Here is a 72,089-nt window from a genome sequence, read left to right on the forward strand (position 1 = left end):
GAGGCAACATTCAATAACAATGGAGCCAAACTTGGACACCCTTGCCTTACTGACATATTAATCTCAAACCCCCCTACTAGTCTTCCATTCAACAGTAACTTAGATTGAGCCCCTATAGTGAGAGTGTAAATGATTGTGGTCATTCTTCTTCAAAATCCCAACTTCTCCATAGTTCTAGCAAGGATGGACGAGTGCACCTTGTCATAAGATTTTTCCAAGTCTAATTGAAGAATCACACAATTCTGTTTTGATATCACACCTTCTCCTCTTCCCCTTGAATTTCTTTCACCAAAATTCTACCATTAGGATGTTTATGATACTTGGCTTCAGTTCCTTCCTAGCTATGGCCATGACCACACTAAATCCTAATTTAGTCCCTCCATGCAAAGGTGGGGGTGTGAGGTGATAAGGATGTAACAACCCAAAAATGTTATGCTCCTGCAATGCAATCACTGAAAGCCCCCGTCCTTTCACTAATCTCCAAAATGCTGCACTCTTCCTTGTGTTTCTCAATCCCTTCACATTCTAGGTATACCCACTCACCTCATTGATTCTATTCATTCCAGGATAGTAGTAGCAGGTACCATGTCCACCTTTATCTCTTCCTCCATCGTTAAACCTCCCCTAGGGTCCTCTTTCCCCAATTGAATGGCTCTCCAAGTGGTTTCCACTTGCTAGTTAAATCTACCCATTGATGAGGTTTCACTATCCTCCACACCTTTAAAAGGACTAAATGGATTAGAGTAATGAGAAACCCTAAATCCGTATGTAGATTTTCCACCACTAGCTAATAAGCCCTTACCATTTGATTTATTGTGGTTTTTCCTTGCCTCCCCTTTTATTTGCCAGGCTACAGCCCCCTTTTCCTCTATCCCTCACTTTAGTCCATCCATGCTCTCTAAATCTCCCTTTCTCACTTACTATATTTTGCTTTCCTTTACTCTCCTTTTTAATGACCTTATCAATGATCCCATTCTTATTCCCTCCCATTTATTCTTGCTTTTTCCTCTGCTCCCCTATTGTTTCCTCTTCCCTTGATATACCACAATTTTTGACAATATGTCCAAAACCCCCACATTTGAAGCAAGTCCCAAGAAATGCCTCAAACATCAAATTCAACTATATCTTCCCCACCTCCCCCACGTCCACCTCTAACACCTTAGGAGTTGTTGAGATATCAAGCTCAACTAGTGCTATGGACAAACATTGATGACCCACTTGGATGATAGCTTCCGTACTTATGCCACTGGCATGGTTGGTGAGATTATGGTTGGTATGCCGACAGTGGATGACGGGATATGTGATAGCCAGTTTGGAGTACTAGAGCTATGGCATAGTTATAGTGCCAGCTCATATAGACGGGTTCACACTATAGACCAACCAGTACTTTCCTTTTATGTTTGTACTTATCTTTTAGTTATATGGTTGAAGAGAAGAGAAGAAGATAGAATAAAATTCACCCATCTTGTGCATGTGTGTTTGCTTGCAAGGAACTCAAGCTCTCCCTCTCCCTCGCATTCTATTTATGGTATAAGAGCTTCGGTTCATGTGCGAGCTAAGGAGGCAATTAAGAGGCAATAATAAGTAAGCAAGGAAGTGATACGTGGGTAAGAGCATCACCATCTCTTCTCCTTCTTGCTTAAGTACAATACCCCTAGCTTTAGAAGCTACACATCTCTGATTGAGGAGCTATCTTCGCAGACTTGGAGGTGCCTATGTGGCACGCAGACGTTTTGGTTTTCATTTTGTCATTGCAAAGTATTTTCGGTAGTTTTTGAAAGTTGTGTTGGGAGAGAACTATCTCTAGTCAAAATATGGTTTTTATAGTGAAGCTTAGTGCAGACAGTTTGCACATGTATTGTTGATATTGGGTGTATGTACATGTACTCCAATCAAATCTAGTGACATACAGGTTGTGGTGAAGTACCGATGTAGGTCACAGAAGATAATGCTGTATTATAGGTTACATACAAAGTTGTCTGATTTCAGGTTTCTGATTGTTGTAGGTAAATATGTCTGACGGACTCAATCAGATTGTTAGTAAGAAGCTAGACAAGAACAACTTCCATGCTTAGAAGTTTAGAATAAACAATTTTCTAATGGGTAAAGGATTTTTGGAACCTGGTTTCTATTGGATAGATGGTTGAGCAGGGTTTGCAAGTGAGGTTTAATTCTCAAGGATGTTTTGTGGAAGACTTCAAAAATTAGTGTCGCTTGGTTGCAAAGGGTAACATAAATGGCAGGATGTTTACTTTGGATGTGAACATGCCTGAGGTAAAGTAAACCATGTTTGTGAACATGGAACATGTCATTATAGATATTGACATATGGCACAGGCACATTGGTCATGTAAATGTACAGCATCTGAAGTCTATGTAGGCCTAAAATATTGTTAAGTTTAAGGTTGATGGTATGTATAAAGTATGTGAAGCATGATAGCTTGGTAAGCAAGCCAAACATGCTTTCCCACATGAAAAGCATGTTAGTGCAAGGCCATTAGATGTTATACCTTTAGATGTATGGGAGCTAACCAAGAGTACAATAATTGCAAGTTACAAGTATTATGTTACATTCATTGATGACCACACTAGGAAAGTGTGGTTTTAATTTATGAAGGAGAAAAGTGAGGTGTTTCTCACTTTCAAATATTGAAAGCCTTGGTCGAGAAGGAAAAAGGCTTGTAAACAAAATGCCTGAGATAAAATAGTGGGGGATAATATTTCTTCAATGAGTTCAGCAATTTCGTGAGAAAGTAAGGAATCAAGAGATAATTTACATGTAGGTACACTCCACACACACAGAATGGTGTTGCAGAAAGAAAATTTAGGAACATTGTAGAAGTGGCCGCACTTGCCTTGATGGGCTGAAAAGAATATGCCACATTATTTTTAGGTAGAGGCACTAGCAACTACTGTGTACATTATGAACAGGACACCCACTACAACTGTTCATGGTATGATGCTTCAAAAACAAAAGTTTATAGGCATAAACTGGATGTGCCTCACTTGAAAGTGTGCTTGGGTAAATTGCATATGTGCATGCTCCCGAAAAAATAAGAACAAAGTTGGATCCAAAGATAGAGAAATGCATCTTTATTGGTTATGCTATGGAGAAGAATGATTATAGATGCTATAACCCTACCACTCATGAGATGAGAGTAAGCAGAGATGTTATCTTCGATGAGATGAATAGCTGGTATGCACTAGTAGAGTGAAGGCAATAAAAGATGACTATGTAAGAAGTGATGGTGTCGCACCATATGTAGAGTAGGAATCACAGATGCTTAGTGGACCTGGAGAGTCTACCAGTGGATCCAATGTTAGCCCATGGTCAGGAAGGTTTAGGACAAAAGTAGGTACACATGTATCATGCAAAGGGAAGGAAAATGTAGATCAATCTTTTTTGCTTGATCTATCACACAAAGGGAAGGAAAATGTAGATCAACCTTTTTTGCCTGATCTATCACCAGGTCACTCATATGTGGATGGTGACTCTAGCGGCTCTGAGCAGAGCCTTGATGAGGAGCTTGGCATTCTATCTGTGGTTGCTCTTAGTGTAAGGAGAACTAGTAGGGCTGTTTTGAGGACACCTACTGGCAATAATCCAAGTGTATGTAGGTCTACAAGGGTTAGGTACCCTATTTGATAGGTTGAGATATAATGGATATACAGTCCATCATTATGCTTACATGGTTAAAGCAATACATTAGTTGGAGCCCACTTGTTTTGATCAGGCACTTGAAAATAAGAAATTGAATGAGGAGATGGCGGCATTGGATGCAAAATGCAACATGGGAGTTAGTGCCTTTGCCTGAGGAAAAGAAGGCAATTGGATATAAGTGGGTGTATAAAGTCAAGCATAACACTGATGGTTTAGTGAGATGGTATAAGGCAAGAGGGGTTGCCAAAGGGCTATGCACAAACTAATGGCATTGACTTATGTGCAACTGTGCGAACTGTCATTGCTATGGCTACAACAAAGGGTTGGTATTTACATCAGATGGATATAAAGAATGCCTTCTTGCAAGAAGAAGTATACATGATATAGCCACCAAGTTATGAGAGTGATGCACACCTAGATTTTATGTGCAGGCTATGCAAGACCTTGTATGGCTTGAATCGGGCACATAGAGCATGGTCAAGCAAGATCCGATAGTATCTTGTTACCATTTGATTTTAGATATCCAATGTAGATTTTTTACTTTATGTGAAAAAGACAGATAGAGGGATCATGCTATTAGTCATATATGTGGATAGCTGCTAACTCGCGGTCTATCTCCGCGATGAGGTCCACAATAGATGAGCGGCCCTCCTCGTGGCCCTCCTCGTGTGACTCCATGCTAAAACCTAAGCCTAACACAAAGGTCCAATGTGAAGGGTCCAATGTGAAGGGTCTAATGTGAAGGGTCTAATGCTCAGTGCTAAGTAGCACTAATGAAGCTATAAAACAAAGCTAATGGGCCCACTAATGCTAATCCAAATCAAGAGAGCAAGGAGAGTAAAAACGACTTCTGACAATGAGACAAAAAAAAAAAGTTTTCCGGTTTTATAACCTCGATCGAGGTTCGGTTAATCATGCAATTTAGGGTTTGCAAGATTAACGCTCTGGATTTTAGGGTTAGTGAAACATACGGCCAAGATACACACTTAATTTTAGGGTTGGTGAAGGATCGACGGCTGAGATTTGATATTACTATCTCGTTCGAGGTACATGGACGGCTATGATCTAAAGTCATTACCACGACCAAGGTATGTCGACGGTTGAGATTCATTATATACCTCGATTGAGATATTTAAACGGCTGAGATCGCATCTTCCAACGTACCTAAATGGACGGTAGAGATTGCGTCTCTGTAACTCGAACGAGATATTTGGACAGTGGAGATTGCATCTACGTATCTCGAACGAGATATTTGGACAGTGGAGATTGTATCTCTGTATCTCGAATGAGCTATTTGGACGGTGGAGATTGGATCTCAATATCTCATTCGAGATACATGGACGGTGGAGATTGTATCCCTTCACCTTGAACAATGAATGGTCGTGATTTGATTTTAATTTCTCGTTCAAGATACATGGATGATGGAGATGTGCTAGTCAAATATGCCTAGGGGGATACAGTGTGGCCCTGTGGATCCGAGTGGCATAGATATCTCGATCGAGATAATGTGGTGGCGGTGACATGTAATGGTGACATGGATGATGACTCGAAACCCGGACCTGATAGCGTGGCATTAGTTGGCATCTCGATTGAGATATGTCGATTTAGGCTTGGGAGGCACGTGTCGTGTTTTAATTCACGACGCTATCACGATCGAGGTACTCCGCCCGAGATGCATGGATGTCCCAATTTTAGAGAGAGTGAATGAAAGTGAGTACCCTCATCTTGCAACCTCCCTATATCACATGTGTTCAAGGCCTATTTTAAAAACCCCTTATTTGTGAATTGTTTGTGAATAAAACACTCTTTTTCTATTCAATATGTGAATACCCCCTTTAAATGGTACCCTTCTGTTATGTAAAAATGTGTAAAAAAGGATTTTAAAAATCCCTTCTATTGAACTCATGTGCTACGCTTACATATTTATGAGTGACCCCCCCCCCCCCCCCCCCCCGAGTAACACTTGTGCCACTAGCATGGTTGGTGAGATTATGGTTGATATGCTGCCAGTGTAGTGGGGGGGACGAGAGGCTATGTGATAGACAATTTGGAGTACAAGAGTTATGGCGCTAGTTCATATAGTCGGGCTCACACTATAGACCAAACATTTGCATGTTGTTGTAGGAGAGTGTTTTCCTTTTATGTATGTACTCTTATCTTTTAGTTATATGGTTGTAGAGAAGAGAAGAAGATAGAAGAAAATTCAGCCATCCATCTCTTTCTTGTGTCTTGAACTCTCTTATATGTGTGTTTTTGCCTGCAAGGAACTCAAGCTCTCCCTCTCTTCGGTATTCTCTTTAGGAGTCTCCTACAATGTATTCCATGTGACACACAGTTTGTTAGAATGTCTCCCATTATCCTCATCCCTTAGCACGAACAGTACTGACCCGATTGTTTTCACCATGATTCCCCCAATGCCAGTCTCAACCAGGGTGGACAAAGAGTCTTGCAAGATCTTGTTCTCATCAAACACTAGATCAAATGACATCATGTGTACAAGGTTTTGTCCCATTAACAACATGGCCCTGGGAAATAAATTAACCACCGCATACCCTTTCACAAAGAAAACATTGAAGAACCCCTTGCCCAGGTAATAAACCTCTGATACCACCCTCTCATGCAGGACATCTTCTTACAGCCATTTCCCCAGATTTAACTTGCTCGGTGGCTTCCTCGAGCACATTAGGATTGCAGTAGATAGAGAAAACGTCCCTATCTGCCTCTTCACAAAGTTTGATGGGATGTTAGCACATACCTTCTTCCCTCTAGTTGGTTTCTCTCGCTGAGCTTGGCTATTTATCCTCGACAAAATCCAGTTGAACTGTGCTTTCTTTGCCTCTTGACTTCTTCTCCATCTTTACGGTCTCTCTTCATTTCTTCCTCCATGTCCCACTCTCCTTAGCGAATATCCCTGGCATCATAGCCTCATCATAGCTCTACTCCCATGTCCCCACCATACCTCTTCTCTCCCCTCTTTGTACACTTGCATGTGCCTATGCACCACCCCTTTGGTACGATAACATTAATGTAAAACCTTAGGTGTCTTAAAGTTTTTTTGAATTATTTAATTTTTGGGATGATTAGATTTTAATGATGGGTTTCTTTTTTCTTTTGAAAAATTTAATTTGTAATCTCTCTCTCTCTCTCTCTCTCTCTCTCTCTCTCTCTCGCATGTTTTTTAGGGGGATGGGGTAGGAGGTCGATAATGTGACCATCCGTATAGTGAGGTCGATGTTGCGAGGAGGAGGAGCATCTAAACCCATGGCCATCTTTTGTGCAAAGAGAGAGAGAGAGAGAGAGAGAGAGAGAGAGAGTGTGTGTGTGTGTGTGTTGGTGGCCAACTAGCTCGTCGCCACGCCCAAGTCACCATTTAGATTGTCCCATTAAAAAAAAACTATTATGAGTTAATTTTTCTTGCTTTGTAACAACTTTGTAGTGGCTTCTTGCAAATGGGTAGATGTAAGGAGTGAAGGGGATTATTCTCGGACAGAGAGATAGATGAATGAATGGATAGTTGAGCTCAAGAGTTCACAAACTGAGTCAATATTAGTGTATTTTATGCTTGAGAGATTGCTAATATTTAAGAACATCTTATGGGTTAGTCTTTAACTCGTCTCTACTCTGCACTACATAGTTTTATCTACCTTGTGTCAATTACATGTCTGTATGGGATGCTAACTTCTATCTAGAGTCATGAAGGATCTGGGTACTAACATGTGTGTAGCCATGACTAACTCCCCAAGCTTAGGCAAACCGAAAGCTCAACATGCCAGCATTGACTTGTTGAATTGGGTACAACTTTATTAGTAGCTACTCTTCAAGAGATGACTAGGTGGTCCAAACACAACAAGACAAAGCACCTACAGACGCGCACACAGATGCGTTTACTCAACTAAAAAAAACTTACAGGCACATCTATTTGCACGTCTATTAGTGTATCTACAGACCCGAGTTTAAAGGCGCGTTTAAAAGATAGCAAATAGACGCGCCTATAGACGCGCATATAGACACGCAAATAGACGCTCGGGGGGGAGAAATAGACGCGTTTATAGACACAATTATAGAGGCGTTTGTAGACATGCAAATAGATGCTTCTTGAACATACAGACGCATATATAGATGCGTTTATAGACGCGCTACAGAATATTTTTTAAATTTTGTGTGCTTGAACAGAATGCTGTGTGTGTTGTGTATGCTATGTAGTTACAGGAATCCCATTTCCACATTGTGTAATTCAATTCTTACTGGCAACCGCATTTTAATTAGCACTCTTGCAAGCACATCTATAGCCGACATTAATTACAATTCCAAATAAAATATTACAACTCCAAAACGTTTAGTTACAAGAGGCATTAATAAATAGCTTAAAAAGTGCTTGTATGTACATATAGCACGAAGCTAAGCCACGTCATGTGACTTCAAGTACCAAAAATAAGAGGAGTGTATATACAAGAGGCACGAAGCCAAGCCAGTGGGGCTAAGTACAAAAAACAGTAGCTAGCACTCATTAGGGGAAGTTGAGGTCTATAGGGGCCCTTTAAGCTGCCATATTATGATTTTAATGACTTTTTGCTAAAACGTTAAGTTTCTTTGACTTTAGATACCTTCTTGTTCTTCAAACGGTAAGAAGTTTGAATTTCAAAGTTTCCCGCCAAAATTGAATTTGAAATCGAGCGAGCAAAACTATATCATGTGACATATCTATGGAAAGAGCTCGACGAGTAGATTCTGGATCTGTAATCTCCGACAAATTTTGAGCTCATATGTAGAAGTTACGGACGTTCGAAATTTCAAAAACTTTCCCCCCACTTTTTGGAAATGAAAAGTACAAAAAGGCATCTTCTAGAGAATCTTTTGACCACCTTTAATCACCCAACATTTTTGTATACATGGCATCACATGATTGGCTCTTTTCCTTAATAACCTTTTAATCACATGGCATCTTAAAGGGCCCCTATAGACCTTAACCTTCCCCTAATGACTCCTCGCTCCTTCTGCGCTCCCTTCTCTGCCTCCTTCTTCCTCATCTTCTTGTGTAGGGTCCTGTAAACAAGGGACAACATATATCAATGTATGAAAAATCAAATCTTTATTTATAATATTGACATTATTTAATTACTTTCAAATACCTCGAGGGACTCTCCAGTAGCCCGGATATACTACTCCTCTCAGTAATCAACCCGTCATTATAGAAGTGCCTCCATGTATCTCCTCTACGATGGTGGCGGTGGTAGGCTGTCTCGACAGGAGTAGGGTACCTGCCCACGATATCAAGCTGCAAGATGACACAATTTACGGAGGGGTTAGTACAAAGAAACAACCTCCTAATAAACTACAAAAACAATATAATTTGAGATCGATACTTACAAATTGGGCCTCCCATGATTCAACACCCCCTGCTCCAAAATGCACGCTTCCATATTGCTCCATTTGGATCCTTCATGCCTCCACGTGCTTTAGACTGGGTTCCTCCTTCGCTGACTTCATTGCTTTCTTCCACTCACGCTTGTGAGCGGTGTGGGGCGGGCCCCTTGGTGGTTGACCTCCCTGGAGCCTGGCAAGCTCCGCTAGTGCATGCCTCTTAAGTGAAGATCTTTTATTGCTAAGTATCAAAACAATCTTTGACTTGGCCCATTTATCTGTGAACTGAACATTGGGGGGGTTAGGATACCTAGAGCGAACAGCAGCGAGGGTCTCATCAACCAACCTCTTTGATTGATCTTTGTAGTGAATAAAGCAATCTCTGTAATTGTTAGCAATTACAGAGCACATGAAGGCCATGATGTCCTTCCCCCGTGCATCCATCAAGATGCCTCCTGTCTGAGTGATGTCATAGTAGATCGTACCATCACCCGGAGGCACGTCTAAATCATCTGAATCATTCTCATCCCCACCACCACCTCTCCCAAAGCACGGTGCCATGCATCTCCCACCGCTCTCCCTGCTACTACGCCTACTACTGTGTCGTGTCGAGCTAGTACGTTGGCCACCTGGCTGGAGAAGCAAGCCTCGACTGCACGGGAGTACGCTGGGAGTTCTGCGAGGTAGAAGGGCCTCCTGACGGCATGGGGAAAGGGGCATAGGATGGCATGGGGGAAGGGCCTCGGCTATGTAGCCGACTGGGAGTTCTGCGAGGTAGAAGGGCCTCCTGACGGCATGGGGAAAGGGGCATAGGATGGCATGGGGGAAGGGCCTCGGCTATGTAGCCGACTGGGCTGTGTTGACTCCACTGGGGTAATCTCAAAAGCCCCAAGACTGGGAGGGTGCCCCAAAAGGTTATATAAGTCCCGAAAGATGGTCTCCCGAAGATCAGGTAAGCCTGAAGAGCTTCCTGGCCACATGATGAACTGGAAAAAAGAATAAAAGAAGATTACTGATGAACTGAGAAGAGAAAAAGAAGAGAAAAAGAGAGAAAAAGAGAGAAAAAGAGAGAAGGAAAGAGAGTAGAAAAGGCATGCATAGCGGGGATAAAAGAGAGGAGAAAGGAGAGGAAAAGAGAGGAGAAAAAGAGGGGATAAAAGAGAGAGAAAGAGAGGAGAATAGAGGAAAAGAGAGGAGAAAAAAAGAGAGAAAAAGAGAGGAGATAAGAGATAAAAAGAGAGGCGAAAAGAGAAGGAAAGAGAGGATAAAAGAGAGAAGGAAAAAGAGAGGAAAATATAGAGTCCAATCCATTTTTTCAATCATGCTTTCCCTTTCCATCATTCATGCAATCCCGTTTTTCAATCATGCAATCCCTTTCCATCATTCATGCAATCCCTTTCTTCATTCATGCAATCACTTATTTCCATGAAAGGAGAGGAAAAGAGAGGAGAAAAAGAGAGAAAAAGTGGGGATAAAAGAGAGGAGAAAAAGTGGGGATAAAAGAGAGGAGAAAGGAGAGGAAAAGAGAGGAGAAAAAGTGGGGATAAAAGAGAGGAGAAAGGAGAGGAAAAGAGAGGAGAAAAAAAGACAGAAAAAGAGAGGAGAAAGGAGAGGAAAAGAGAGGAGAAAAAAAGACAGAAAAAGAGAGGAGAAAGGAGAGGAAAAGAGAGGAGAAAAAAAGACAGAGAGGAGAAAGGAGAGGAAAAGAGAGGAGAAAAAAAGACAGAAAAAGAGAGGATAAAGGAGAGGAAAAGAGAGGAGAAAAAAAAACAGAAAAAGAGAGGAGAGGAAAAAAAAGACAGAAAAAGAGAGGAGTGGGGATAAAAGAGAGGAGAAAGGAGAGGAAAAGAGAGGAGAAAAAAAGACAGAAAAAGAGAGGAGAGGAAAAAAAAGACAGAAAAAACACAGCGTCTATCTTCGCGTATAACAGCGCGTCTATAGACGCGGCTATTTATTTCCAACATAGAGTAGACGTGTCTATAGACGCGTTCTTAGACGCGCTCTCAGATGTGTCTATATACGCACTCTGACAGACAGACTATTCTAAAAACTCGAAAAGGACATGTGCTCGACACAAAAGCACAACAGTTGTACCAAAAACATTCGTTTCAAAGAGAGCGAAGAACGAATCCAAAGAGAGTAACTTTCAAAGAAGATCAACCCTAAAGAGACTTACCTTGGATAGAGGTATGGAAGCTTCTTGTCCTTCTTCAAAGCTGCTTCTCTTTCTTCTCTTCCTTGTTCACCCTTTGCTTCTCTTTCTTCTCTTCCTTGTTCACCCTCTTCTCTTGTGTGCTTGGAGATGATTGTGTAAGCCTGGAGATAAGTGTGGATGCTTGAAGATAAGTGTGGATGCTAGGCTGTGGATCTGTTAATAGCAAAGCAAGCCCGTTAAAAGTATGTGAAGAAAAGCAAGCATGCTAAAAGTAGGTTTGAAAATGAAAATCGCGTCTATAGGCGCGTCTAATGTCGTGTCTAAAATCGCGTCTAAAACCGCGTTTGTTCTGTGTAGACGTGCCTATAGACGTATACCAGACAGAACAAACACGATATTAGACATGCCACAGAGTTTTTAGATTAAATATTTGATACGAGAGTAATTTTTTTGGATTGTTTATTTGTAGGATGTCTTCATCTTCAACAAGTAGCTCCAGTGAGGATGAATCCCTCCGTATCCACCATCGCGAAATGTGGTTGGAGGAAAAAATCAAATGTATGATCAATGTCGAGGAAACATGTATCGTGCATGCAGGATTACACTCAATCACATCTCAAAGTATGGAGAATGGAATGCGACCGTAAACATAGTAAGTGTTAAAGAGTTAAGGTTGATTGAGATACCTATGGGTGTTCATATGTTTGAGTTATGATCCCGTTTTAATTTGATACAGGATGAAGTGCCACACCCATATATGTTGCCCTATGCTCGTCATCGTGATGAGGAGGCAAAGCGTCGGCGATATGAGGTGGGATCTTCAGGAGGGACCGTTACGGATGCATGGAGTGATGGTGATAGTAGCCCTCCGCCATTACCTCATGAAGCCCTGGAGGAGGAGGTGTTTGATGATATGGTGCGGGATTTATATGTCCATCAATCCGAAGGGAGGGATGATAGCATGGAGCAGGACGATCTTTTTACCGCAGCATCGACTCCACTGTTTGAGGGGTGCACATTCTCTATTCTACGTGCCTCCCTTGAGTTACTAAACTTGCAAACCATCTATGGATGGAGCAATGCAAGTTTGAATGCATTACTCAAGTAAGCTTTAAAGTCTATTTTGCAAACATGGTGAATTGTGCTAGTGGGTCAATTACTCGAATGCTTTTCCTCATTTATGGTCTTCACGTGCAGGCTATTATGTAAAATGCTTCCAAGGGAGAATAAATTACCGACCTCAAAAGATATGGCAAGGTAACATGTGACCTCTCTTGGAGGATTAGATTACAAGCGCATCCATGCATGCGTCAACGATTGTGTTTTGTTTCATGGACTACATAAGGATGCAAGAAAGTGTCCTACTTGTGGAGAGGCAAGATATAGAGTAGATCTCAAAACTTTGGACGTGCCTCGTAAGGTTCTGTGACATTTTTCCATAATCCCTCGCATCCAACATATGTTCAAGTGCAAATCCATTGCAGAGCTCATGTCATGGCATTCCTCCCATCGATCAACCGATGGCAAGTGGAGAACTCCCGCAGACACTCTTGCGTGGAAGCATATTGAAGACACATGGCCAAGCTTCAAGGAAGAACCTAGGATCTTGAGACTTGGATTGGGTATGGACGGTGTGAACCCATTTGGTCTCAAAAGCACCTCTTACAGTGTATGGCCAGTGATATAGGTGAATTATAATCTTCCACCCTCTATGGCGATTAAGAAAGGACATGTTATGTTATCCCTTCTAATTCTAGGGAAACAGAAAGTCAAAAATCTTGATGTTTATTTGGAGCCTTTGATTCACGAGCTAGAGATACTTTGGAGATCGAGGTGCATGATGTGACATAGCCTCCCTCGTCTCACGAGACTTCAACTGCAAAGCAATCTTGATGTGGACGATGCATGACTTCCCAGGCTATGGTGAGTGTTCAGGTAAGCATTGTACTTCTAATTATGAGTAGGCAAAGGATGTGGCACCCTAAACCCACCTTCAACTCTTAATTGCGTCTATTGTTTAGGTCTCACTACATTGGGTTACCATGCATGTCCTGTTTGTGGTCCTTCACTTGTTGCCTCACGGGCAGACGCATTGAATAAGGTCATCTATGAGAATCACCATCAATTTCTCCCACCTGATCATCCTAGCTATGTTGCCCCTTGGAATGAAGTTCTCCCACAATCACTCACAGCGGGAGATTGGATGAGAATTTGGGACGGTTCCACGACTCCTCCACCACTTGGCATGAGCCGGTAAGGGTTTGTAACTATTGTGTGCTATATTGGCTGGAAATAAAGATTGCCCGCTAACACCAGCTTTTGTTTAGATACTCCATCTTTTATCATTTACCATATTGGTCTCACCTCAAGATTAATCACCTCCTTGATCCCATGCATATCTTCAAGAATGTGGCATCTACCATTTGGGAACATTTGAATGGGACACGAGATTCCGTAGGCATAAGGGAGGATCTATGTACCACAGGGAGGATGCGTGAAGCTTGGCCACAAGAGAGACCAAATGGGTGTGTTTTTTTACCTCATGCACCGTGGAGGTTATCAAAGCTAGAGATGGTGGCGGTGAAGCGTGCTATTACTACAATTCGTACTCCCACTGGTGGATGCATGAGGTGTTTGAAGGGGGCCTTTACAAAGAGCAAGAAAAGAGATGTAGAGCAATTATATGGCTTGAAATCTCATGATTGGCACAATATGCTCCAAGTAAGTATTTTATGTGTATAATATCTTTTTCCTTTCAAATTTGTGAGTGAACTAGAAGCAACTAATCAACCATTCCTCGTGTGTTTAGTTCATAAGTACTACTAGCATTTGTCGTAGTGCATCGAAGGACGTGAAAGATTGTATTTACAAGATGGGCGAGCTTGTGAGGTACTTTACATGATACAAAATGTGATGCGTATCAATGCTCCATGCAAGGTGTTCATATTGCTAATATGGTGTACTTTTTCATTTCTAGGTATGTGAGCTCAAAGGAAATAGATCCCACCACGCTTGAGAATGCTCGAGTTATGTCAGTGGAGGTGGTTTTTTTAGTGGAGGAGACATTTCCACGTTCTATTCTCACAAGCCAACTACATCTCATAGTGCATTTGTTCTCCTTATCAAAGTCATGATGAAAGTTCTACCCTCCTCTCTCCCTCGCCCCCCTCCCTCCTCTCTCTCTCTGTTTATCTCTCTTTCTCTCTGTTTATCCCTCCCCCCCCTCTCTCTCTGTCTCTCTGTTTATCTCTCTTTCTCTCTGATCTCTCTATCTAGCTCTCTCGCTATCTCTCTCTCTCTCTCATATAGACACATATGGTTGCAAAGAGGTAGAAAGAGAAGGCTAAAACACATCCCAAGGTGGGAACTAGCAAATATTATATATAAATTTAAATTAAATAATAATAATTTTTTGACGGTTATTTTGACGCATATTTTGACGCTTATTTCCACGCATATTTCGATACCTATTTCGACGCACATATCGACGACACGACCAGGCATGGAAACTAAGCGTCAAAAAATAATGATTCTCTTGTAGTGGTAGTTATTGACTAAAAATGACCTTGAAAAGATACTCTTGGAGGTTACATATGATTGAGGGACCCTTTTTTGATTTAAAAATGTTAAAATTCAAAAAATTCAAAAAACCCTAATTTTTAGGTCCCTTTTATCCACGTTTTTCAAATTTGGGGAAGAGAGAGTGTGGGATCACATAAAAAAGGCAAGTGGTCCAAGAAATCTCACACATAAAAAATGAGAATGGACTCTAAAATGGTGGTAACTTTTTGAAAAAGTGAGTGGACCCTAGGGTAACAATAGGAGAGGATCTAGGAGTTACTAGTCTAAAAAGGGACCCAAAAGTAGGGTATTCATTAGCTTGTTCCCTACTATGGAGGCAAGTTTAGCATTCTAAACCCAAAAAATTAGCATCTTAAGCTAATCCTTAAAGGGCCCTTTTTGTAGTCCATATTTCCCCTAATGTCTCTCTCTCTCTCTCTCTCTCTCTCATTGTTGTTGATGAAAGCTACATATTATTTTATTTTATGTTCCTTGCTTAGTCTATGTGTTTAATCTTGCAAAAAAGAGAGTGATGGTGATGGAAATCATTTACTTATAAGAGGTTGTCATCATGATATCCCTTCTTACAACACGTAGACTGGGGGGCAAGCATTCGAGGTGAGCCACCACACTCCTAGGTAGAGTAACACACCCATGCAAGGCTTCCAACCACCATTTTGGCTGCTACACTACTCACGTTTTCTTGCTTGCCGCCTTTTCTCAACTGCAGTCACCACCCTCGCTGTCATTGCTCTCGTTGTTGCAGTTGAGTACTCTTCAATGCACCACCATCGTCACCTTTCCATTGCTCTTGGGGGCTGACAACACATGCATACCAATTCAAATGGAAAGGCAGGAATGGTTTATGAACATTTGAGAAAATTCTTGAATGAAAGAGGTCATCTTGAAAAAGCATCGATTGGGTTAGCTATTGATGGTGCCTCCTCAAATAAAATAAGAGCCATAACTCTAATGAAAAATGATGTGCCTAATTTGATAATGGTATAGATCATAACACACTATAAAGCATTCGTATCACATAAAAAGTGTCAATAATAAAGCATTCGTATCACATAAAAAGTGTCAATTTATTATTGTACCTTATTTAGCTTTATTACATTATTGATAAATGTTTTTCCAGACTTAATAGCTAAAGATCCTTGTAAATTTGTAAACTGACGGAAATATAGCAAGCTTTTGCAAGTATTAAGTATTTGATGGCCAAAATGCTCAAAAAAAGGGCGTGACTCCGGTCCAAAATGGTGAGGGTCCTGGCGTCTTTTTATAGTCATGGGACGTGACTACTTAGAGATATACCCACCAACTTAGTAAACAGCAAGGCCCTGCAATAGCTTAAAACATACACTCGCCCTTGTTGTTCTGTTAATTCGACACATGGGAACGCTTACCCCCTCAGCCCTGCAGCGTCTGCAGAGAGACATACGGGAGATGGAGAAGGAGGCTCTGCCAGGCATAGAGGTGAAGATTGATGCAAACAACGTCTCTGCCATGTGCCTGTTGCTCACGCCGCTGGAGGGTCCCTACACGGGAATTCGTCTACACCTCTCCGTCCGTATCCCGGTGATCTATCCCCATGTGCCGCCGGAGGTCTCCATCCAGACGTCCGTTAAACATCCCAACGTCTTCGGGTCTTCCATCTGCTGCGATCTCCTGAAGAGAGGCATTTTTCGATCTGCAGACTGCTACATCGGCGGCTACACCCCGGCCTATCTCTTGAAGTACCTCTTCATGCAGCTATTGAGCTTCTTCTCGGCGTCCCAGATCGAGCAGGACCGTGGCGGTCCCGCCGATCTGCGTCCTATTGCTTCGCCGCCTAGCTTCAACTTTTCCTGTAACAAATGCGGCTTCGACTCTGGATATTCCTCACGGCCCACTAGCGCAGAAAAAAGCGAGAAAGCAGATGGATTTGGAAGCTCCTCGAACGCGGCCGCGGCCATGGTGACAAAATCAAGCGTCGGGGATCAGAAAAGCAAAGGCAAAATTAGGGTAAGCACCTGTTCGAGCTTGCGAGAAGCTGCAGTCGAAGAAGAGGAGGAGAGCTTGCGAGAAGCTGCAGTCGAAGAAGAGGAGGACCATCTCGACGCGCTAAACGAACACGTGTGGTTAATCATATTCGACCACCTCTCCGACCAAGATCTAGTAAACCTGGGCAAGGCTTCCCCTTCCCGAGTGGGAGCCGTCCTGCGCAGGTTCAACGTCTTGCTGCGGCGAGAGCTTCTTTGCTTCTTCACGCGTAAATCCTTCAAAGAAGCTGTGCTGGGCATGGGCGTCAGGCTAGAAGGATCCACCAACAACGGAAATGCTTCCCTCCATGTCGAAGCTTTCGACCTGCTGTCCCTTGAAGCTTTCGAGAAGTACGTGCGAGTGGGGATTTGCGGCCACGAGTTCACCCACTTCCTCCCGCTCGCACTGGACGACGACCACTTCGCACGTGCGCTCCCCGCCCTGGCAAACTCTCTGATTCATTTCGACATGATTACTTCCGATACATCACTGGCTGGGTTCCTTCACGTGATCCCTAAGCTTATGAACACCATGGTTGTGAGCATGATGAAGGTGTGTGACGCTCGTGCCGGCAGCAGCACGCCGGTTGCTAAAAGAGCAATCTTGCAGGCCTCCGAGAAAGCCTTCAAAGGCTACTGTCTTCTCTTTCACCTGCTTGTCAAGCTGGCTCCAAAAGCTGATCTGAAAGCAAAGGCGCGGGCGAAGCTCTCTCTGTTTCTTTCATGCAATAAGCAGAACATTCCCGACTTGGGAGAGTTTCTGGCCCTTCTACCACTTGCGCTAGAAGACAGCTATGAGTGGCCGAGGCTTTGCGCAAGCATCGTAGAGGAGCTTCTCACGAGAAACGTGCTGTGGGTACTCCGAGAGAGCCCCGAGTTGGCAGACCTGAGCAGCCTGCATCAGAAGAGCACTTCCAGCCGTGGATCATATATTATCCCAACCCAAAGGCGCCTGGAAGAAACCTTCAGCGCAAGCAGAACCGGATTAAGGTTGATGATGCTGCAAGCAAAATTCATGAGAGCCCTCGTGAAATGCCGGAACAGACTCTCAGAGACTTACGGATTTCCTCCGGCCGGCATGGCCATGCAGCTGGTTGAGCTTGTGAAGAGAATATATCGAGTGGGTGAAGGGAGAGACGCTTATCAAAAGGGTTATGGGGCTTGGAGGGACTTCTTTACCCTTGTCCAGTGGCACCCAGTTCCAAGCGAACTTGAGACGGAGGAGATGCTAAGGAAGGCAATCCGAGACAGTGAGAGAAAAGGTTATCATGATCCGGACGGAGGAGATGCTAATATTCCAAGGCAGTGACAGCAAGTTATCATGAACCGGGCAAAATCAGGGCCAGATAATTCAAGGCAAGGCCCTAGAAGACGCTAGAGTGGAATTTTGATCTAGATCTTTATATGTCATATAAAGCTTCAATCATAGGCCTAGATTCATTACTCAGATCTCACAAGTTTTGTTTACAAGAAGTTGCTGGTACTTCTGCATTTCTTCTTTACACTTCCATCTACGTTCTGGAGGTAGTTTTGAGGAGTTGAGCAATGTGTAATTGGGCTTTATTGTGTTGCTTTTGGTTGAACCTTTATGTAAGCGTGAACACTCTATGTGTGCAAGAGGTTTACATATCAAGCAGAATAGGCATCCAACATCGCCATTAATTTCTTATGTATGCTTATTTTGTGTGTGGGGAGACCTTACTTAGGCAACCTTAGTATAGGGCAGTGCGATTTAAATTTTTATTAAAGTCTTTTTTTTAGGTGTCTTTTTTTGGAGCATAATATTTATAAACAGCCCAATTACATATACAACAACCCACTTTTTACAAAACCCAACTCATATCACATTAGAAGACTTAGTACAACTCTTCACTATTAAGTAAACCACAAGCATCTCATACTCCCAAATGCTCCCAACTAATGTGGTAACCCAACTGCAAGCCAACCACCACTCGACGGTACACCCCTTAGGGGTCTGCTCCTCCATAGACTCTTTCTTGGTCCATATCTTCACATCTGGCCTACTTCCAATAAGATTCTCTATTAGAACCATAAAGGTATGAACATGTTGCTTCTCCTTCAGATACCATCTTTTGTGTCTTAGGCAAACCTTTCTTCATAGGTTACCCCAACATATACTTGCCACATGCCATAGGTTACCCCAGCATATGCCACATGCCATAGGTTATCCCAACATATACTTGCCACATGCCATAGGTTACCCCAGTATGTGCAATCATCCCTTCATCATGTGAGTGGCTCATCCTATCCCAGACTGTAAAGTTTGCACTAACTCTACAAATGTACTATCATTCATCTTATTCACATAATATACATACTAGCATTGACACACACACTTATACAAACATCAATTCCACAACATCTAATCCCTACCTTAATACCTTTTGAAATTCTAGAGGTCAAATGTCCCATAAACAAGTTTATCTGACTAGGTTGAACACCAGATCAAGTGATCCCTTTGAGTCTATCAGCTTCCCCACCAACCAGTCCCCCCAAGATCCCCTGCTACTAAATACCTACTTAAATCTATTCATCTCCATAGCTCCCTGATAGGTAGGGCATCCCCAGAATGCATGTCCACCATCCTCCACCACTGGCGATCCGCATCTAGGACAAACCCCATAGGTAAATTTTTGATGCACCAACCAGTCCCCCCCCCAAAGATCCCCTGCTAGTAAATATCCCCCAAGGTCCCTTGCTAGTAAATAAGCACTTAAAACTATTCTTCTCCACAGTCCCCTGATAAGCAAGGCATCCCCAGGAAGCACGTCTACCATCCTCCACTGGCTGATCTACATCTAAGGTAAAGTTTCTATGCAATGATTTGTATCCAAGAGGAAGAGCCCACACACATACTCTCCACAAAAAAGTATAAGCAAGGCATCCCCAGGAAGCACGTCTACCATCCTCCACTGGCTGATCTACATCTAGGAAAAACCCCTAAGGTAAAGTTTCTATGCACTGATTTGTATCCAAGAGGAAGAGCCCACACACATACTCTCCACAAAAAAGTATAAGCTTTAAAAGGTATATTCAAGCCCCACAACAATATTTTTCACCTCTTCTTCCAAGTGCCTATACTCCACCTTACCCTCTAGATTCTGTTACAGTACTTCACATTGAGCTCACTCTTACTCATCTCCTCATACAAGCACTTGGTGGTCACCCTCACTAGCTTGGCCCCTTTAATCCAAGTCCAACTCTTTAACCAACATATCTCATTAATGGAGGCTGTAGAGATCTCCTCCAAGGCTTGTATTGCCACTTGTAAGTCCCTATGATGTGTCCCAAACTCATCCCTTATTTGTCCCAACTCTTTCCACCCCACCTGAGACCTATCCCAACAATCTCCAATCCATCTCAACCCCTTATTATTCAATCTCCTAGTTATTCTTAGATCTAGCTGGGCTAAGGGAGGAGTAAATTTGTGTGACCACCATATCCCTAGACTAAACAAAGAATTCCTTGTGACACTTCTACATCCTTCCCACTTTATCAAGCCCATCACCTCCTTCTAGTAGTTAAGACAAAGGAGTTTGCAAAAGGGGGAGCTTTGAATTTTCAATGGAGCATGTGAAAACAATTTTATTTTCCAATCTATCTGTCTTCATTTCCCTAGCCTACACTAAATATTAGATTCCTCTATCACCTCTCTTCCCATTCTGGTCAAGATTTCCTCCTGCCAATAGACATTTAGGTAAGCTAGTTGCCACCTTGGCTTTGGCATGAGTGGGCAGATGCAAAATTCCCAGTCCTCCCAAGTCTTTGGGCAAGCTAACTTTCTCCCAAGCAAGCCACGGTAGATATCCTTTGTTGTCCTTGCTATTTTTCCAAATAAACTTCCTAATTGGAGCCAAAATCCTCGTCTAGTGACATTTTTTGAAATCAACCACCACTGGGCATAAAAACACACCATATGTGTTCAAGGCTAAATTGACAATACCCACCCTGTCATGAAAAGGAACCCTAATTCCTTCACATTTCTTCATCTTGTCCAAAAACCTCTCTATTTCCAAGCTAGCTACATCTTTACTCGTCACCCCTACCCCAAGAGGAACCCCTAATTCCTTCACATTTCTTCATCTTGTCCAAAAACCTCTCTATTTTCAAGCTAGCTACTGTTGAAATTTGAGCATAATGATGAGCTATGGTGGATCATACACTAGAATCAACATGATTAACAAAGTGATTAAGAAATGATTAAGATGTAATTAGTGAATAATTAGGAGATAGATTAATGTAGGCATGGATACTCAAAAACCAGCAAATTCTCATTAGGGCTATGCCTCAATTTATAGAGTTTACATCAAGCATCAAATCCCATTGATTTCTCCATGATTCACTCCCAGAATATCTCCACCTTTTGCCTGATTCTCTCCACCTCTTCTCTTTTCCCTGATTATCTCCCAGAATAACTCCACACTCCTAAATTCCCTCATGCTATCCATTATTCTCTCCCAGTAGATTCTTCTCATCTTTTCACAGGTTCTTTCACAATTACATCTCCTCTTTTACAGCCTCTATCCAAGAGCTTGTTCCCACACACACCCTATTCACTTATATATTTCAACACCTCCCCTCAAGTGAATAATCCTAGTACACCTAGACCCTATACCACGTTTGCCTCCCCTTACTTGGTAGTCCATGACCAGTGTCTACTCCTCCCCTCAAGTTATCTCAGCACACCTGGACCCTGTATCAAGTTTCTTTCTTACTTGACAGTCCGCGACCAGTGCCTCAAGTCCCTAAACTCCATAGTCCTTGACACTCTCTCTCTCTCTATGTGTCCAAGGCTACTATAAGTGCCCGCGACCTTGACTAAAGTGCTCACACATACATCTACCATGTGGCCTACATCATCGGTGGCTCAGAGGTGGTTTTACTTTATTGGGGCAGGTTACATTGGGTTGTGGGGTCTCTCTCTCTCTCTCTCTCAGAGATTTTCACATGGCTCCTCACTCTTTGGAGCCTCACATCTTCTCTTTTCTTCAGTCTTCTTGTCGTGGCAGCATCTCTCCATGCGTCCGTCTCTTCTTTCAGTCTTCTCGGGGCAGCTTCTCTTCTTGTGGCAACTTCTCTTCTCGTGTCCATGTCTTCCTTTAGATCTTCTTCTCGGTGTGGATCCTCTTCTTGGGAAGAGATATTCTTCTTCTTTCATGGTTGGGGCCATGAGCTCGTCCGTCAGGTCTTTTTGCTCCATGTGAGCAACATGTTTCAATGTTTTGCTGACAGTTCCTTTGGGCTTTTTATGTTTATTTTGTATCATTATGCAATGCAAACCCAAATTTATGCGGGAGGTCTTACCTCTTGCCTTAATCTGGACAAGGGCAGTGTCTGTTCCCATTTTTACACTGATAAAATGTGCCCAATACATAATGCGTATAGCATTCATTCTCATGCACATTCCAAATGCAATTCTGGCTGTGAATAATCTTGAATTTGAGTGAGATTTATAGGCATTAACCAAGGGTTAAATGCAAAATGATGATTTTCACAATTTTATCAGCACAATTTTACCAGAAATTACATTAAATTAAGGGTAACCAATTTGTACGGGATGGTTGGAGTATCAAATCAACTCCGATTTGCAATCTGAAGCTTTAGGGATCTGTATCAAATACCTAATGGTTAATTTGAACCCTCAATTGTACCAAAATATAGTGATTAGCACTGATTAATCACTGATTAGCAAATTAATGCTCTGTTTTGTGTGCAGAAAACAGAGTATGCGGGGAGCCCAGATCTGGTGCCTTCCACTTCAAATGAGCTCAAATGCTTTCAAAGCCATCAATAGCAATGAGTCTAGTAGAGGATTAAGCCAAGAAACACAAGATTTGACCAAATAATAAAAGCTTAATCTCTGTTTTACCAAAGTCACCTGCAGATTTGATGAAGAGCTTTGATCTCAATGTAGACTTGATGAAATTGATTTCTGTCTTCACCAGCTTGTAGAGCATGCTTGATTACCCCTTGGGCTAGGAGGAATTAGAGGGATTTGACCTGATGAAGTAGCAATGGCAAAAGTTCCTCAGAAAAACGGCGCCCAAAAATTAGCAAAAATCGGCGCATATACGTGGCGGTTTGCTGCGTTTTTTGCATAGGCTTGAAGCCAAAGATGTTACCTAGCTAGTGCTAAAATATTATGCCCTAACTCTGAGTGTGCTAGATGCTAGAGACCCTCCACTGGCTGGGGGTGAAGGGGAAGATGAAAAACTCACTAAAAACTGATTTTTTGCTAATTACCTACTAATCCTGATTAATTTACTAATGGGCTCATAAATCTGGTTGATTCTAGGCATGGCTCTGATACCATGTTGAAATTTGAGCATAATGATGAGCTATGGTGGATCATACACTAGAATCAACATGATTAACAAAGTGATTAAGAAATGATTAAGACGTAATTAGTGAATAATTAGCAGATAGATTAATGTAGGCATGGATACTCAAAAACCAGCAAATTCTCATTAGGGCTATGCCTCAATTTATAGAGTTTACATCAAGCATCAAATCCCATTGATTTCTCCATGATTCACTCCCAGAATATCTCCACCTTTTGCCTGATTCTCTCCACACCTCCTCTTTTCCCTGATTATCTCCCAGAATAACTCCGCACTCCTAAATTCCCTCATGCTACCCATTATTCTCTCCTAGTAGATTCTTCTCACCTTTTCTCACAGGTTCTTTCACAATTACATCTCCTCTTTTACAGCCTCTATCCAAGAGCTTGTTCCCACACACACCCTATTCACTTGTATATTTCAACAGCTACATCTTTACTCGTCACCCCTACCCCAAGAGGAACCCCAAATGCCTAACAATTTGTTCCATCCTTATCACCTCACACCCCCACCTTTTCATGTCAAAATCATCATCATCATCATCATCTTCAGTCAAGTCATCATCCTCTTCGGTCAAGCTAATAATTCTAGATATATGGATGTTACATCTGGACCCAAAAGGATTAGCAAACAACTATATCATTTGCAGGGCATATCTCACATTGTCATTATCAACCTTGAAGAATAGCAATGAGTCATGAAAAACATTGCACCACCAATTGCTCTCCGTTTCTCATTCTCAAACCTATCACCAAACCTTTCTCACATGAATATTTTAGAGGCAACATTAAATAACAATGGAGCCAAACTTGGACACCCTTGCCTTACTGACATATTAATCTCAAAACCCCCTACTAGTCTTCCATTCAACAGTAACTTAGACTGAGCCCCTATAGTGAGAGTGTAAATGATTGTGGTCATTCTTCTTCAAAATCCCAACTTCTCCATAGTTCTAGCAAGTGCACCTTGTCATAAGATTTTTCCAAGTCTAATTGAAGAATCACACAATTCTGTCTTGATATCACACCTTCTCCTCTTCCCCTTGAATGTCTTTCACCAAAATTCTACCGTTAGGATGTTTATGATACTTGGCTTCAGTTCCTTCCTAGCAATGGTCATGACCACACTAAATCCTAATTTAGTCCCTCCATGCAAAGGTGGGGGTGTGAGGTGATAAGGATGTAACAACCCAAAAAGGTTATGCTCCTGCAATGCAATCATTGAAAGCCCCCGTCCTTTCACTAATCTCCAAAATGCTGCACTCTTCCTTGTGTTTCTCAATCCCTTCACATTCTAGGTACACCCACTCACCTCATTGATTCTATTCATTCCAGGATAGTAGTAGCAGGTACCATGTCCACCTTTATCTCTTCCTCCATCGTTAAACCTCCCCTAGGGTCCTCTTTCCCCAATTGAATGGCTCTCCAAGTGGTTTCCACTTGCTAGTTAAATCTACTCATTGATGAGGTTTCACTATCCTCCACACCTTTAAAAGCACTAAATGGATTAGAGTAATGAGAAACCCTAAATCCGTATGTAGATTTTCCACCACTAGCTAATAAGCCCTTACCATTTGATTTATTGTGGTTTTTCCTTGCCTCCCCTTTTATTTGCCAGGCTACAGCCCCCTTTTCTTCTATCCCTCACTTTAGTCCATCCATGCTCTCTAAATCTCCCTTTCTCACTTACTACATTTTGCTTTCCTTTACCCTCCTTTTTAATGACCTTATCAATGATCCCATCCTTATTCCCTCCCATTCATTCTTGCTTTTTCCTCTACTCCCCTATTGTTTCCTCTTCCCTTGATATACCACAATTTTTGATAATATGTCAAAAACCCCCACATTTGAAGCAAGCCCTAGGAAATACCTCAAACATCAAATTCAACTATATCTTCCCAACCTCCCCCACGTCCACCTCTAACACCTTAGGAGTTGTTGAGATATCAAGCTCAACTAGTGCTATGGACAAACATTAATGACCCGCTTGGATGATAGCTTCCGCACTTATGCCATTGGCATGGTTGGTGAGATTATGGTTGGTATGCTGACAGTGGATGACGGGATATGTGATAGGCAGTTTGGAGTACTAGAGTAATGGCATAGTTATAGTGCCAGCTCATATAGACGGGTTCACACTATAGACCAACCATTTGTATGTTGTTATAGGAGAGTACTTTCCTTTTATGTTTGTACTTATCTTTTAGTTATATGGTTGAAGAGAAGACAAGGAGATAGAATAAAATTCACCCATCTTGTGCATGTGTGTTTGCTTGCAAGGAACTCAAGCTCTCCCTCTCCCCCGCATTCTATTTATGGTATAAGAGCTTCGGTTCATGTGCGAGCTAAGGAGGCAATTAAGAGGCAATAATAAGTAAGCAAGGAAGTGATACGTGGGTAAGAGCATCACCATCTCTTCTCCTTCTTGACTTAAGTACAACACCCCTAGCTTTAGAAGCTACACATCTCTGATTGAGGAGCTATCTTCGCAGGCTTGGAGGTGCCTATGTGGCACACAGACGTTTTGGTTTTCGTTTTGTCATTGCAAAGTATTTTCGGTAGTTTTTGAAAGTTGTGGTGGGAGAGAACTATCTCTAGTCAAAATATGGTTTTTATAGTGAAGCTAAGTGCAGACAGTTTGCACATGTATTGTTGATATTGGGTGTATGTACATGTACTCCAGTCAAATCTAGTGACATACAGGTTGTGGTGAAGTACCGATGTAGGTCACAGAAGATAATGCTGTATTATAGGTTACATACAAAGTTGTCTGATTTCAGGTTTCTGATTGTTGTAGGTAAATATGTCTAACGGACTCAATCAGATTGTTAGTGAGAAGCTAGACAAGAACAACTTCCATGCTTAGAAGTTTAGAATAAATAATTTTCTAATGGGTAAATATGATTCAAAAGTACTTTATCATTGCTAGAAGCATCATCATGCTGCAGGTATGAAACTTTATACTTGCCTACTCTGAGAAGTAGCATAAGCACCACATGACATGTCTTCAAAACTACTAAAAAGGACTTCATCACTGATAGAAAGTGGAACACTACTGAAGAGTACTGCAATACTACTGAAGTCCTTGAAAGTACTACAATAATGGTGCAAATTGAAGAAATAACTAGCAGCTCAATTCAATAGTACTTTATCATTGCTAGAAGCATCATCATGTAGGTATGAAACTTTATACTTGCTTACTCTAAGAAGTAGCATAATCACCACACGACAGCTCTTCAGCACTACTGAAAAGCACTTTATCACTGCTAGAAAGTACTAAAAAATGGTCTTCATATTGCAAAAAAAAGTACAACACTACTGAAGTCCTTGAAAGTACCACAACAATGGTGCAAATTGAAGAAATGGCTAACAGTTCAATATCCTTGAATATAGAAGCTGAAATTGAAGCTAATATGAATAGTAGGAAATCACTAAGAGAATACTGAGCTCTTCAAAAGCAAAAGCAATGAGTAAGAATGATGAACATGGTGACTGAAAGCAATACTATGGTGATAGATGAACGAAAGAAATAGAAGATATGCCAATCTATGGTACAACAATTTGATAAATTAACAATGGGGATGGATGCAAGTACTAGAAAGGAAGTCTTTCTGCAAATTCTTTGACATCCTTGTTTCAAGAGCATGCAGTCTAGCCAAAAATCAAAGAAATTGGAATTGGCTATTCTAAGAAACGTCTACAATACTTTAAATCATGTTAAGGTACAAAGATCTTCAGATGAGCTTTTCATGAAGAAATCAGCTCTCTTGATGTTGGTGAATGGTGAAAGCAGGGAGCAAATTAGTGACATGAGAATCCACAGGCTACCAAAAGAAACTTATATTTAGCCAAGCATCAATTAACAGTAGCAAACGAAGCTGATGGATCATTGCTTGTATCCACATGTCACATACATGACGGACGGAAAACCCACATCACTCAAGATTTCAAAGACATAGTATCTCAATTCTGGATGGATGAGACAAGGGCGTTCCCCAACAAAAAAGATGTTTGTAGTAAAAGACTAGCTAGATATTCATATGTGAAACATCCAATCCATCTTCTTAGGGAGCCTCAGGTGAGCCATGGATAATTTAAAAGCTTATTTAAATTAGTCTAGATATTGGTTGGTATATCTAGCACATTATAACTTAATTCTAGGTTGAACTTTATTTAAAGTTCAAGGGAAAGTACCCAGATATTCAAATTTTACAACTCTATTTTGAGTCTTTGAAACCCTTCTTTGTTCGGAAACTGAGGGATCGCTACACCTGTTGTTGTATTGTGCATGTACCAATGATTTTTCTGAATGAGGCAGTAGATCACATATGGACTTAGAAATTTGCAATCCATGGGCTTTTTTTCACTTTAAACTACACCGTATGCCTTTAATCTGATGGAAATGCCAACAATGGATGCCTGGCATCAAAAAATACAAGTAAGAGTATCACAACTCTTTGGGACTCTATACTCTGCCCAATGTCTCCAGCTTCCATAGGTACAAATGCATAATGGGAACATGTGATGTATGTGGTGTAAGGAAAATGCACGTTTGTCCAAGAGAAGTTGATGAGAAGAGTATGCAAGTATCTATTAAGGTCTTTCAAAATATAGTGGGTACTGTTGGATCGGAAAATGAAGGCAAGAAGAGCACTATCAAAGACATTGTCTAGAGGAAAATGATACCTAGAGATCTTCTGTAGGTGTACCAAGACCACTCGAGAAAGTTCATCATTCATAATTTCATATTCAAGTGTGGCAAGCCTAGCAGTTCCAGGAATGTATCTCTCAGTTTCCATATGATGTAGTTGTCTCTGTAGTGGACTTCACAGAGAACTACTCCTTCAAGGAGAAGAACGAAATCTAATCAATGCATTGGTTCACTAAGTAGGTCACTATTTTTGTGCAGATTACGTATTTTTGCATTGCATCAGGTGCAATAAAGAAGACCATGCATTTCTTTATCTCAGATGATAAACAACATGACATCTTATTTGTGCAGCATTGTTTCCTCTCAAATGCTCAGTGGTTGACAAATCAAGGATTGACATTTAAGAAACATTGGGTGTGGTTAGATGGTATAGCTTTGTAATTTAAAGCAAAATGACCATTTTACTTTGTTTCTAGATATTGGCATCTCATGGGTTTGGAGATGACTTGGAATTTCTTTTGTTCACAACATGGGAAGGGGTACATGATGGGACTGGGGGCAGTTATTAAAAGGGCTCTAACTCATGAGAAGCAGAAGAGGAAAGTGAGTAGAGTCTTTTGGGAATTAGTTAAGCAAGGTGATGTTCAGAGAACCCTTCAATGGGATTGCAAGACATTGAAGGGATCAAGAGCAATGCATTGTGTGAATGGATATTTTGAGACTAACACTTGAGCATTACACACAAAAAGGATACATGCTTTTGTTTTCCTTGTAGGCATGGGAAATGGAGAAGATGTAAGAACATGTCACATGTGGAGATGTGGCAATACCACACTTTAGAGAAAGTTGTTGTTGCTGATAATGATTCCCAGCAAGATGACTTTTCAGATGATGAGGAGGAGTTCCATAGCGCCACTTATGCAAGCCATTATAACACCTTAAGCGATGCTCTTTTAGTGGGAGACAATTTTGCTGATAATGATTCCTAGCAAGATAGCTTTTCAAATGATGAGGAGGAGTTCTATAGCGCCACTTATGCAAGCCATTATGACACCTTAAGTGATGCTCTTTCAGTGGGATACAGTTTTGATGTCCCTCCCGAAGAGAATAACGAAGAGGCTGTTGACTTCTACATTCGCAAGTGTGTAGCAGCCACGGAGCTAACAACTAAGGACCAAAATTATGCATAGGGTAACAAGATTAAGAAAAATACTTATATGGTCAAGGGCCTTTCGTACAAAAGCCTAAGAGCAGACTTGTATGAGCTATGGGATAACAAGTTAGTAGTTTTCATATATTTCCATTTGATTAGGCCTATAAAGTTCCCAACAATGGAACTTATTTTAGATGTGTTTAGAATGTGGATCTAACGAGGCTCAAAGCAAGTGATCAAGACCATAATGCCAAAGATTAAGAAAATACTAACACAAGATAAAGGTTAATCAATGATACAATGGTTAAGATACAAACTCAATAATCTTCTTATTTTAATAATCAAGGTTCATACACCCATATTTATAGCCTTGGGAAGGGCTCCAATCCATGCTTTTTGTGCACCCTAGTGCCAACCATGTGTTCATTAATTCTCACACTACATGTGCAACCTTATGGTTTCCATGTGTCACCTTTTAACCATTGACTTCACTTTTTACAAGTGACCATGCAAATCAACCTTTGATATTAGACCCTTAGTCTATTCCTTTTTTCTACTGTGCATGCTTCTTCTCTTGTTCATGTGACTCACTCCATACCTCTTCCTTGTGCTCTTTAGTACCACATATCTCAACACCCCCCCTTGGTGGCAAATCTTTGGGCTACTCAAGGTGGTTGGATGTGAGGTTTATAAATTTCATTTCTCTTCCTTACTTCTAGCTTGCCTGGGTGACTCAGAGGCTCTTGTTTTGCTTGGACACTCTCTAGCTCAGAGGTTACTTGGAGGTGGTTTGTTTTCCACTCCCCCTGGGTGCATCTAGTTTTGCTACTCTCAGGTGGTCAAGTGTCAGGAATTTTTACGTGCTCATTTGGCCTTATTTCATCAAGGGTTACATTATTTTTCAATTCTTAGTCATGACATTGCTTGCTCATATATGCGGCATGTACAAAGGTTACTAATTTTTTCATGACGGCATTTTGTCGATGATGATGACTTTGTTGATGGTGGCCCTTGCGCTTGTTTCCAGTCTTCTACTACAAAAAGACTTTTTCTTGATGCAAATTTTCAATCAAAACTCTTTTTGATAATGCATGAATGCTGTATGTATTACAACGTGAATTTGTAATGGCTGTGTGAATAACCTCTAGTGCAAAGAGTTTTACACCATTCATTTTTTTTTAACTTAAAAAATGTTATCACCAAGGAGGAAATTGTGCGCTGGAGGCCGTCTCTGCAGATCGTGCTTCGGATGATCGTTGGGGGCATTGCTCAGATGCGCTCTGCTCTTCTATGCTGAGTCGCTTCAGTGCTCAAATTGCTTCTTCTCTGATCTATTGTTGCTGAGGTACACTCGTCGGATTCTAGTGTTGCTCTCTCCACAGTCCGTGCTCGCTAGCAAGAGCCACACAACCAACAAAGCTTGCTCTCTCTTCTCTACAGCTGTCTACGCTTTAGATGCTCGCTCTCTTCTCTGTGGGTAGAATCTCAAGCTGTCATTGTCGTGTGCTCAGTGTTCTTCTTCTACTGTGGTGGTCTTGCCTTCCTTTCACCGCCTTGAGCTACTCAAGGTGTCCGTTGCCTTCCTTTCACCGCCTTGACCTACTCAAGGTATCTACACCGGGTGGCCTGTTCGATCGAGGAGAAGCCTATGCAATGTGCGCCTCTGAAGAATCTTTGCGTACCTTGCCTTATTGGTGTTGCTAATGAGGGCACCCGCTTTGCTTAGGGTCACTGCCCAGATCTTGTGTAGTGAGCTTGTCAAGAGGCTATTTTGTTGAGCTGTGTTTTGTCTTCACCACCAAACTGGTTGCTACTCGAGCTCTTTCACTTGATGCACAACCTCTTTACACTACTATTTGCTTGAGCACTTGATAAAGCTCAACTTCAAGACAGTTTTGGCCGTCTAGTAGATGTTATTGAAGTGGTAAGGTGAGAGTACAAGAAGGACAACCTAATCTCTATCTAATGAATAACTTAATGATGAAATCAACAATCATAATCATTTGCTAAATGACATGCTAAAAATGGAGGAACCTAATAACTCTCTATTCTGTTATTAATCAATGATACAATGGTTAAGGCACAAACTCAATAATCTTTCCATTTTAATAATCAAGGTTCATACACCCATATTTATAGCCTTGGGAAGGGCTCCAATCCATGCTTTTTGTGCATCCTAGTGTGTTCATTAATGCTCACACTACACGTGCAACCTTGTGCTTTCCATGTGTCAACTTTTGACCATTAACTTCACTTTTTATCAAGTGACCATGTAAATCAACCTCAGTTATCCGTCTGGGGTCATTTGACGATAGCTCCTCAAAGACTATAACCTTAGCAAGTTCATTAGGCTCCTCCTCAGCAGGTTCATTAGGTTCATCATGTGATTCATGTGTAAAGCTTGCCTGAAGCACGTTTGAGAAATGTGTCTTCATATATTTCCAACTGAAAAAATAAAGGAGCATTAGCCAGAAACAACATCACCAAACATTTCAGGACAAAGTTGATAAAGCCAAATCCGCAACAAAAGTACGAAAACACAACAAAAGAAAATAACCTCTTGGTTCTCATCTGCTTCAAGCAAGGCGTCTTGCCATAAATTAGTGCTCGAACTAGGAACGGTTTCCGCTATCTTACTTGGAACATCCCTAAACCCTCCCATGTTGGTAATATTCAGTCTTTCCCTTGCTTCTTGTAGCTCTTCCTCTGTGGCATCTTTTCCTTCATATTTAAGGGCATCAGCATAGATCATCTTTAGTGTTGCTGCAACAGATAGGAACTCGGTGTCTTTCACATGGCTATCCACTAGTAAGTACTTATCTATCCCATCATCATCTACAAAATTATCATCGACCTCCAGATTTTGGGCTATGAAAGCTATGCAATGGTCCTCCCTTAAGTTAAATACATGTTGTATGTCTGTCAGCAATATATACTCTGAATCTCCTACTTGGTAGGAGGGGAGTAATGGCGTTGGAATGGGGGAGAAGTCATCTGATTCAATCACAAGCTAACCTACATCAGTGTTTTGTTCTCTCACTGCCTCAAACCGCCGAACTGAGCTTCCTCTCTTCTTCAACATTAAACTCCTCAATCACATGAGGAGTGTCCTCCTCTTCAGCAACATCCTCAACGGTGGGACTAGCCTGACGAGAAACCGTGTCTTCACTTTCATTTGTCGCATGCGGCTTTGTACATTCTTCATCTGTTAATTGCACGTTCATGTGCAAGAAGCATAAGAAGGCATAAGAGTATTCCATCAAGCGGCATTTTCTTTTGTGAAAAGGGCATGGCAAAGCTCTCTTCTTATCACATGGTACCTTGTGCCAATCCCTGTTTAACCTCTGCTTCTTCTCTGGCGACACCTTGAGATTAAAATGAATGTGGTTTTTCCCATCAAACATCACTGTATCTTCATTTGTGAGCTCATTTGTGAGCTCATCAAACTCTTTCTTTGCCTCTTCAAAGTATCCAGGATGGCTAGAAAATGTATCCTCCAAAGAAAAATCGCAATTGAACATCAACGAAATCGAAGGGTGCAAACACTGTATCTTCATTTGTGAGCTCATCAAACTCTTTCTTTGCCTCTTCAAAGTATCCGGGATGGCTAGAAAATGTATCCTCCAAAGAAAAATCGCAATTGAACATCAACGAAATCGAAGGGTGCAAATTATGCCGTCCACATTTGTAGAGGAAGTCATACAACAGAGTTGCAGGTGTTTCTTTAATCTCTTCATCCACATCAAACTCGACTTGAACTTGCAGCATGGCTAAATTCAAGGGTGTAGATAAGACATGGAAAATATTAGTTCAAGCAATGAATCAAGAGACAGTCGGTCTTGAACACCAAATCTCTGTGTGGTGAATGGATTCAACATAACGCGAGAGGAGATGCAAGAGGAATCCAGGTATTCCTCCTCGCGTTGTAGTGAATCTATTTTTCCTAACGGAAATAAAATTGCAGCTTCATAAAAGACCTCTTCTCGCATTATGGTGAATCGATTCACCATAATGCGAGGAGGAATATTGTGCTTCCTATGGGACTTTCGCTCGCGTTATGGTGAATTGAATCACCGCAACATGATGACTTTTTCATTCTTTGGCACCGCCTCTCACGTTATGGTGAATTACAAATAAAGATACTTCTCAAGTACCCATACTGAGAGAGGAGGTGCCAAACGAATTAAAATAGTCTTCCTCGCAGTCAATTCACCATAATGCGAGGAGTCATAGGTTTTCAAATCACCTAAACGCGATGAAAAGACAAAGCAAGGAGTTCTGCAAGAATAAAACCAAAAGAACGAAATAACAAAAGAAGAAGGAAGCACAAAAGAGATAAAAATACCAAGAAAACGAATTGTATACAAACGTCGCAGGAGATGGAGATGAAGGAGGTTGTCGTTATCTTTGATGGAGATGAAGGAGGTTGGAGGTTTGTCTTTGTCGTTTGATACAGGAGGATGAAGGAGGATGATTGATGAAGGAGGGTTGGAGGAGATAGTCGTTGATGGAGATGAAGGCCGTTGATGGGGAGATAAATGAGAATACGAACTCCAAGAGAGGCAATAAATGAGATGAATATCCTAGAGAGGCAATTAAAAACCATTTTTAATGTTATGCGACACGTCAGCGCCGCATTTTCACCCACCATTCCATGAATTCGACATGGCAGCCTGCCACGTACCTAACACGTGTACATGATATAAAGACTAATCAAAGCAAGAGAGGCAATTAAAAACCCTTTTTAATGCTATGCAACACGTCAGTGCCGCTTAGTCACCCTGGCAGCCTGCCAACACGTGTGTTCGCTCTAAAGACTAATCAAAGCCATTAATCACGCCACCTTTTCATCCTCTCATCGATTTCGCCTTGTTCGTCCTCCTGCTTGCCTTCAGGTGACTTCCGACTACCCCCACAGTACTGAACCAATATTCCACCTCCTACACGCAGTCTCCATCCATTCCCACGCATGAAATGTGAGTTTTTGTATATTACTTGATTGTTTTGTAAGTTCCTTGTATATTCCTTGATTGTTTTGTTTTTTCGTCGACTGTTTGTCCTCTACCATTGTTTTTTCTTCGACTGTTTGCCCTCTGCCATGGTGATTCGATTCACCTTAAAGCAGACGACGGGCCAGTAGAATCTCAATATGGCTCCATGTGTTATGGTGAATCTAATCACCAAAATGCAAGATGGAATGGTAAGAGATTCGCGATAATCCTCCTCCCGTTGTAGTAAATCGATTCACTATAACGCGAGGAGGATTGTTTTGCTTTGACTGGCCCTTAGTCTCGCATTATGGTGAATCAATTCACTATAACGCAAGATCAAAGGGCAAAGGATTCACGATAATCCACCTCTTATTGGTGTCAATTAATTCACCTCCTACACGACAGTCTCCATCCATTCCCACGCATGAAATGTGAGTTTTTGTATATTACTTGATTGTTTTGTGAGTTTCTTGTATATTCCTTGATTGCTTTGTTTTTTCTTCAACTGTTTGCCCTCTTCCATTATTTTTTCTTCGACTGTTTGCCCTCTGCCATGGTGATTCGATTCACCTTAAAGCAGACGATGGGCCATTAGAATCTCAATATGCCTCCATGTGTTATGGTGAATCGAATCACCAAAACGCAAGATGGAATGGTAAGAGATTCGCGATAATCCTCCTCTCGTTGTAGTAAATCGATTCACTATAACGCGAGGAGGATTGTTTTGCTTTGACTGGCTCTTAGTCTCACGTTATAGTGAATCAATTCACTAAAACCCAAGATCAAAGCTAAAAGGATTCACGATAATCCACCTCTTATTGGTGTCAATTAATTCACCTCCTACACGACAGTCTCCATCCATTCCCACGAATGAAATATGAGTTTTTGTATTTTACTTGATTGTTTTGTGAGTTTCTTGTATATTCCTTGATTGTTTTGTTTTTTCTTTGACTGTTTGCCCTCTGCCATGGTGATTTGATTCACCTAAAAGCAGACGAGGGGCCATTATAATCTCAATACGGCTCCATGTGTTATGGTGAATCACCAAAATGCAAGATGGAATGGTAAGAGATTCGCGATAATCCTCCTCCCATTGTAGTATATTGATTCACTATAATGCGAGGAGGATTGTTTTGCTTTGACTGGCCCTTAGTCTCGCGTTATGGTGAATCAATTCACAATAACGCAAGATCAAAGCTCAAAGGATTCACGAGATAATCCACCTCTTATTGGTGTCAATTAATCCATAATGCGAGGAGGATTATTGTGCTTCGGTGGGCCTTCATCTTGCGTTATGGTGAATGGATTCACCATAACGCGATGAAGTGCATGTTGCTTTCTTGGCCACCCTCTCTCGCTTTATGGTGAATTGTTAATCGTGTACTACTGAATAGTTAAGTTTTTTGCACTTGCTTGCGTTTTCAAATGGCTCGTGTAAGGCATACAGCTAGACCCATTGACAATGCAGGTCCCTCATCTAGTGGGAAGAAGATGGGCACTCTGAATGCCTCAAGATCGAGGAAATCAAGCAGTCCTTCCCGATTATCCAAAATGCAGCCTAGACTAAGGCGTTTCGTAGAGCATTCGTCAGCGCTGCGAGAAATCACAAAATTTATGAAGCACCCGACTACTACTGCTATTCCAAGAGTACCTTTCCAAAGACTTGCTAGAAGAATTTGTGAGCAAAATGGAATTTTGTTTAGGTGGAAGGCATCGGCCCTGTTTTTCTTGCAGGAGGTCTTAGAGGATTGGATGATTGAATTTTTTTTGGATAGTTACGTTCTTGCTGCCCATGCACACAGGGTTACAGTGACGAACAAAGATTTTTTCAGCCTAGTAGCCCTTCATTTTAGATATGATAAGTTGCTTAGACTAGTTACATTTACTGATGAACGAATGGTGCAAATTTTGGATGTCCGTCCTGTTCAAAAAGTGAGAATTGAAGAGGTGACCGAGAGAGTTCCAAAACATGAACATCAGACTCGGGTAAATTTTCGGACAAGCGCTCAAAGGGAACACCAAGTGGCAATGCTTGCATTGCAAACAAAAAGAGAAAATGTTCGCGTACTCCATGCTATGAATCGGGAGGCGCTTCAATTTTTATTGCCGGAGTTCTATGTACCCTATAATATTAGAGGGCAAAGATGTTATTTCCCAATTCATGCTGAGGAGATAAACATTTTGTTTGATCCTAGAACTGACGTCAACGACAAAGTGCTCAGATGTGTTTTAAGGTATACTCTTTTCTCTGTCCTCCCATAATTTTTTATTCTTGGCTCTTAAAGTTTATGCCTAACTCTTGATATGTTTCCTTGTGAAGTTTTGTTATTTTGCAATTGCCCGAGGATGTACAGCATCGAGTGTTCCAGATTGATTTGCTGGTCTCAACACTGTTGCTACTAGTAGAGTCAGTTCCGCTTGATGTGCTGAACTGGTTTCGGGAGGTCCAGCTGTGGATGATGCTCGAGTATTTTTTTTGGCATATCATGAAAAGTGAGTTTGTCTCTCTATCTCTCTTGCATGATGTTTATACGAATCACCATACACCAGTTATATAGTGTTGCTTCCTTTGGCTTGAAACTAATAGAAATCTATTTGGATGTGATGCAGCTCCCATTGGAGTCTTGTTCTAGTCGATGTGCAAGACAATGTTATTTACCTTGCAAATTTGACATCTGGTGTCCATGGGAATGTTTTGCTGTAAGTTAAAATCATTATGATACATATTATTTATCAGGTTAAAAGTTCGGATTGATCTATTGATTGGTCTTTGTTTGAGTTAGAATTTCGGATTGATCAGGATATTGATTGGTCTTTGTTTACAGTGGTGTCAGGAAACTAATGGCCGCTTATGAGAGCCTGAGCATGGACATCGACACCCTGGATCGAGCGACCATTCGAAGGGTTAGTGTGCCCAAACAAGAAGATGGTTATAGTTGTGGGTGGAGGGTTGCACTTAATGCATTGTTATTGCTACAGAGCATTTTTCAGCTCCCTTCAGAGGATGTAAGCATTTTTCAGCTCCCATGCGCATGCGCACTCCCTTCAGAGCGACCATTCGAAGGGTTAGTGTGCCCAAACAAGAAGATGGTTATAGTTGTGGGTGGAGGGTTGCACTTAATGCATTGTTATTGCTACAGAGCATTTTTCAGCTCCCTTCAGAGGATGTAAGCATTTTTCAGCTCCCATGCGCATGCGCACTCTTGTTTATCTTCTTGTATATTGTCACGTTGATCTTATTTATGCCTTGATGAATTGTGATGGCAGTTTCCATCCATGTCTCGGTACGTGGACCTAGATGTTGTCGTGCCATGGCACGTCTATGGTGTGAAACCATGCATGTGAGGCCATCAAATGTAAATCCAGATGCATGGGATTAAGTGCCACAGTGTACATGATGTATATATGCCTTTACGCATAACAGGGCTTTTTTTTTGTTTGTTCATGTTTGTGTACATGGTTTTCATGTGAGCTTGGTGTTTTGAAGTAGATTCCGAGGACTAGCAGAAGTCCCTGTGCCTGTGTACATATGGGATGCGTGATTTGTGAATAAACTCTGCCCTGAATGCCCTAGCAAATGTATAGAGCGAGTGGTTTTGTAGTGAGCCGGTACAGGCATGTTTTTTTTCGGAGCAGACGCTGAAGATCTGGAGTTTTTATTGCATCAGTATGGTGTGCGGGTGGTTGCCAAATGCATGGCACCAACTTTGATGGCCGTGTCTTGGTAATAATGATGCTGATGATTCAAAGCTGTGGGCAGTCCTTGTCCATTTTGGAAGGTCGTGGATGCTGCACGTGAATTTAAGGCAGAAGGTAATGAAAGGGCAATGTGTGGCCATTATGAAGCTTTAAAAAAATAAATAAATGAAAAATATACTATATAATGTGGCCAACTTGTGGACCACTGGAAGATATTGTGGCTGCGAGCACGTAGTCTAGAAGCTGGCGAAAAATCGAGAAGGTGGCCGCCTAGAGATGAAACCGCCGGCGGCGGGCGGGCAAGTAGAGAAAAGACACGCTTGTTGCGGAGGCGCTCGAGAGGGAGAGACACAGCCACCTTGTGAAGAAAGGGAGCCGCCTGTGTGCGAGAAGATGCAGTGCTGGGGTCTGCCGCAAGAGTAAGGTGGTCACCGTGTGTGAAGGGGGGGCTCTCGGGCGTAGCCGGAGGCTTTAGAGAAGCAGCCTTTGCAGCCACAAAGAGCTGGAGCGGACAGACGCGAGGGGAAGCTGGAGGCCGCCTTGTTTGTTTGGGCTTTCAGGCGCGCAGCTGCTGCAGGTACACACAGCCGGGGCCTCCCTTGTGAGAAGAGGAGCGAAGTGGACGTGGAGGAACTTTGCTGCGGCTACTGTGGAAGCACCGACGGGTGCTGGTGTCAGGAGAGACAAGCGTGGCTGCAAGCGTATGGAGGTGAAGATGGCGTTAAGGTGACGGGCTGGCGAGCTCTTAGATTTGGAAGCTGGAACCATAATATTTACATACCAAATCTCAGCAAGACATATGAGTTGTACCAAAAACCATCATAAGCATCATGGTTCAAACCAAAATCCATGGTTGATAACATTATAACATGTAGATCCTCACGGCTCCTTCGTGAACACCATGTTGTTGCTCTGCATCTCTTTGGCCATCTACTCTTCACGCGCTCCTCTTCATGCATTTACTTTCAAGGCTCTCATACTCAGCACCATCACAGCAAAAAAAAACACTCTTTGGTTTCTTGTTACAGAAGAGTCCCTCCACGATATCCATAGCCACACACTTAGCTGATCCCTGCCACCCACTACTCTCTTGCTTCAGCTCCTCTGGCCACTGCAGTGCTTGACTTCACAAAACCAGCCATCTACAAGGCCAACACCAAGCACCCGCAACTCTCCCACAAGGTGATTGGTCTTTGTTTACAGTGGTGTCAGGAAACTAATGGCCGCTTATGAGAGCCTGAGCATGGACATCGACACCCTGGATCGAGCGACCATTCGAAGGGTTAGTGTGCCCAAACAAGAAGATGGTTATAGTTGTGGGTGGAGGGTTGCACTTAATGCATTGTTGTTGCTACATAGCATTTTTCAGCTCCCTTCAGAGGATGTAAGCATTTTTCAGCTCCCATGCGCATGCGTACTCTTGTTTATCTTCTTGTATATTGTCATGTTGATCTTATTTATGCCTTGATGAATTGTGATGGCAGTTTCCATCCATGTCTCGGTACGTGGACCTAGATGTTGTCGTGCCATGGCACGTCTATGGTGTGAAACCATGCATGTGAGGCCATTAAATGCAAATCCAGATGCATGGGATTAAGTGCCACAGTGTACATGATGTATATATGCCTTTACGCATAACAGGGCTTTTGTTTGTTTGTTCATGTTTGTGTACATGGTTTTCATGTGAGCTTGGTGTTTTGAAGCAGATTCCGAGGACTAGCAGAAGTCCCTGTGCCTGTGTACATATGGGATGCGTGATTTGTGAATAAACTCTGCCCTGAATGCCCTAGCAAATGTATAGAGCAAGTGGTTTTGTAGTGAGCCGGTACAGGCATGTTTTTTTTTCGGAGCAGACGCTCAAGATCTGGAGTTTTTATTGCATCAGTATGGTGTGCGGGTGGTTGCCAAATGCATGGCACCAACTTTGATGGCCGTGTCTTGGTAATAATGATGCTGATGATTCAAAGCTGTGGGCAGTCCTTGTCCATTTTGGAAGGTCGTGGATGCTGCACGTGAATTTGAGGCAGAAGGTAATGAAAGGGCAGTGTGTGGCCATTATGAAGCTTTAAAAAAATAAATAAATGAAAAATATACTATATAATGTGGCCAACTTGTGGACCACGTGGAAGATATTGTGGCTGCGAGCATGTAGTCTAGAAGCTGGCGAAAAATCGAGAAGGTGGCCGCCTAGAGATGAAACCGCCGGCGGGTAGAGAAAAGACACGCTTGCGGAGGCGCTCGAGAGGGAGAGACACAGCCACCTTGTGAAGAAAGGGAGCCGCCTGTGTGCGAGAAGATGCAATGCTGGGGTCTGCAGCAAGAGTAAGGTGGTCGCCATGTGTGAAGGGGGGGCTCTCGCGCGTAGCCTGAGGCTTTAGAGAAGCAGCCTTTGCAGCCACAAAGAGCTGGAGCGGACAGACGCGAGGGGAAGCTGGAGGCCGCCTTGTTTGTTTGGGCTTTCAGGCGCGCAGCTCTGCAGGTACACACAGCCGGGGCCTCCCTTGTGAGAAGAGGAGCGAAGTGGACGTGGAGGAACTTTGCTGCGGCTACTGTGGAAGCACCGACGGGTGCTGGTGTCAGGAGAGACAAGCGTGGCTGCAAGCATATGGGCTTGGGCTAGGTGAAGATGGCGTTAAGGTGACGGGCTGGCAAGGAAGAGATATATATTCTGTTTCCTTGCTGGGATTTGAAGCTACTCTCACAGCCACAAGTCTCGCACTTGCCCAGCGATACCGCCCACGTCACGAGAGCTTTGGTGAACCTGACATGAAACTGCTGGGATCAGAGTTAGAGGTGAAATACACAGTGCAAGCTATGGCTGAGAATCTTGAGGGACAGGGGGTTCATTTTGACCCTGGGGTTATGCAGATGTTTCAGATGTTTACTATGTATATGCAACAACAGCAAAGCGGCTGAGAGGGGGCAAATTTCCATGACTAAAACACTGCAGTCAATCGTGAAGAAGGTGGATCAATTTGATGGTAAAGACATCACAAAGTACTTGCGTAATTACACAAAGGAAATGGAGCTAAATAGGGTGACTCAGGAGGATATGGTTCGAATCTTTGAGTTGGTATGTGTTCCCGAAATAAGAGAGCGCATAAGAGGATTACAGGCAGCACATGGTGGCAGAAATTGGGAGGAGTTCAAGCTTGCTTTGAAGGATGATTATTTCATGGAGGATTCCGAGCGGGTGAGCAAGCGAACTTTCTTGGAGTGGGTTACAAAACCCAAAATTGGAATTTCTGCCCCACAGAGTTGCTAAGAGAGTTTGAGAAGCGCTGTGCCCAGCTGTCAAGGATAGAGCGCACAACCTTAGACAGGGAAAAAACAGAGCTCTTCTTACAAGCAGCTGGGAAAGATCTCCAAGAAAAACTGGAAATTCTCCTTGAGGATAAGGATATAGAGCAGGGGCTAAAGAATGATTGGAATGATGTCGAGGATGCGGTCACCATGCTAGCAAAGCGGCGACGAAGGAGGGATAAAATGGTGATGAGCTCGGCAACTCCTATAACTGTTACCCCTGAGAATCTACCAAAACCTGCTCTGCTGCAATCCCAAAGGTAGAAGGGCCGATGGATGAGCTTATTAAGGGCATACGAGACCTAAAATTGAAGATGTCCAGAATTGAGGAAAAAGGGCTACCATTAGGGCAGGCTTCTATGCAAAAGCCTCAAAGCAAGGAAGGGTTTACATTCAGATGTATATGGTGTGATGACCCAGAACATGCGAAAAAAGACTGTGCCAGCTATAAGGAAGCCCTCAGAAACCAACTTGTATTTTTCAAAGATGGAAAAATCCACCTTACAGAGGCTGGTCTTCCATTAAGCACAAACTTTGGGAAAGGAGGGATGAAAAAGTTGGTTGAAGATATGGCTGCCAGCCATGCCATCTCTATGGTTGAGGCAGCAACCTATGGGTTAAAGGCCGGTCAATCAAAGCAAGAATCTGAGAAGGATGAAGACTATGAGAATGAAGATTTTTGGCCATCAACAATGGAGCTAATTGCATCAGAGAAGGTGTCTAAGCAGGCTTTGCATGAGTTAGGAGACTGTATACATCTTGAGACTGGCTGGGAAGAACCTGTGGATTCTCAATCTGTTCATGCCTACATTGCAAAATGCCAGAATAATGAGGCATAGGAAGAGGAAAAGCGTAAGAGGGAAAATGACAAAGAAGATGCCATGGATGATGGTTATGATGCTTCTATGAATGCTTTGCTATGTTTGTTTGATAGTGTTCAAGGTGTTGATGATATGCATGTTGCCAATGATGTTATGGAGGATAGTGCATATGTGATCGGAAGTCATACGAATGTTGTTTCAGAGGATGTTTGCTTTGCAGATGGTGGTTTTTGTTTGGAGTTTCTCTTTCAAGACAAGGAGGTTTTGTTAGAGGATTAGTTTAGTGAAGTTAATGTTTATGTGGATGAGTCTATTGCTCAAGACAGTGAGGATCTTGGGATGGCTCAGCTGTTTGATGATGATGAGTTTCTATTTGCAAACATCGGTAACCAACAATCTATGAATGAGGCTTCTTGCACTCTTGATGATGCTAGATATGTGTTTTGTTTACATGGCAAAGATGATGCTTTTGATGTTTATGCTATTGATGGACCGGGACATTTTGATGTAGCATCACACCTTGATTTTCTTGCACCAGTTTGCATAGATGCATGTGAAGCATGTAAAGGCTTTGACAGCATATTGGTGGTGAAGATAGATGAGGAGGTAATATGCAAAAGAGCACAATGTGATGAATGGCTTGCTATGATGCCATTATATGTATTTGAACCAAGGATATGTTATAAGTCAATGGAGCAGGCTCATGTGGAATGCAAATGGGTATTTGATCGTGGTATATGGATTGTTGGCAACCATGACAAATGTATTTGGGGATTGAATGCAAAACAATGGTGGATAATCAGATACGCTTTGTTTTTTTTACTTGTTTGATATTTATGGATACCAAAGCTTGGTTTGAAACACTTTAGTGTTCCAAACATGGGGGTTGGCCAGATGACAGGTTCTTTTTGTTGATTAATGTATGAAGATGACATTCAGATATATGTGGATCTTGATGATGACTTGGCACATACCGGAGGATGTGCAAGTTTAGAGGGGGTGGATATCGTGCCATGGCACGTCTAAGGTGTGAAACCATGCATGTGAGGCCATTAAATGCAAATCCAGATGCATGGGATTAAGTGCCACAGTGTACATGATGTATATATGCCTTTACGCATAACAGGGTTTTTTTTTGTTTGTTCATGTTTGTGTACATGGTTTCATGTGAGCTTGGTGTTTTGAAGCAGATTCCAAGGGCTAGCAGAAGTCCCTGTGCCTGTGTACATATGGGATGTGTGATTTGTGAATAAACTTTGCCCTGAATGCCCTGGCAAATGTATAGAGTGAGTGGTTTTGCAGTGAGCCGGTACAGGCACGTTTTTTTTCGGAGCAGACGCTGAAGATCTGGAGTTTTTATTGCATCAGTATGGTGTGCGGGTGGTTGCCAAATGCATGGCACGGACTCTGATGGTCGTGTCTTGGTAATAATGATGCTAATGATTCAAAGCTGTGGGCAGCCCTTGTCCATTTTGGAAGGTCGTGAATGCTGCACGTGAATTTGAGGCAGAAGGTAATGAAAGGGCTGTGTGTGGCCATTATGAAGCTTTTTTAAAAAAATGAAAAATATACTATATAATGTGGCCAAATCGTGGACCACATGGAAGATATTGTGGCTGCCAACACGTAGTCTAGAAGCTGGCGAAAAATCGAGAAGGTGGCCGCCTAGAGATGAAACCACCGGGTAGAGAAAAGACACGCTTGCGGAGGCGCTCGAGAGGGAGAGACACCTTGTGAAGAAAGGGAGCCGCCTGTGTGCGAGAAGATGGAGTGCTGGGGTCTGCAGCAAGAGTAAGGTGGTCGCCGTGTGTGAAGGGGGGGCTCTCGGGCGTAGCCGAAGGCTTTAGAGAAGCAGCCTTTGCAGCCACAAAGAGCTGGAGTGGATAGACGCAAGGGGAAGCTGGAGGCCGCCTTGTTTGTTTGGGCTTTCAGGCGCAGCTCTGCAGGTACACACAGCCGGGGCCTCCCTTGTGAAGAGGAGCGAAGTGGACGTGGAGGAACTTTGTTGCGGCTACTGTGGAAGCACCGACGGGGTGCTGGCGTCAGGAGAGACAAGCGTGGGCGTATGGGCTTCGGCTAGGTGAAGATGGCATTAAGGTGACGGGCTGGCGAGCTCTTAGATTTGGAAGTGGGCACAGCCGCCGCGGTTAGCAAGGACAGAGAGCCACCCTGGAGTTGGCTCGAGTTGGCGATACCAAAGAAGAGAAGGTTGGTGAAGAAGGCGCTTCACCTTGTGGGAAAGTTGCGGGTGCTTGGTGGTGGCCTTGTAGATGGCTGGTTTTGTGAAGTCAAGCACTGCAGTGGCCAGAGGAGCTGAAGCAAGAGAGTAGTGGCAGGGAGCAGCTAAGCGTATGGCTGTGGATATCGTGGAGGGACTCTTCTATAACAAGAAACCAGAGAGTGTTTTTTTTTGCTGTGATGGTGTTGAGTATGAGAGCCTTGAAAGTAAATGCATGAAGAGGAGCGCATGAAGAGTAGATGCCCAAAGAGATGCAGAGCAGCAACATGGTGTTCACGAAGGAACCGTGAGGATCTACATGTTATAATGTTATCAACCATGGATTTTGGTTTGAACCATGATGCTTATGATGGTTTTTGGTACAACTCATATGTCTTGCTGAGATTTGGTATGTAAATATTATGGTTCTAGCTTCTGCTGTGGTGGTGCCCCTTGAAGAGATATATATTCTGTTTCCTTGCTGGGATTTAAAGCTACTCTCACAGCCAGAAGTCTTGCACTTGCCCAGCGATACCGCCCACGTCACGACAACGTCCAAATGTTTAGGGAGGAAACGATTGCGAAATTGATCAAGGTCGTAGAAGTAATGCCTCCAGATGGCCCAGTGGACTTCATCCCGCCCAATCCACGAGGGGGGGGATAGGCCCCCCTGAGCCTCTTACATGGGCTCCGTACTTGGGAGAAGAGCCATGGCTCCATCCTGAAGCCCAGTCCTATGGGTTCTAGTAATAAATAGTTTTTTCCTTATAGATGTGTTGTTGGATTGCTTCTTCCAACAAATGTACTCCACTCTATAACATGCTGTTTGTAAATATGCAGCTACACATGTACATTTATAGTTTTTGCACATATTTAGTGTTATTGGAGAGAGAACATCAATTGTAAATGCACTTTTAATTTGAAAATCAGAGGATCAAATTTGCTACTGTGTTCCTTCATTGCTTGTTTTCTTACTTTAGGCCTTTTTGTGTACATAAAAATTCAATTGGGGAATTTTTACCTTCAATACATTGTTTTAAACAATAAAGCATTACAAAAGCAATGTTCTGAATAGATAAGTTTATTGCATATGAAAAATACATTATCACCGTATACATGGTCACATCATATATCTTCTAGTGCCTCCAATTCATGTGGGGCTGCAACATCTTTACAAATGATCTGATGCTCTCTTCTTTTACTTAGCTTCCGACCATCGAGCTTGAAGAAAAATTGATTTGGAGGATTCTGAATAGCTACTTCTAATTCCTTCCTAATATATTCGAGAGTCCAATTCTCTTCCACTTCCAATGTCAATGATGGGTGACCCTGTCGAATCATAACTATATCTATCAAGCAAGAGTGGCTGCCATCTCTTGTATCTTGGTCCATGCTTTCCCAGTTGTTGTTGATCCATCGCCACCTTCTATAAGTAAATGACATGCACATATGTTGCCTGGCAATATAGTATCTGATTCCAAAATATCATTAGGGTAATTTTTCGAGTTTAATCAAATAAGCTTTGTAACTGTTTCACAAAAATACATTTGAATGTTATAACACTCACCAAAATGCAATGTCGGAGGTGTTCAATCGACATTCGATCAAATCATCTCCCTTTGATGATTTTACTCTCCAACCTTTGTCAAACAAATGATCAAGCCAGGCTTCATCTATATCTTTGCACACAAAAGTTGTTCTAGTTTTTCTCAATTGTTTACAATCAGAAAATAAATCAACAAAGCATGCAATTGGAACAAACAAACTTAAGTGGACATTTCTTGCACCAATGCTAGGCTTCATAGCACATTTAACATTAAACATTTTGGTCCTGTATGACTCTATCACTTCTGTATCAAGCAATGGCCACTCAGGACTATCAAGTGTAGGCAATGGAATACATTCCAACTTTCCATATCGACTCGATTGAGTGGGCAAGATATAAAATGAGTCATAGAAATATGTTCTACTTCTTGCGAGATCACTTGGTGCATGACCTTCATATTGAAGTTCCCCCACCTCACCATGTACAACATTCAAGAATCCCGTCACAACCATTGTGCAGGCTCCCACTCCTGAAGATTGGATGGGTACAAATCTGTGCAAGGCAAAAAAATGTATATGAATCACCTTATTTACAACATTGAAATACAAAACACAAGCACTTACAATGTGGTCTGTGTCTTGGAAGTCCTTCCAATGGTCCCACATTGATCTCTTTTTGCATGAATACATGCTGGATCAACACTTCTTTGACAGTTTCCCCCCCTAGTGCCATATCAAACTCAAGGATCCTTCCTTTCCAATGTTTGGCCAAGTCTTCACTCGGTAATGGTCACGTTTTCCTGGCTGCATAGTGACCCAAGAGTACTTCCTGTATACTTGGGGAATCCATTCTTCGTTCTCGTCTTTTATGTTATACAACACAACAGATGAGATACTGCTCCTTGCTCGTTTCAGTCCACTTTCGGGTGCCATGAGAGATTAACAGACGTATGAGAAAGAAGAAGCAGCAGAAAGTGGATGACTGAGCTAACCACTTTTGTGGATCAAGGAGGGAAGAAGAAATGAGGGACGGTGTGTTCTTTTGGGCGCCAAAGATGTTTCGAGATTCCAAAGTGGAACCAAGTTGAGGGAATAACCAGGAGAATCTGTATCTATCTATTCCAAGAATTCAAGCTTCATTAGTTCTAGGAGTGGTGGAAAGAATTTTTTAGTGCTCCACGTCTAACACAAGAATGTGGAAAATATTCTTTTATTGTGTTAGGTTCTCACAAAAAAACGGTTTAAAACATTTCAAGACAAGGTGATGGTTTTTTTTTAATTTTTCATGAAGATAAGAGTTCCTCCACATTTTAGGTGGGTTTGTACAGAGGTCCCACCACCGGTGAATATCGTTCGTAGATTTCATATCACTCAATCTATATGTCTATTATTATATTTTTATTGAAACAGCCCTCTTTTGAGTCCAGACTTTTCCTAATGTCTTCTTGTCTTCTTGCCTTTGCATCCTTGTATCTTGTCACCCATCTTTTCATCACATCACTATTAAGCATGCAATAGACTCGGTTGATATTATTAAGCAACTCCTTGTCTATTACTTTGTTGCATCCTTTCCCTTGAGGCACAATAGAGGTCATCCTTAGGTCTTCATCATCTTTTTGATAGTCGTGGGAGAGAGCTATCCACATCAGCAAGAAACTCAGAAATATATACAAGTGACTCTTGTACCAACCAACCCTCGGCCATTACCTTCGGGTCTTGCATTTTGTCTCACGAAACCCTTCAAGGTCTTCATGATGAAGTGCTAAGGTGCAATTAAGAAAGTGCCCTATTTTACAATGAAATTAAAGTTCATCTCATCAACTTGCTCGTCCTCTCAGTGAGATCCATGACTCCAAATAAATCTATTTCTAGAAATACTCCATCATTTTTGTCAATTGGTTGAACCGATTGTCTTGTAGTAGTAGAAGGTAATTCATCCATGTCATCATCCTCTTCTAGCTCTAGCATGAGAGCTATCGATGCATCATGATCATACTCAGCTCTTGAATCTCTTCTTCTTCTGGATTGTCTCTAGTGTCTGTTTCTCATTCAAGATGTATTTGCTCAATGATGAGTACACCTTCATCCGAGTGTGAGCCTCACCTACTTCCTGAACTATTATGTCTTCTTCTTATTCTTCCTATTGTTCAATAGGTGCTAGTGGTGTATGCTCAACCATCACATGATCTGGGGGGAGTTCCTCAACATCTGGCAAACAGTCAACTGCTATTTTCACCTCTTCAAATATTTGTTTTCCACGTGGCTTTATTTGGATCACAAACAACCATTTATGATCTGTCGGGTCTTCCACAAAGATGACTTTCTCATAGTGCTCTGGTAGCACAAATATGTCCCTTTGGTCATATCTTTGTGCAGTCTACTTGAAGAAATCCACACTTGTCTTTGCGTACAGTTAATTGCATCCCTTGAGTTACCAACTTCATTAGGAATTTTTTGGACCCAAAAAGGGCCTCCTAAGGATTCCTAATTTTAAAGGATTAGAGATTAAAAAGGGCCTTCTAATAAGGATTCTTAATTTTAAGGGATTAGAGCTTAAAAAGCTAGGCTTAAGGGAGACAAAGGCTATGATGACCCCTATGTTTTGCCTTGCCACATCAGTCATACCCCCCTAGTTTCACTTTTTAAAGGAAATATTCTCATACTCTCTCTCTTACTTCTTGGCTTTTCTCATACTTTCTCTCTTACTTTTTTAAATTTTTATCTTCACTCTCTACAAATTAAATCTTTCTTGTCAGTTTGAAATCTCCTTTCTCATTAACTCCCACCATATCTCCCTTCCACATCAGCAAAACATTCTCGTATTTAGGTGGGCCCCAAAAAGTAATTTTTTTTATTTTTTTAAATATTTTGAGGTGGAAAAACACCATCCAACCAATATGTATGATGAAAATAAAATTTTCTCTTCAAAAAGCTTGTAATTCAAGGGTCACATCAGAAGCTTGTCCAGGAGCCAGTACATCCATAACTAACTGTCAGGTCCCCCACAACCCCATAAACATAACTAACTGTCTCAAGAACCACTACATCCATGAGATCCCGACCCCAAAAATTATTATTTTTAAAATTTCTCATAAATATAATTTATTGATGAAAAACGCTATGTTAGGATATTTGTATATCAAAAATATCATTTTCTACTTAGAAAAACAGATTTGTGTTAAAACCTCCAATAACAAACCTCCAACAGCAAAGTTTTAACAGTCTCTCTCACTCACTCACTCTCTCTCTCTCTTCGTCTGAGGATCTCTCTACTTTAGCTTCTTCCTCTGCTTAGCTATGGAGCCTTTGCAAGCTGTGTGTGTAGCCCCTTGTGAAGCTAGAAAACGGAAGGTTGATTTCCACATTCGTATTCCTGAAGAGTATGGTAGCTCTAAAAAAACCCATCCTACTGATGCACAATCTGTCCAAGCTCGTAGGATAGCTAAGGAGAAAAATGTAGATCTTTGGGTTGATGGACGTCTCTATCCAATTGACCCTCCATTAAGAGCAGACCCTCCTTTCCGTGATTTATCATCTTTTATGTAATTTGTTAGTGAAGGAGAGCTTGCCTTGTTAGGATACTGAAGAAGATTGACTAAAGTGGAGCTTGGCAAACCCATATTCTCCAATCTCAATTGCAAGCATCACAATTCAGCCTTTTACAATGTCAAGAAGGACTTAAAACATCATCAGATAAAATGAAAGAGATCCTCGCAGAGAATGTGGAGAAGGATGCAAAGATTCAAAGATTAGAGGAGCTTATCAAACGACTAAAAGCAACGCATGAACATACCCAACACAAGGACATGCACACTTCCTCTCTTGATCTACCCCAACTAGCTTCTCTATGTGAGAAGTTTTTTAGGTGAATATGCATGTCATGTGCAACTCAATTCAGGATTCACTACAAGAGCTTGAGGGCATACCGACGCTAAAATACCGACGCAAATGTCGAACGTCGGTATGCCCGTCGTAATGTTGGAGGAGACAAGTCGGGCGGGGTATTTTCAAATTTTCGTTTACCGATGCGTATACCGACGCTTATTCCGAAGCATATACTGACGCATATTCCGAAGCATATACCGACGCACATTCCGTAGCATATACCGACGCTCGTAAGTTTTTTACAGCCGAGAGCGTATTTTCTGATTTTTTCGCAGGCAGCGTTGCAGAGAAGGTCTCTTTCTCTCCCTCTCCTCTTTTTTCCTCTCTCCTCTTTTCTCCTTCTTTCTTCTTTTCTCCTCTTCTCCTTCTCCTAATATGTTCTTGCTTTTACTTTTTAATTTAAGAATTAGGACGTTTAGGGTTTTGTGTTTTTTTGGCTCTCTATGCATGTTGAGAGCTCTCTATGTATGCATAGATCTCCTAATGCATGCATAGAGATTTTAGGGTTTTGTATTAGTTCTTATTCTTGTGTTTAATTTACTAATTATTTTGTTTAATATTTTGTTTTGCAGCTCTTTCACCTCACCAATCTTTCACCAATCCTCTCCTTCAGCTTCGCAAAAAAGAGGTAGATCCTCTTTCGATTTTTCTTGTTTATGTTTTTTTCTATGTATTATTGCATCCCTGTTTTATGGTTTAGGGTTAGTTTAGGGTTCTTGTAAGCTTATACATAGGATTAATTTAATATCTATGCATAAAACCTATCATAAGCTTGCAATCTCTATGCATAGCCTTCTTGCAAGCTTTATGCATAAGCTCTATTCATAGAGCTTGCGAGCTTGTGAAATCTCTATGCATAAGCTCTATGCATAGGCTTTATGCATAGAGTTTGCAAGCTTATAAAATCTCTATGCATAGGTTTCTTGAAAGCTTGCATGGACATTGTACATAGAGCTTGCATAGCCTTCTTGTTGAAAGCTCTATGCATAGCCTTCTTGTAAAAGCTCAATGCATATGCTCTATGTATAGGCTTTATACATAGAGGTTGTAAGATTATGAAAGCTCTATACATAGGGCTTGTAAGCTTATGCAAGCTCTATACATAGAGTTTATGCATAGAGCTATATGAATCTAGCTGAATGCATGAATTAAGATCTATGCATAAAGCTTAATACATAATGTTTTATGTATAAATCTTAGGGATGAGCTTTATGCATAAGGCTTCACATGCGTTATGTTTTTTTGCATAAACCTTTTTTTGATGTAGAGTGCCTTGCATGGATGGAAAGCATAAGCTTTTTGAATGTTTATACTCTCTTATACATATAACATATAAGTCTTATGCTCTGTTTTTCTATGCATAAGGTATTCTCTTTATTCATAGAGTTTATAGATGTTATCAAGGTAAGATCTCTTATCCATGTAAAACAAGATCATGTTTATTACACCATTGGGTGATGGGATTAAGGGTTAGCATAGTGCATAAGGCTTATAGCATAGAGCTTATGCATAAGTCTTGCATAGAGCTTATGCATAAGACTTATGCATATGGCTTATGCATAGAGCGTATGCATAAGACTTATGCATATGGCTTATGCATATGGCTTATGCATAGAGCGTATGCATAAGACTTATGCATAGAGCTTATGCATAAGACTTATGCATATGGCTTATGCATAGAGCTTATGCATAAGGCTTATGCATAAGACAGGCTTATGCATAGAGCTTATGCATAAGTCTTGCAGCCTTATTATGCAAGCTTATACTTATGGCTTACAAGCCTTACTATGCATACGATTGCATAAACCTTATTCATAAAGCTTGCATAAGACTTACGTATAGAGCTCAATGTGTAGGCTCTATTTACAGAATCTATGCATTTAGATTTTTGCATAAGGCCTTTATAAATAGCTATTTATGAATAGAGATAGCTTCTCTCTCCATCCTTGTTCAAATTCATCTTAATTTTGTATGGAGAGAAGATAAGCTAATGTATAAGTTATTTTTAAAATCTCCCTCAACGGCTGGGGAAAAGAAGCCCGTTTGATGCTTTTTTAAATATTTTTAAAGTCTCCCTCAACGGCTGGGGAAAAGAAGCCCGTTTGACGCTTTAAATGTTATTTTTTAAAATCTCCCTCACGGCTGGAGAAAAGAAGCCCTGTTTTATGGTTTACATAGTGCTTTGTGTAATGCATAATGATTTGTGTTAATGATTTGTGTTTAATGAGCTGCATATACATGTTATCCTGCCAGATGGAGCCTCTCAATCTTGAAGAGAGAATAGCGTGTCCATGCATGCGATGTAAGTACCAAATCTTTCGAAAACGAAGGATTTGCAACCAGCATGTTCATGACGCTAGCATATTTCCAATGGAGCGCTTGCAAAATTTACGGTTTCAATCGTACAACCAAGCAAGTGTGCAGCCGCATCTTGATAACATTGCGCCTGTGAATTCTCGTCCCCAACAAAGGATGAGGATATCGCAGGAGGGAGTGATAGATGGAGCTCAATTAACAGCACCCGAGGGAATGGAAGAAGGTCAGGAAATGGAAGAAGGTCCAATGGAAGAAATGTTGGATGCCTTCATCGAGCAACAAGAAGCTCTCTTCGAGGAGCATGAACATGAAGATCATCAACCACGACATTCTCAACGGTCAAATTATGAACCAGAGGAAGAGACCATGCGTAAACTTGCACGCCTTCCATTATACAGTGGTGCCAACATATCTGTATTGCGTGCATCTCTTATGATGCTAAATTTGCAGTCAATTTTTGGATGGTCTAATACAAGTGTCACTGAACTATTCAAGTAAGGACTTTTTTTGGAGATTACACCTACTGTTGAAATGATAAATTATCAACTTGTATTTGAGAAAATCTTAATAGTAACGATCAGATATTGCCATACTTGCAGGCTTTTGAAAGACCAGATATTGCCCCCTGGCAACGAGATGCCTCCATCTCGTGCAGATGCCAAGAAGTTATTGAAATCCATAGGCATGGATTACAATAATATTCATGCTTGTCGCAATGATTGTTGCCTCTTCTGCCATGAATATGAGCATTTGCAAGAATGTCCCCATTGTGGCTCTAACAGATATAGAGAAGATGTTCAGGGGGAAGCTGTCTCGGTAAAGGTTCTCAGGCACTTTCCAATCGTCCCAAGAATAAAAAGCATGTTTAGGTGCAAATCTATAGCAAGCTTGATGACATGGCATGCCACAACTCGATCCACAGATGAAGTGATGTGTGTGCCTGCTGACTCACCCGCATGGAGACACATTGAAGAGAAATGGCCGGCTTTTAAGGAAGAACCTCGAAAACCTCCGTCTTGGCCTAGCAATGGATGGTGTAAACCCTTTTGGTTTAAGGAGCTCTTCATGGAGCACATGGCCTGTTTGCCTTGTGAATTATAATCTTCCGCCATGGTTAGCAATAAAGAAAGGTCATTTGTTGCTCTCATTAATAGTTCCAGGAAAGTACAAGGTGAAGAACATGGATGTATATTTGGCACCACTTATTGATGAGTTACGCATCTTATGGAACGGAATTGAAGTGAAGGACATGTCAAAGCAGCAGAGTGGCCAAAGACTTACAACTGTGCAAGGTATTCTCATGTGGACAATGCATGATTGGCCTGGCTATGGAGAATGCTCAGGTTTGTCTATATCGGGTTACAATGCATGTCCTGTATGTGGTCCTCGACTTGATTCAAGATACTCAAAAGCATTACGAAAGAATGTCTACCAAGGACATGTTAGGTATCTTCCAGAAAATCATGAATTGCGGGATGGTAATCTAGGAAGACCTCCTCCAAGTGCATTGAAGGCAAGCGATTGGAAGATCAAATGGGAGGAATGTGGCAACTTGGCATGTCCTGGGATGAAGAGGCTCTCTATCTTTCACCAACTCCCCTATTGGGGTGATCTCCTTATAAACCATTTGCTTGACCCGATGCATATTTTCAAGAATGTAGCTGACATTCTGTGGAAGACCATGACAGGAAAAAAGGAGACTAAAGGCAAAAGGGATGACTTGGAAGAGATTGGTTGCATGCAAGAGTTGTGGGCTCGCACTAGACCCAATGGAAAGGTGCTACTTCCAAGAGCCCCATGGGTTTTTAGCAAGATGGAGGAACAACAAGTCAAGAGGACAATTTCAGAGTTTCGGACTCCTACAGGTTGTATGCATTGCTTGAAAAGTGCATTTACAAAGGATGATGATCTTAGTGGCCTCAAGAGTCATGATTGGCACAAGTTTCTACAATTTGTGCTACCCATAGCAATAAAAGATTGCCTCACTGAAGACATTAGAGCTACTATCTATAAGATTGGCACATTGGTGCGCTGGATTTCTTCAAAAGAGATAAAGAGAGACACTTTGGAGACAGCGCGTTTAAACTCCATAGAGGCAGTCTGCATGGTAGAGAAGTTTTTCCCTACAAGTTTATTAACAATCCAGATGCATCTGCTAGTTCATGTTGTAGATGAGGTTGCAGTTGCTGGAACAGTCCATTCAAGATGGATGTTCTTTTTGGAGAGGTTTATGAAGACATTAAAGAGATTTGTTCGCCAAATGGCTCGCCCAGAGGGTAGTATGTCAGAAGGGTGGCTGATACAAGAGTCCCTTGTTTACATCACTGAATATTTAAGTTCCTCAGATCCAGAGATACCTCGATTATGGTCTCAAGAGTCTAACAGGCGAGTCATTGGTGAGGAACCTCAAGGCCAAGGCATTAAGAGAAAGATGGATAACAATTTGAGGAAAAAAATCAACAAATTTTGCATCTTGAACTCTCATGTAATGGAGAAGTGGATTGAGACATATGAAGCTCTCAAGCGACAGCGAGTACAAGATCATTTAAGTTTCAGAAGGAATCGCACTACAAGAAATCTCCCATATCCAGAAGGTATGCAAGCTCTTCCGGACTTTCCCACAGGTAGATGGCTAGAAGCTACAATTTTAGAAGCCAAACGTGCTGGTTTAACTATAACAGAGGAGGAGGAGGAGCTTACAAAAGGATGCGATTGGCATGTAAGTGTTTAAGTTCTACATGTCTCTCTTTTTTTTCTCTACATGTCTCAGTGTTTGATTCTCCATCAACAATCTTTTTGTGCTATTTGTAGTATCACAAATATGGGGCGTTTTGGTCACATGGACGTCATTTTCGAGTAGAACGAATAGACCAAAGAAGAGCAACCTTTGATTGTGGTGTCACAGCACAGTTTATTCAAGAAAGTCGTGCAAGTGCAAGTGATGATAACACAATTACTGGAATGCTTGATTACTTTGGAATTGTTGCATGACGAATGAAGATCAATACAAGGATGCAACAAAAAAGACACTTAGGGCTCTTGAAAAGAGTTCAAAGTTGTAGATGAATGTGGGAGAGGGCTTGACAATAATCCCACATGGGAACTTTTGGGAGTTCTAGAATTTTTGTATAAAAGGTGGCTCATTTGAGAGCATGGACACATTGGGCAAACTCATGTTTGAGCTCTCTTGAGACTAGCTCTCCCTCTTCTTCCATAGAGGTGCAAGCTCTTCTCTCTCCCCATCTACATTGTTGTAAGTTCTATTCTTTTGTTAATTCAATGCAATGAGTTGATATTTGTCTCTCTTCTCATGTCAATTCTCTTGTGTGCATGTTTCTTATTGAGAGCTTCAAGGATTGTGTGCATGCTAGGGAAATGAGTATTTGAGAATGAAGAATGCTTTGATCTTGTGTGAGCAATAGCTAAGCTTTCTTCTTGTTTGGATGTATGGATGAGTGGAATGTGGAGTTGAGTGAGCAATAGCAAGATTGAGCTTGTGTGTGTGTTAAGTCTATGTCATTAGTAGTAGTTTTCTTAGCATTCTCTCCATCAAATAGATAAGCTTTTGTGCACCGGTACGGGTTAAATCCCTAGCTCCGAAAGGGATGCAAATCCCATTGGATTGAGCTAAGTGTGGATCATACTACTCTTGCTACAAGTGAGAGAGTTTTTCCGTCTCTCCATTGGCGCCGCTGCCGGGGAAAAGACTCAAATCCGGTTGACAGTGTGTGGAAACCACCACTATTTCCTCTTTTGGTTGCAAAACCATTGAGTGATTAGGTTAAGTTCGGGTGTGCGATCCCGGTGAGAGTGGATAAGGTTAGGGATAAGAAAAAAACCATTGAGCGGTTGAGGTTTCTCCCGCATTGTTTTTTATGTTCTATTGCTTTTATGCTTTTTCAAGTACCGTTCATTAAGCTTATCTTCATTGCTTTTTGTCATTTCATGCACATTCCCCCATTATTGCACAAATTTCTCGTGCTTTTTGAAGCACTTGATGGGCATGCGGATGAATCCTGCGGTCCTTAGTAGTAGATGGTGGGATATTACTTGTATAACCCTTCTCTCTCTCTCTCTCTCTCTCTCTCTCTCTCTCTCTCTCTCTCTCTCTCTCTCTCTCTCTCAGAACGTAAATCAATAGTCTTTGAACTAGCCATTATAAAGTTTAAAAAAAAAAACAAACAAACAAACAAACACACAACCGGTGGCTGTTGGTGGCTGACTGTTTCGAAGGCGGCGAAGGATTGAAAAAGGCCGCGTGGAGTATTGTGGGGCTGTCGGCTGCTGGCAGCTGGAGGCAAGGCACAAAAGACGAGTGGGCGGTGGCGTGGAGGAGGCTGACCGTGCGGAAGCGTAGAGGCAGCTGGCCGGCGAGAAGCAGCTGAAGCCGGCGAATAAGAAAAAGGGTCGGCAGCTGCAGTTGTGGAGGCGCCAAAGAGCAGCAGCAGGGCGAAGGGAGGCAGCCGTGTAGAAGGTTTACGGCGGCCGGTTGCAGCAGACCAGGAGAAAGGTAAAGGAAGCGTGAAGCTATTGGTCGGCTGCAGCTAAGGTGCGCAGCTGGCGAAGGTTAGCGTGGAGGTAAAGCGAGCGCAGAAGGGAGAAAAAGAAGGAAGAGCTGCCGGCGAGAGGTAGCTGCAAGAAAAGCGGGCAAAGAGGAGGTGACCGTGTAACTGCGTGGAGAGACACTATGGGGGGCGTCTTCATTGGGCGCAGCAGCAGTGTGCAGGCGAAGGGCTGTGGGAGTGTGTAGTCAGCAAAACGGCAGCAAAAGGCCGTTGGAGGTAGCTGTAGGCGAAGGTCGGCGTGAAGGCGGCTGCAGTTGCGAAGCCAGCACAGCAGCTGGTTGCAGAGCAGATGCGGAGAGGTTGAAGGCGAAGAAGAGCCAGGTGGCAACAGCAGCACCAGAGAGGAAAAGAAGGTTGGTGAAAGAGAAGGGGCCTGTATCTGCGCCGGCAGCAGGCAGTGAAGAGGGCGGCTGGCTGCAGAAGAAGACGAAGAGCTCGGAGCGGTGGGAGCTAGCCATTAAAGAAGGTCTGCGAGGAGGCACGTGAAGAGCCCGGCGAATCTGCAGAGAAAGCGCCAGGAAAAAAAGGTTAGTATTTTTTTATAATTTTTAATTTTTAATTTTTAATTATTATTATTATTTTTTATGTTTTTTGTATTTTTTTAAAAAAAAATAAAAAAGAAAAGAAAGAAAAAATAAAGAATTAAAAAAGAAAGAAAAAAAAGAATAGTAAAAAAGAATTAAGAAAAAAAAAGAAAAAAAAAGAATAGTAAAAAAGTTTTTTTTTTTTTAAAAGAAAGAAGAAAAACAATTAAATTCAAAAAAAACAATTTTTATTTTTTGAAACCATTGTTCATTATTTAAATTTTTGCATAATTAAAGTAGCTTGCATTTTTTATTTTTAGAATTTTTGTAAATGATGCATAATTAGTAGATTTAAATCTTTTGTAATTAGGCACAACATTCATTAGTTTTAAAAACAAACAAACAAACAAACAAACAATTAAAAAAAAACCAACAAAAGGAAAAAAAACAAAAGTAAAAAGAAAAAAATTCTATAAATTAAGTGTTTTTTTTAGGAGTTTATTTTTTGCATATTTTGTAATTCTTCATTTAAATTTTTTGCATAATTAGTATTTTCTTGCATTTTTTAATTTTTGTAACTTTGTGCATAATTAGTATTCTTTTAGTGTGATTCATAATTTTTGTGTAAGTTTAAAAAAAATAAAAACATAAAAAACATAAAATCATTTAAAAAAATCATAATTAAATAAAAATAAAAAAATAGGATAGATAGTTACGCCCACATACTCCTTTTAGTTGCATTTAGTGATTAGGTAGGTTAAATAATATATATATATATATATATATATATATATTATTTAAAAACAAAAACAAAACAAAAACACAAAAAAAACCAAAAAAAATTGACCTTATGCACTTGCGGTCGGGACGTCTTGTAGATTCTGCCATAGGGCCTAGGGCACCTTCTAGAGTACCTACGCAAGAAAGTGGGACCCAATCGGTAGGCAATTTGGCAGATATTGCTGAAACCCTTTTTGAATCCCAATCCGATACCCTTTCCTCTAGAACAACTAGTTCATTGTCCATGGACAATCTAGGGCCGACAAATAGTCATCCCGTAGCCCTAAATAAGACACCCGCAAGATCCTTTAATCCATTTAAGCCGACACCATGGGGTTAACACTCAATGTGAGACTCCAATATGTCTACACAAATGCTCAAGGGGCTGAGATCTTTAGGGATCCACATCAACGGTATCTTGTTAAGATCGCAGACATCTTCTCAGAACTTGATAGAGCACCTCTAGTCAATGACCAGGGTAACATGTATATGGGTGGAGATGGTGTTCGCTACGAAGTCACCTACCATCCAGAAAAGGTAGACAAATTAGGGGAGCTCTCTAAAACCGAGTTCTTAGACTTATCAGAACTTTCGAGAGCAAGGGAGTCTAGAGATGACTAGCTCATTGAGCCGGACATGCCTGGACCATCCAATGCCCAGTTCTCAAAGCCATCCATAGATGATTTACTTCTTGTAGATCTAAATTTGGAAAGGGATAGGAAAGGCAAGTGTAAAATGGATCAGGGGGCTGAATGCCAATGGGAGTTTGTACGACAAATTCCTGTGACAAAGGTCTTACAGGATGACCCACTTCAAGAGGTCTATAAGGACTCGTTAGAGGGATATTATGCCACAACTAGATTGCCACAGCTGGATCTTCCTCTAGCTCATGTGGTGATAGTTGAGAAGCTTGCAGGACACATGAACAGAATAATTGATAAATGGGCCAATGAATACCGAACCTTAGATTGGAAAGAGATTCGGGAACTCACGTGGAAAGGACAACCATTATTCATGGAAGTGTTCTCAACAAATACAGCCAAACCAGGAGAGACAGCCTTTCTTGGAGAAACTGTTGCTCCTCCCCTACGAGAGTTCACTAGAGAGGGACCCTCAACATCCAAGTGGACCACTGCTAGTAGCCCAACTCTAGCACCAAGATATCGTCCTACACCAAATGTGCGACCACAAGTCACACCACAACAACATCTTTCTCACTATAACAATCGGAGGGTAGGGGAGTCAACTCGGCATCCCATAAATGCACCTCCTGAAATGCGGGTGACAAGATCTTTGGAGGGGTTTGGTGAGACTGGTAATAGGGTACCCACACCAATTTTGGAAACATGTGGACCATCTTTCCAAAGAGAGGAACAATTTCCACTGAGAGTAAGAGGCCGTAGGCCCTATGATGAGTATTCAAGACAAGTAAGGCCATCAACTCTTCAGAAACTGGTAAAGAAGTATGAAGGGTCGGGAGATCCATACGATCATGTAGCAGCATTTAGGCAAGCAGTTCGAGCTGAGCAAGTGGCTGATAAGCATACTCAAATTGAAGGATTTGGACTCACTCTTGAGGGAAAATCCCTGGCTTGGTTTCAGGCATTAGAGGCTTCAGACAAATCTTCTTTACGAGTTTTGGAAGAGAGATTCATTGCTGCTTTTTCCTTGATGGGAATACAACATGACACGGTAGCACACATCTACTCTTTCAAACAAGGCGAGAATGAAAGTGTTAGAGACTGTGTAAATAGAATGAAGCAGTACATTAATCGTTGCCCTGAAGATGAGAACCCGCCCAAAGTCGATTAATTTCTCTCTTCCTTAAAGGCCTCAAAAATTCGACACTGCATACACATCTCTATGCGAAGAAGCATACAAGTTTCAATGAGTGTTGCCATGATGCTATGGATTTCACCGATAACTTCAAAATTCCAGGATGGTTCTGGCCCTGAGGTGAAACCTAGAGATCAGTGGGGTGACGACCAAAGTTCAGGGTCTAGCGCGCTAGTAAATCCAGACCAGATAGCTAACCTAGTACTAAGGAGATTGGGACAGACCTATCGTCCACCCATGCAGCCACAACAACAGCAGCAGAGAATGAGGAGTGTACTTCCTACAGGTCCTCATCTTTGTGGAGCATGTGGCGGTAACCATAAAACAGAGGATTGTAATACCTTTTCTCCTCTAGTCACAAACCAACCCACAAAGAAGTGGTGCCAAGCCTGTGCTTGGAACTTTACCCATACCACACAGGAATGCACTCGCATTGCGAGAATGAGACAGGAACGTGAGCAGCCAAGGAGTGGAGTGGCTCCACAAATGTATCAACAGTATACTAATTTTGAACGTAAGCCACCGATGGCACAAGAGCAAGCACGACCTGTTCTTGGTGCTCAACCTCCTGCTCCAGGGACTGCTTCTGTGAGGGTTGTCGACTACGACAATTCAAATATGTGTAGAGACTTAATAAACCCAAGCTATGTGGAGGAGGAATACGCATCATATTCATCCAAAGAAAATATCTTTGAAAGTCCCGCATACCCAAGCCCAGCACTGGACGTTCAACCAGGGGAACAAAACTCTTTAATGTTGCTAGGCGGCTACCAACCTAGGACTCCAGGCCCCTCAGGTCAATGGCAGCCAAGGAAAGTAGAGGCCAAACCAATGGGCCCCTGTTATGAGTGCGGAGAACCCCATTGGGCTCGTGATTGTCCACATCGCTCAAGACAAGCATCTCGGTCCAATACAACAGTACAACAGTTTCCACCAATTGAAAGATATTGTCTAGGGTGTTGTGTAGAACACTTCCCAAAGGATTGTCTGCTGAAACCACATGAGGAAGGCACCTCTCAACCAAAGGTATCACTCAACCTTGTAGGCACAGTTCCATCGCCATCTTCATCTGAGAATGATGATGTCGTGCCACTTAGAGTCATGACTAGATCACAGACACGAAACGCTGAAATACAAACTGATGAGACACCTCGAACTAGGGATGCAAAGACAAATCTAGTGGACAAGACCCTACAGTCCAATAGAAAAAAAAACCACTCAGAGGAAGAAGAACCGAAACAAACAAACTAAAAGTACATCCACTAGTTCTCAAGAAGCCTCAAAACAAAACATGAGGGATAAAACTTTTACTTCCCAAGAAGTGCGTGAGGAACATCAACCTCAACCTGAGCTTAATGTTAAACAAGATGAGGCTAGTACGACTGAGGATAGTTCTGGGGGTTCTGTTTTTGTGGATAAAGTGAATGAGACTCTAGAGGCCATCATTGATACTCATAGAAGTCGCATTGCAGCTTTATCTGAGCTACCCAAGAAGCTTCAAGAGTACCCAAACCCTCGTGAGGAGAAGATCAATCTAGCTGTACATCAGCAACTCATTAGGGAAGCTCAGTCTCAATACTTGAGGGACCACCACCACCTATTCCTCGGGGCCCAACCTCTCTTAAGCCTACATTAGAAACCATACCAGAAGTGTCATCGAGTCGGGAAATGAAGAGTGAGCTCATTTCACAAGCTCATAGCGAAAGGTCTGCACCAATTGACACCCAATTGACAGGGGGTAATCTGCCACCACCTAGCCTTGTCTTCCCATGCAATGATGAAGTTATTGATGCTAATGAGGACATGGCAAATGAGATATGGGCTGCAGTTCATGAGAAAGTTCATGAGAACATGTCTTCTATTAGTTCGCCTCCATTCTCTGAGGTGGATTTTACCAGAGGCACGGAAAACAACTTTGGACACCCAAGCATCCAGGAGGAAGTTCAAACAAATGTTTCTCGTAGAAGTAAGCATACAATGAAAACCTTACCATCATATCTAGGAGAATATGAGAATTGTTCTCAAACCTTGAGGATACCCTCCATGCATAAAAGGTTGACAAAGGAGAAAGATATGAGTATGGTGCAAGCTATTTTGTCAGCACCAGTGGCTTGTACCTTACCTTTGCTTGATTTGATAAAAATTCGACCTGAGTTGTGGAATGATATTGCCACATGTTTGTCAGCGCAGGTATTGCTACAAAAGGTTCACCATGAGTGTACTATACACCCTGAGACAAAGCATGTAATGCCAGTTCCTATCAACAAAGTAGGAAAATTTTGTGAGGACAACCAGGGAAATGCTACCCTCCCATTAGAAGTGCGAAAAGTATCTTCAACTGCAATACTTGATAGTGGTGCAGGAGTGGGCATTGTGACAAGGTCCATTTGGGAAAAGTGGGGCAAACCAGCTATTAGGAGTACCAGGATGCGCTTGCAGCTAGCAGATGGAAGCTTAGAACATCCCCTTGGGCTGCTTGAGAACATATTGGTCACCACATGTGGGATTGAATATGAGCACACCTTTGCAGAAGTGGATTTTGGAAAACATCCAAACTATGAAGTGATATTGGGTAGACCGTTCATGCGACAATTTCAAATGATTCAAGATTGGGGATACAATTATTTGTACCTCAGACATGATTTTGTCATCACAAGGGTCAACCTAAGGAATCACTCATATCGTGATGTAACAAGGTCTCCAATAGATGAGTTTGATTCTGCTTCATCTGAGGGCTCAAGAGTTACATTGTCCGATGGGCGAGAAGATCTATGGATGTGCGGAGCCTCATGTAGGGATTTCAACACTGAGAGACTTAAGGGTAATCGAAGTGTATCAGATGAGGCATACATTCCACAACCCTTCCCTGAGCATTTAATTGATCCATTAGAATGGAGTCATGTCCTTGCAACATTATCGACATGTGCTTTACCGAAGCCAATTCAATTTTGTGACTCAGATGGATATGATATTATTCCTATACGAATGGTACAACCACGTGCCCTTCTAGATGATTTGTACTATAGAGATACATCCACAACAGCTATGCATGTCGAGGAAGTCTCAGTAGAGGATTTGACACTTGAATCTGCTAATGATGCTGATAAGGAAGATGGATGGGACTCTGATTTTAATAATGATGTGACAATCCCTGAGGAAGAGTTAGGAAAGGCACGCCTACTCTTGAGAGGAAGGGAGGATCAAATAGAGATCCCTCGAAGCCGACCTAAACGTAAATGCTGTAAGAGCCATAAAAGAATCCGTAGACAAGATGAGCGTGAACAACGTGAGAGACTACAGAAAGAAACGGAGGTCTAAGAGTGAAAACTCTCGACCACCACCTCACTTCTTAGGAAAGAACGGATATCTATACTATGTCCAAGCACAAGATAGTATCAAAGACCAAGTCAAACGATCAGATGGATTCCAAGCAGGGGAAAAGCTAACAACTGTTAGCAAAAATCGTAAAAAGACGAAGAAACAAAAACCAAAACTCACGTCTAAAACCGATTCAAAAAAGAGTGTGGGAAGTGCAAAGACAACGGTTGAATAAAAAAATCCGATGCAAGATAGCAAAGGAGAGCTCAAAATCGCATGGTCTTCAATGAGTGAAGACTCAAGTGGACAAGAACAAGGTCTCAATGTTCCTCCCAATTTCACACAGTATACTCTTCAAGATCGAAAGATTGTTCTTCAACAGCCCATGCGACAAAAACCAAGCGAGCCAGGGGTTTCATACGATGGTCCAGAGGATGCAAAAAAGATTGATATTGCTAAGCCAGGAGAAGAGCCTCGCTATGTGTGGATTGCCACAGACTTGTCCTTAGATGAGGAGAAGTTATTAATACAAACAATAAAGGAGTATCGCGATGTTTTTGCTTGGAGTTATAAAGACCTCAAAGGAGTTGATCCAAGCATATGTCAGCATACAATACCATTGTGAGAGGATGCAAAACCCTCCAAGCAACGTCCTTATACCTACAATGAAAATTTTGCACGAAAGATAAAGGAAGAAATAGACAAGCTCTTAGAGGCAGAATTTATCTATGAGATTGAACACACTGATGGGTCTCCCCTACTGTAGTGGTGCCCAAGAAAAATGGAAAACTTCGAGTATGTGTCAACCTCAAGAAGGTAAATGCAGCTACTGTGCGTGATCATTACCCACTTCTAATCACGGATCATGTTCTGGAACGAGTTGCAGGGAAAAAGGCATATAATTTCTTGGATGGATTCTCCGGGTACAATCAAGTGTCAATTGATCCAAAGGATCAACACAAGACAGCCTTTGCTACTGAAGATGGCATCTTTGCCTATCGTGTTATGCCATTTGGTCTAACAAATGCACCAGCAACCTTTCAACGGTTAATGAGTCATGTATTCAAGGAGTACCTTAGGCAATTTCTTGAGATTTTCATGGATGATTTATGTGTTCACTCACAAGAGCGTGATGATCATATAGAACACCTGAGACTTGTGTTTCAAAAGTGTCAACTTTATCGTATATGCTTGCATCCTGACAAGTGCAAATTCATGGTAAGACAAGGGAAAATTTTGGGCCATATTGTTTCTCGCAATGGGATTTCAACAGATATGGATAAAATTGATGTCATTGTCTCATTACCTCGGCCTATCAACCCTAAAGGGGTACAAACATTCATGGGACATTGTGGCTATTACCGTAGATTCATCTACATGTATGCTGTCCTAGCCAGCCCGTTATATGCTCTTCTTGTAAAGTTTAATTGGACTGATGAGTGTGAGGAATCCTTTGAAAAGTTGAAGCAAGCATTAGTGACTGCACCCATTTTACAGGCACCAAATTGGAACCAAATCTTTCATGTCCATATTGATGCTTCCAACTTTGCAATTGGATGTATTTTGGCTCAATCGGGAGAACACAATAAGGATTTCCCAATCTCATATGCTAGTCGACAGTTGAACAATGCTGAGAGGAATTACACCACAACAGAAAGAGAAGGATTGTCCATGATATATGCAGTGAAAAAGTTTCGCCATTACCTTTTGGCAAACAAATTCATATTTTTTGTGGACCATCAAGCATTGCTATATTTGGTGAATAAACATTGTGCAACTGGAAGGATAGTAAGGTGGTTTATCATCCTTCTTGAGTTTGATTTTGAAGTTGCAGTTCGAAAAGGAACAACTCATCTAAGGGCAGATCATTTGTCTCGAATCACCTCTGGCGAAGCTCCTGTGGGTGTGGATGATGATATGTTAGATTCAACACTTTTCCTTGTAGAGACAGCTCCTAGATGGTCTGAATCCATTTTAGAAACTTTGACAAGTGGGCAAATACAACTAGCGGGTCCTAATGTGGACCTATGGCGACCATTCAAGCTAATCTCAGGGAGATTATATCGTCAGGGTAATGATGGAGTGTTGAGGCTTATACCTAACCCCGACCAATATGAGGAGATCTTGGAATGGGCACATGCGGGTATCGATGGAATCCATGCATCAGCTACCACTTGTGTGCGACGTATATCTCAAGATGGGCAATGGTGGCCTACCATGCATGCAGATGCTGAAACATTTGTTCGTAACTGTGCTTCATGTAAAATTCAGAAGCCAATTCATAATGTCACATTATTCCAAATTTCAACTACACCAAGTTGGAGTAAGTATATTGTGGACTGTCTTCAGCATGGTCATTTGGATCAAACAATTCCTAAACATCGAAAGCAGGCTATTAAAATTGAAGCGGCAAACCATATGCTGATAGAGGGCCAACTCTACAAGAGGGGCAAGGATGGCAACTTACGCATGTGTGTATGTGAAGCTGACTATCTGAAAATCTAAACTCATGCACATGCAGGTGTTGGTGGTGGACACTTTTCTGGCAATACCACAGCTAAGTTGATTAGGTGGTCTGGGCTTTGGTGGCCAACCTTACAAATGGATGCCGAAGAATATGTGAAACGTTGTGACGATTGTCAAAGGACCAAACCTCCCATCACAAAGGACAATATGCCATTGCGGCCTATGCTAAGCACACGTGCTTTTGCAAAATGGGGTATTGATTTTGTCGGTCCCATTAAACCTCTAGCTCGTAACACGCATGCAGAATATATTATAGTCGCAACCGACTATTTGACTAAATGGGTAGAGGCAAAGGCAACAGTCAAAAATGATGCCAGAACCACAGCCAAGTTCTTGTATGAGTACGTGTTTACACGCTATGGCTTACCTATTGAGATCGTTAGTGATCAAGGTGTACACTTTGTAAATGAAGTCATAGAATTTTTGCTTCAAGAATTTATGGTAATTCACAAGCGTTCTGCACCCTATCATCCCCAGACCAATGGACAAGCCGAGAGTACTAACAAGATTCTCTGCACAGCACTCACAAAGATTGTTGAGGGACATAGGACTGATTGGGAGCAAAAGTTGCACTCAGTTCTCTGGGCATATAGGACAGCCTATAAAACATCTGTGGGCACAACCCCATTTGAACTTGCTTTTGGGCTAGATGCAATTCTTCCCATTGAATTTCTTGTACCTACTCTACGAGTAGCTAAACAATTGGATTGGACTGGTCATGAGCTTTCACAACGCGTTGACGAATTGGAAAAGCTTGATGAGACCCGCTTATTAGCGGTAATGGGGATGTATGCCGAGAAGAGGAGACAAAAGCAATGGTATGATAGAAATGTAACAACTGGCCGATTCAAAAAAGGAGACCTGGTGCTCATGTACACACTTAAGAAACATAAGAGAAAGCTCAAAAAACGTGGCTTAGGACCGTTTGTGATTAATGAGCTTACTCCAAGTGGTGCAGTGCGTTTAGAGACACTAGAAGGTGAGCAAATGCCTAACTTCATTAATGGAAGTCGTCTCAAGAAATACAATGAACCAGTAACTGAAGCCATGCTTCAACAGATGCATGCTGCACAAACACGGAAAAAAGCACTTGACCTACTTAAACGTCAGGCTCAAGAGGAGGCTAAAGCTAGAGTTGCAAAAGCCAAGGAGCGTCGCAAAGCTTCTATGTTAGCCATACAGTTGGCTACTGATGAGCCATATGTCGAACCATTCAATATTCAAGTGGGCCTTCATCTTCATGAGACTACCTACTTTGTCTCTGCCTTAATTGACTCTGGTGCAGATTATAATGTTCTCTCGTTTGACACCTGGAAAGCCTTAGGTCAACCACCACTTGTGCAAATTCCTGTGGACCTACGAAGCTTCTCCGGAGAAGATAACCCTATAGAGGGAAAATGTGTCATTATGATAACCATTCAGGATCACCAGATGTCAGTGCCCTTTTATGTGGCACGTAAGTCCAAGGCAGTAGTAGAGGTTGTTCTCGGTAGATCATGGTTAAGTGCTACCAATTGCTCATTAGATTGGAAGAATAGACAATACAAGTTGCAAATTGATTCTGATTGCATCTTGGGATCTGCTACACCACGAGCTTTATCGTGTCAAAGGGGTAATGTTTCTACCTTACCCAACCCACAATCAAAATCTGCTCTTGAAGCTCCAAAACAAATGATGTGGATAATTGATGAGTACTCAAGTGAGGGCCATGGCTGGCATGTTCCAACTACTCTAGTTGCTGCTCAAAGAAGGCCAGGTAAGAAGGAATTATCAATGTGGCTACCCAAAGATGCGTACAAACTTGTACCATCTAGTCCAGTTGCTAAGCCTCCTAAGAAGCACATCATTTCCAAGCCTAAACCTCGGATTGTTAATCGATGGGTCCCAAAACATGTTCTTAAAGCACAAGGCTATTATGAGGGTGCAACAGCAATTTGGCTTCCAAAATGCCATGCTTTGACAGGGGTAAAAGAGTGTTTCAGAAAGATTCCAAAAGCCACAATTGATTGTCCATATGAGTGGGTGCAAAAGAAGTCAACACAAAATCTTCAAGAAAGGAAAGGTGGCTGTGATAGCACCTACAAATCTACTTGTGTTGATCTTCCTAAAACATGTATTGAAACACCGGCTGTCCCGATTTCTCCTTATTACCCAATTCAACCATCAACTTGTGTACCTATGACAAGTCCAAATGAGTCTCATTTGAGCATAGATTCTAGCATTTCAATGCCTAAATCCTCTTATCTTGCTCAAATTCCAAGATAATTGCTAAAGTTTCCACCGCTTAAAAAGGATATACCAAAAACTAAAGATAAGGCATTAACACTACAATTAAAGCTCTTTGGTAAATCAATGTTTGAATAATGTAGTTCCTTATGCCTTTAGAAGATGTGTCCTTTTTGAGATAATCTTGTTTTTTGATTGGAATTGTCATGATGGATATGAGTGTTCTAAATTTCATTGTTCTATGTCTAGATAACTCCTGATGGATATTTGGCGAGATACATGTCCACCATGCATTGACCCCGATAGTACTCGACCAGATCATCGCGGGGGTTATAGTGCTCCTCCATTTCAAACACATTCTAGGTACTTCTATGCTCCCTTAGGTGAAAATTGCTGTGGGCATCACTTTGTCACATTATTCTATCAACAGCATCACCCATTTCCACATTGTCAAGAGTGTGCACGGCTTGTATTAGAAGAAGCTTCACATATTTGTTGGATATGCCGCTCTTACTTTAGACGATATGGCACGGGCTTAATGAAACAAATTGTGGGAGTCACACCCCAACGCCATAATCTTCTTAATGTGAGAATACCAGAGAGAGGACCAAATCAACGTAGATTACCTGAGGAGGTTCAAGCACAACAATGGAGGGATACAAGCCTAAATGACTTGCAACCACCAATCTTGCAAGCCCTCCTTCCCCAAGCCTCCACATGTCAATATTGGATAAATATGAGTACCTATATTGCGCAGTTCCAAAATCGAAACTGTCTGATTAACCTTCCCATAGAACCAATGCCATACTTTAGTGAGGAAGCACTCCTTCCTCTACCACCTTCTCCAGTGGCAGGTTTTTGTGAGGGGTTGTCTCTGCATCCTGAGGAAATTGATACCATCTTTCCAGCAGACGAGGACACGGATCCACCACCAGCGCAAGGGTAAGTTCAGTGACTCCATAATAAGATCGACAAGCCAGGGCACTTTTATCCCACTGGGTTTTTCCCCTCGGCTATATTCGGTGTTTGGCACCAATGGCAAATTTTATTTTTTTTATTTATTTTTTCTTTCTTTTCTTTTCTTGTTTGTTAATAAAAATTTTGCAGAGATCTTCGCTAAAACAAGAGCATCAAACACGCCCCAATAGTCCACCTATCGTGCAAACAAATTAGGAAGGGGGGAGACATGCTACGCTTACAAAGATCAAGGAGGAGCAATCTGCACAAAATCAGCAATGCATCAATGCAAACGAACAACATCAACAGGGCACTACAACAGGTGTATTCAAATCTTAATCTTTATTTCTTTATGTGCTCTTATCTTTTGAATATATAGTTTGCATGTACACATAATGTTGGCTGGTTTAAGTTTTTGATTAGTTGTTAAAATATGGTGAGTGAATTCTAGAGTCTTAGAAGACTTAGGAAAAGATATTTCTATCTAAAGACAGTGTAGGATATATACCAATGGAATATGCCAAGTTCTTATGCTTTCAAGGTATATTAGTTATTCCTAGTGGTAGCTACCTCTTAGATATGAGCTAGGTGCTAGGAGTAATAAAAATTTATAAAAAAAATTTATACCCTTAAAAAAAATAAAAAATATGTACAAAGTAAATTGAGACATGAAGTGTCTACCGCCATGTGAAATGCTTGGTAGGACCTGGGGTTGTCTTAGCACCTTGGGGCCGATGCCTTGGTTTCCATGGGATGAACACTGGTGTCTAAAAGCTTCAGAAAAAGACCTTTGAGGAATCTATCGCCTTGAAGGATGTTGGTAGGACTCTGGGGTACACTATGGGCCCTCGAGACCGATGCCCTCATCTTCATGGGGTACTCCTTAGGTCATAAAAGAAAGAAAAAGGGTATGTCACCCTTGAGATACTTAGCGGTCTTTAGATTCTCTTGGCGGAGGTCTCTTGGCCATTGCTTGGGTCTCTTTGGGATAGAACCTTAATCTTTATCACCTTCTACACACACATTTTTTTTTAAAAAAAAAGAATTTCAATCACCTTTGCTCATATTCAGGAGTAGGTTTGCCACTTAGGAATAACTTACATACTTGTAGGACATTGAGACTGAGGTCATAACCGACGATGTACTAAGCACACTTGCCTTTGCATAGCACTATCTACCACTTAAGTCTCACTTTGCCTAGACTTTACTCACCTATTTTAGGACTCATTAAAACTTTAATCAGCCTTGCACTTGTATGCTCACGTGTGAAATTATCATTGCTGGTTTTTCTTTTCTTTTCTTTTTTTTTTCAATAAGAGACTTTACTTGTATCCATTGTTTTTTTGTTGCAGCTCTTGCTACTACCGCGCTCGAGGACGTGCGCAAAATAGGAAGGGAGGAGTGTTGCATGACGAATGAAGATCAATACAAGGATGCAACAAAATGTATAAAAGGTGGCTCATTTGAGAGCATGGACACATTGGGCAAACTCATGTTTGAGCTCTCTTGAGACTAGCTCTCCCTCTTCTTCCATAGAGGTGCAAGCTCTTCTCTCTCCCCATCTACATTGTTGTAAGTTCTATTCTTTTGTTAATTCAATGCAATGAGTTGATATTTATCTCTCTTCTCATGTCAATTCTCTTGTGTGCATGTTTCTTATTGAGAGCTTCAAGGATTGTGTGCATGCTAGGGAAATGAGTATTTGAGAATGAAGAATGCTTTGATCTTGTGTGAGCAATAGCTAAGCTTTCTTCTTGTTTGGATGTATGGATGAGTGGAATGTGGAGTTGAGTGAGCAATAGCAAGATTGAGCTTGTGTGTGTGTTAAGTCTATGTCATTAGTAGTAGTTTTCTTAGCATTCTCTCCATCAAATGGATAAGCTTTTGTGCACCGGTACGGGTTGAATCCCTAGCTCCGAAAGGGATGCAAATCCCATTGGATTGAGCTAAGTGTGGATCATACTACTCTTGCTACAAGTGAGAGAGTTTTTCCGTCTCTCCAGGAACCATTCAAGATATATTAAAGGTTGGCTTCAGAAGTTTTGAGTTGTTTATCTTTGATGTGAAGTGGTTCAAGGTAATCATGAATGGGCCACATGCAACTGTACGTAGAGACAAGAGTGGCCTCATCCAAGTGGACTCCACAAAGGTATGGACCGATCAGCAAGATACTTTTGAGCGCCCAGAGCATTGTGAGCAGGTTGTCTTTAAAGCGGATCCAAAAGATCCACGCTGGCTGTTTGTGGTTCAAGTCACCCCCCGCCGCAGTAAGCAAATTTTTGAAGAATTTGAGCTACAACAAGGTGATGTGGATGCATAGGGTGGTGGAGAGCAGCAAGAACAAGCCGATATCAACAATGAAGAGGAGCAAGCAAATGAAGAGGAGCAACTAGAGCAAGATCCAAATGAAGAGGTGCAAACCAAGGAAGCTAAAAAACATGTTGAGGAAGAAGACATAGATGATGAAGACATCCTTCATCAAGGGACTTTTAATGATGAGGATGCTGAAATGTACATAGACATAGATCTCTTTGGGGCTACTGATCTTAATGAGGATGATAGAATAGATAATGATTTTTAAAATGATGTATCTAAATGAATATGCAAATAGTTATGACATATTTGTAATGGTTTTTTGACATTGAAGGTCCTTTCATTGTTTACCATTGTTAATGTTTACCATCATAATCACTACTGTAGGAGCAAGTTGATATAGTTTTACCAATGTTGTTTATCATTGTTAATGTTTGTCATATGGTTCTTTCATTATTTACCGTGTAATTTTCATTTCGCACAAGTTTCTCATATGGTTTTTTGTCCAACAGCCATGGGTGACTCACCGCCCTACGACTACAGTCCTGATTTCTCATTTAATCCTACACCGCAGGGCATGAGTCCCCAGCAGTTATATGGTTTTCTTTCGTCCATGACTCTAGAGCAGAGAGCCATGGCTCAGAGTTATTGGGGTTCTGGAGCAGGGACATCTGCCTCACCATCTGGCTTCCCGACGCCAGTTCCCACACCCGTGGGTACGACAGCAGCTCCCACACCTCATACCACACAGCCTTCCACTCCTCTTATAGCTCAATCTACCACCTCTTCACATAGACGGCGCACACGTAGTAGGTCTTTAGGGGGAGGTTGCTGTGGTGGTAGTGCCACAGATGCTGTGACACAACCACCACGTGAGCGTCATCCTTCGCTCTCATCTGTTGATAGCACACCCATAGGGTCACCTTCCACTCCCTGGGGTGCACATGACCATGACAACAGCAAGATATACACAATTAGGGATGGGGCACCAATAATGGATATTGCAGGGAAGGCAATGAAGACACGCATTCGACAATTGTGCACTATACAGTTTCACGACTCTGTCATGACTAAATGGGATCAGCAAGATAAGGGGAAGAAAAATTATATAAATACAAAGATAAAGCAAGAGTTTCAGCCATCTGACCCTATGAATGTCGTCTCTAATGAGTGGATACAGTATACAGCTTGCATTTTGATGGAGCATCGTAGGTCAGAGGCGAGGGACGCATTTAGAGAGGGGAAAGAGAAACCTGTTTGGCTAGATGACAGGGAGTGGGCAGCCATTGCTCAGGAGCTCACCGAGACACCAGAGAGGTTTCAACAACAAAGAGAGGCGG

General features: G+C 41.8%; 1 protein-coding gene and 1 pseudogene across 1 annotated transcript; both read left to right on the plus strand.

Annotated features, from left to right (window-relative positions):
* The first annotated feature begins 16,132 nt into the window (after positions 1 to 16,132).
* On the plus strand, positions 16,133 to 18,070 carry LOC147607406 (uncharacterized). Its single transcript, XM_086790745.1, has one exon. The coding sequence runs from the start codon at positions 16,133 to 16,135 to the stop codon at positions 18,068 to 18,070; it is 1,938 nt and encodes a 645-aa protein (XP_086646871.1).
* An 8,396-nt stretch (positions 18,071 to 26,466) lies between these two features.
* On the plus strand, positions 26,467 to 56,755 carry LOC147607407 (uncharacterized; annotated as a pseudogene).
* The last annotated feature ends 15,334 nt before the right edge of the window (positions 56,756 to 72,089 follow it).

This window comes from Cibotium barometz, chromosome 55, assembly GCF_041138505.1.
Source record: "Cibotium barometz isolate CiBa-2024 chromosome 55, ASM4113850v1, whole genome shotgun sequence".
NCBI classification, from domain to species: domain Eukaryota; kingdom Viridiplantae; phylum Streptophyta; class Polypodiopsida; order Cyatheales; family Cibotiaceae; genus Cibotium; species Cibotium barometz.

Excerpts from the sequence above, each read along its gene's own strand:
- LOC147607406 (XM_086790745.1), top strand. The coding sequence starts at position 16,133 with ATGGGAACGCTTACCCCCTCAGCCCTGCAGCGTCTGCAGAGAGACATA.